Source organism: Balaenoptera musculus, chromosome X, assembly GCF_009873245.2.
Source record: "Balaenoptera musculus isolate JJ_BM4_2016_0621 chromosome X, mBalMus1.pri.v3, whole genome shotgun sequence".
NCBI lineage: Eukaryota > Metazoa > Chordata > Mammalia > Artiodactyla > Balaenopteridae > Balaenoptera > Balaenoptera musculus.
In genome coordinates this window covers 30,041,182-30,113,270 of record NC_045806.1, presented here as the reverse complement: position 1 = coordinate 30,113,270, position 72,089 = coordinate 30,041,182, and the positions used below count along the sequence as shown (strand labels likewise).

Below are 72,089 nucleotides of genomic sequence, written 5' to 3'. Positions count from 1 at the left end.
CTGAAATGAAAACTACACTAGAAGGAATCAATAGCAGAATAACTGAGGCAGAAGAACGGATAAGTGACCTGGAAGACAGAATGGTGGAATTCACTGCTGCGGAACAGAATAAAGAAAAAAGAATGAAAAGAAATGAAGACAGCCTAAGAGACCTCTGGGACAACATGAAACGCAACAACATTCGCATTATAGGGGTCCCAGAAGGAGAAGAGAGAGAAAGGACCAGAGAAAATATTTGAAGAGATTATAGTCGAAAACTTCCCTAACATGGGAAAGGAAATAGCCACCCAAGTCCAGGAAGCACAGAGAGTCCCATACAGGATAAACCCAAGGAGAAACACGCCGAGACACATAGTAATCAAAGTGGCAAAAATTAAAGACAGAGAAAAATTATTGAAAGCAGCAAGGGAAAAACGACAAATAACATACAAGGGAACTCCCATAAGGTTAACAGCTGATTTATCAGCAGAAACTCTACAAGCCAGAAGGGAGTGGCATGATACACTTCAAGTGATGAAAGGGAAGAACCTACAACCAAGATTACTCTACCCGGCAAGGATCTCATTTAGATTTGATGGAGAAATCAAAAGCTTTACAGACAAGCAAAAGCTAAGAGAATTCAGCACCACCAAACCAGCTCTACAACAAATGCTAAAGGAACTTCTCTAAGTGGGAAACACAAGAGAAGAAAAGGACCTACAAAAACAAACCCAAAACAATTAAGAACATGGTCATAGGAACATACATATCGATAATTACCTTAAACGTGAATGGATTAAATGCCCCAACCAAAAGACATAGACTGGCTGAATGGATACAAAAACAAGACCCATATATATGCTGTCTACAAGAGACCCACTTCAGACCTAGAGACACATACAGACTGAAAGTGTGGGGATGGAAAAAGATATTCCATGCAAATGGAAATCAAAAGAAAGCTGGAGTAGCAATTCTCATATCGGACAAAATAGCCTTTAAAATAAAGAATATTATAAGAGACAAAGAAGGACACTATATAATGATCAAGGGATCGATCCAAGAGGAAGGTATAACAATTGTAAATATTTATGCACCCAACATAGGAGCACCTCAATACATAAGGCAAATACTAACGCCATAAAAGGGGAAATCGACAGCAACACAATCGTAGTGGGGGACTTTAACACCCCACTTTCACCAATGGACAGATCATCCAAAATGAAAATAAATAAGGAAACACAAGCTTTAAATGATACATTAAACAAGATGGACTTAATTGATATTTATAGGACATTCCACCCAAAAACAACAGAATACACATTTTTCTCAAGTGCTCATGGAACATTCTCCAGGATAGAGCATATCTTGGGTCACAAATCAAGCCTGGGTAAATTTAAGAAAATTGAAATCGTATCAAGTATCTTTTCTGACCACAACGCTATGAGACTAGATATCAATTACAGGAAAAGATCTGTAAAAAATACAAACACATGGAGGCTACACAATACACTACTTAATAACGAAGTGACCACTGAAGAAATCAAAGGGGAAATCAAAAAATACCTAGAAACAAATGACAATGGAGACACGACAACCCAAAACCTATGGGACGCAGCAAAAGCAGTGCTAAGAGGGAAGTTTATAGCAATACAAGCCTACCTCAAGAAACAAGAAACATCTCGAATAAACAAACTAACCTTGCACTTAAAGCAATTAGAGAAAGAAGAACCAAAAAACCCCAAAGCTAGCAGAAGGAAAGAAATCATAAAGATCAGATCAGAAATAAATGAAAAAGAAATGAAGGAAACAATAGCAAAAATCAATGAAACTAAAAGCTGGTTCTTTGAGAAGATAAACAAAATTGATAAACCATTAGCCAGACTCATCAAGAGAAAAAGGGAGAAGACTCAAATCAATAGAATTAGAAATGAAAAAGGAGAAGTAACCACTGACACTGCAGAAATACAAAAGATCATGAGAGATTACTACAAGCAACTCTATGCCAATAAAATGGACAACCTAGAAGAAATGGACAGATACTTAGAAATGCACAAACTGCTGAGACTGAACCAGGAAGAAATAGAAAATATGAACAGACCAATCACAAGCACTGAAATTGAAACTGTGATTAAAAACCTTCCAACAAACAAAAGCCCAGGACCAGATGGCTTCACAGGTGAATTCTATCAAACATTTAGAAAAGAGCTAACACCTATCCTTCTCAAACTCTTCCAAAATATAGCAGAGGGAGGAACACTCCCAAACTCATTCTACGAGGCCACCATCACCCTGATACCAAAACCAGACAAAGATGTCACAAAGAAAGAAAACTACAGGCCAATATCACTGATGAACATAGATGCAAAAATCCTCAACAAAATACTTGCAAACAGAATCCAACAGCACATTAAAAGGATCATACACCATGATCAAGTGGGGTTCATCCCAGGAATGCAAGGATTCTTCAATATACGCAAATCAATCAATGTGATACACCATATTAACAAATTGAAGGAGAAAAACCATATGATCATCTCAATAGATGCAGAGAAAGCTTTTGACAAATTTCAACACCCATTTATGATAAAAGCCCTGCAGAAAGTAGGCAGAGAGGGAACTTTCCTCAACATAATAAAGGCCATATATGACAAACCCACAGCCAACATTGCTTCAATGGTGAAAAACTGAAACCATTTCCACTAAGATCAGGAACAAGACAAGGTTGTCCACTCTCACCACTATTATTCAACATAGTTTTGGAAGTGTTAGCCACAGCAATCAGAGAAGACAAACAAATAAAAGGAATCCAATCGGAAAAGAAGAAGTAAAGCTGTCACTGTTTGCAGATGACATGATACTATACATAGAGGATCCTAAAGATGCTACCAGAAAACTCCTAGAGCTAATCAATGAATTTGGTAAAGTAGCAGGATACAAAATTAATGCACAGAAATCTCTTGCATTTCTATACACTAATGACGAAAAATCTGAAAGTGAAATTAAGAAAACACTCCCGTTTACTATTGCAACAAAAAGAATAAAATATCTAGGAATAAACCTACCTAAGGAGACAAAAGACCTGTATGCAGAAAATTATAAGACACTGATGAAAGAAATTAAAGATGATACAAATAGATGGAGAGATATACCATGTTCCTGGATTGGAGGAATCAACATTGTGAAAATGACTCTACTACCCAAAGCAATCTACAGATTCAATGCAATCCCTTTCAAACTACCACTGGCATTTTTCACAGAACTAGAACAAAAAATTTCACAATTTGTATGGAAACACAAAAGACCCCGAATAGCCAAAGCAATCTTGAGAACGAAAAATGGAGCTGGGGGAATCAGGCTCCCTGACTTCAGACTATATTACAAAGCTTCAGTAATCGAGACAGTTTGGTACTGGCACCAAAACAGAAATATAGATCAATGGAACAGGATAGAAAGCCCAGAGATAAACCCACGCACATATGGTCACCTTATCTTTGATAAAGGAGGCAAGCATATACAGTGGAGAAAAGACAGCCTCTTCAATAAGTGGTGCTGGGAAAATTGGACAGATACATGTAAAAGTAGGAAATTAGAACACTCCCTGACACCATGCACAAAAATAAACTCAAAATGGATTAAAGACCTAAGTGTAAGGCCAGACACTATCAAACTCTTAGGGGAAAACATAGGCAGAACACTCTATGACATACATCACAGGAAGATTCTTTTTGACCCAGCTCCCAGAGAAATGGAAATAAGAACACAAAAAAACAAATGGGACCTAATGAAACTTAAAAGCTTTTGCACAGCAAAGGAAACCATAAACAAGACCAAAAGACAACCATCAGAATGGGAGAAAATATTTGCAAATGAAGCAACTGACAAATGATTAATCTCCAAGATTTACAAGCAGCTCATGCAGCTCAATAACAAAAAAACGAACAACCCAGTCCAAAAATGGGCAGAAGACCTAAATAGACATTTCTCCAAAGATGATATACAGATTGCCAACAAACACATGAAAGAATGCTCAACATCATTAATCATTAGAGAAATGCAAATCAAAACTACAGTGAGATATCATCTCACACCGGTCAGAATGGCCATCATCAAAAAATCTACAAACAATAAATGCTGGAGAGGGTGTGGAGGAAAGGGAACACTCTTGCACTGTTGGTGGGAATGTAAATTGATACAGCCACTATGGAGAACAGTATGGAGGTTCCTTAAAAAACTAAAAATAGAACTACCATACGACCCAGCAATCCCACTACTAGGCATATACCCTGAGAAAACCATAGTTCAAAAAGAGTCATGTACCACAATGTTCATTGCAGCTCTATTTACAATAGCCAGGACATGGAAGCAACCTAAATGTCCATCATCGGATGAATGGATAAAGAAGATGTGGCACATATATACAATGGAATATTACTCAGCCATAAAAAGAAATGAAATGGAGGTATTTGTAATGAGGTGGATGGAGTTAGAGACTGTCATACAGAGTGAAGTAAGTCAGAAAGAGAAAAACAAATACAGTATGCTAACACATATATACGGAATCTAAGGGAAAAAAAAAAGGCCATGAAGAACCTAGTGGCAAGACGGGAATAAAGACACAGACCTATTAGAGAATGGACTTGAGGATATGGGGAGGGGGTGGGGTGAGATGTGACAGGGTGAGAGAGTGTCATGGACATATATACACTACCAAATGTAAAATAGATAGCTAGTGGGAAGCAGCCGCATAGCACAGGGAGATCAGCTCGGTGCTTTGTGACCACCTAGAGGGGTGGGATGGGGAGGGTGGGAGGGAGGTAGATGCAAGAGGGAAGAGATATGGGAACATATTGTATACGTATAACTGATTAACTTTGTTATAAAGCAGAAGCTAATACACCATTGTAAGGCAATTATACTTCAATAAAGATGTTTAAAAAAATTTTAAAAAAATAAAAAAAGAAATTAAATAAAGAATGCTTTCTAGAAAAAAAAAAAAGAATGAAATGCAATAATGTATTAAAATACCTAGTGTACTGACTAAAAACTAGCAAGCACTCACTAATAATAGTTAAATTTTTCTTAATAAAAATATGTTATTTTGGATGTTTTTACTGACATATCAGCAAACATATGCATCTTAAAAATTATGACAAAATTAGTTAAATAATGTTAAACCAAGAGTTGAGGACTTTATTACATCATATTGGAAACATGCAGACCTTGTGCTTACAGATACTTCGAAATCCCATGCATATTTCACCAATCAGTGAGCTCTATTCCCATCTAAAGGTATTTCAAATAACAGCTCTTCCAATTCATAGATTTCTATTTAAGGAACTAAATTTACAGTTCAAAATTAATCCATAATTAAAGTATTGTAAACCTCACCTCACCTCTCCATACCTCCAACTTATTTTTCCAGCCATGTCTGCAACTCTTAGAAAAACAATTAGGTTAGGGAAGAAAACCATGACCTTCTTACTGAAATGAAACATCCAATAAAAATAAAGTGAGAATTTCTCAGAGGGCAATCATCATTGTACATCAAAGCTCCAAAATATTTCCTGAAATTTATTTTCTCTTTGTGTTTCTTCCTAGGTACTATAGAGACTACTATATTGGCCAGGGGTGGAAATGGAGATTGGAGGGGAGACAAGTAGAGAAACTCCCTAAGAGCCACAATACTCATCTCTGAATATCTTACAGCATTACTGTCTTTATTAAAGGTTAACATAATGCTTTCAATTTATCATAGTGTGTCCATGAAGCAAAATCTCTCATACCTGTCATGAAAAAGAGCTTATACATGATTCTAGATTTTGGGAGGTTTAAATTCAACAAAGCAAAGTCCAAAATGAGGTTCCTTTCTGGCCCAAGTTTGACTTTCTTCCTAGGTTCTACTTTCTAGTCTAGGGACTTAACTCTTCCCAAGCATTAACACAAGAAAAGCCCACTTTCTGAAGGAAGACTGCAGGAAAAGTTTATCAAACTACATTGCCATACTCGAACATATACAATAGATCCACACCTACCATATCAGGTACGGTTTCATAACACAGTATTCCCCATCCCCTCAAAAGTCTAAGTCCTGATTTTATTTAGCACCTATTCTGGTATATTAGGACTAGCAGACTAACAGAATGGTCACTCCATACAACCTAAAGAATGTCAGCTACTGATTCTGTTTGGAAATACCAAATTATTTTGATGCTACCAGGACCTATTAATTTTAATATTTCCAACTTAACTGACCATCACCAGAAGATGACATAAATATACTAAATAAGAACGTGAGTATTTAGAAACACTTTCCTTGTTGAGGAATACAAAAAATGTTTTAAAATTATAGTGCACAATCCAATTTTAATTTTTTTCCTTATATTCTCACAGAGCTCTTCTTTACTGTAGAGACTGGGTGTCTTATAAAAATGCAAATATATTCTTTTTATCTACATTAATATTAATAACTAGAATTTTTAAAAGGTAAAAATCTGTTTCAGTCTAGAGTCAAATCTGGAAAAAAATAAAATCCTTAATTCAGTTGATATTTTTCAATATGAAATACTATTTTTTTTCACTTTAAAGGAAATAAACATTGATAAATGTTATTAACATTTAATGAATGATTAATAGCAGTGCCTTTTCTATAATAATTTATTATAGAAGAGTTTTATCATGTTCAAGAGACATGTAAATAATTCTGAGATGCCATTTATAAACGCTTTATAACAGTTTGATAGAACATTATTTAGAACCTGTTTCAAACATGAAAATGGTAAAAACAAGCCTCCTAATGACTGAATCATAAAAGCCTGTGTTCTCATTAATCAAGTTTCCTAAATCATTCCTAAATGTTACCTCAATTCAAAATGCAACTTCCATTTCTTATTCAGTTTTGCCCTCAAGTAGGAATAGAAGAAATCTACAGCACTCAACCCGGAGTAAGCACCAGGCATAGAATTGTTAGGTGCAGTGGTAACAAAAGTTCTAGAGCATTACCTGTCATCCAAGCCTAGAATATTCTGTTACTAATTTTAGACAGATTTTTCAGTAAGAGATGTAGTAGGCAGGAGTTTATGACAGATTTTTACACAAACCTTTCCAACTAATTTACTGATACTAAACCTAACTTAGAAATGAATGTCACCTATCATTGGAATATGGGGAATTTCCAACCATATGTGGCATTTTTCTCCTCTCTGGCTTCTTCATGGAAATTTCATCTTAATTCTGCCATTGCAGATCCATGGTACAAATAAGCCTTCCAGAAACTGGCTGAGGAGAAAACTTCTCCCTGGCTTCTCCTGGGGGTAAGGAGTCAAGCAGTCCTGGCTCACTTGGGTGGGGTGGGGGGATTCCTTAGAGGTTGGTTCCTCCTTAGCCACTGGTCACAAATGAGATTTAAGGAATTTAAGAATACTTTCATTGTACCTCTTCTCCTTCATGCCCTTCATCTGCTTTTTTTAGGGACTAGACCATTGGTTAAATTCTTGAGCATGTGCAATCAGCAATACCACAGTCAAGTAAAAAAAAATTATATATATATATATTTGGGTAGAATAAACAAACCAAAGAAAATTTTAAAAATAATAAGGAAACTCCTACAGTACTACAGTGAACACTAATCCAAAATTTGACAAAAGCCATTTCACATGTAAAAGATGTATTAAACACCATAGCTGTTGTGTTGTAAATAGGAGAGAGCTGCTAGCCAATGTCTCCAGCCCTCGTGCCTTCTCCCTTGGTTTTCTCTTTAACCTTTGTCTTTCTCTCCTCACCACCCTGCTCCCTGCTCAGGTCTGCCCTCCCTGCCTCTATCTCCTCTTCTCTCCTCTTTATCTTACTTGCTGCTGCAGGATCCTTTTCCTCAACATAACTCTGGTCATAGCGCTCCTTCAAGGGCCTGTATTTCCTTACATTAGCATGTCTGACCCAAGTCCCTCAGAACCCATTTGTCTGTGGACATGTTACATGGTGCCTGATGAAAAGAGGAATCTTTGATCAAATATACTTGAGAAATTCAGGGTAAGCAAAAAGTCAGTTTCTCTACTTCTCATAATCTTTGATATCCCCAAAACTCAGTGTGAATTTTTAAGTTAGAGCTAAGATATGAAATACTTCCCAAATTTATCGGTCCATCAGAATCCCTTTTTGCAGAACACCTTCCAACATCTCAAAGGAGACTTAAGAACACTTCTGAGATACTGGTCGACAGTATAATGAATCAATTCCAAACCTGATGTTCCATGAACTTCATAATAGGGGCTTGTGTTAGTTTACTAGAGCTGCCATAACAAAGTACGATAAATTGGGAGGCTTAAAACAATAGAAAAGTCTTCTCTCATAGCTCTTAATGCTTCAAGTTCAAAATCAAGGTGTCAGCAGGGCCATGCTCTCTCTGAAGTCTCCAGGGGAGGATTCCTTCCATATCTCTTCTTGGCTTCCGGTGGTTGCCAGCATTTCTTGGCATTCCTTGCCTTGTAGCTGCATAACTCCAAACATAGTTGTATTATATGACTCACAAATATAACATACTTAAGAGAAAGACTTCTTATATTTCCTTCTACATCATAGCATATAATAACTGAAAATATTTTATCAAAACATGCCCACTGTGTTATTAAATTTGGGACTGGTAACTATCTGTAAAGGTATTGTCTTCTCAGATAGTTCTTTTTGCTGAATCTTCTGCTATAGCCATCAGACTGTGCTGCTGACATCCTCGTGCATAATGAACCTGGGGGCAAATATTTCAGATATTTTCTATAAGGAAGACTAAGTCTATAAATAGATTTCTTTGAGAGAAGAAATTTAAAAGTTAAGTGTCTGGTACTCAAAGGGTCAGTTCAGAGTTTGTTCTTTGTTCAAACCATAACTTCTCTCTGCTCTTGGAACTCGACTCTTGGCAGAAAAATAGGCCTAAGATGTTCTTTTGGGAATGAGAGAGAAGGAGCCAGAAAGGGCTGATGCTGATGTTTGCAATAAACTTTGAAGAATTTGGTAAATGTTCCATTTATCCTAAGCTAACCTTTTGACAATCTTAGAGGAAAATCCCTTTATAATAATGGATTCTGAAGGTAATTATATATGTTTGCCTAGGCCTGGCCCCATAGCATGGGCAGAGCCAAGCCTCTACTTAGTGACTTTGCTACACATACATACACATTCATAAATATATACACATATCAAACACACACATATTCATAAATATGCACATATAGACACACAGACATTCATAAACACACACACATTCATAAACACACACACACACAGAGATGTGCATGCACACACTAAAACCCTGCACTAATCTTTACATATCTTGAATATTCCAAATCTTCCAGGTAAAACGGAGAAAGAAATGTCCGTGATGGTTTCAGCATAAAATTTATAATTAGGAGTTTCAATTGTCTCACCATTGAGATAAGGAGCACAATGAAATAATGACAGATAATTTGTTTTTAAATAGCATGCGAGGGCTTTCCTGGTGGCACAGTGGTTGAGAATCTGCCTGCCAATGCAGGGGACACCGGTTGGAGCCCTGGTCTGGGAAGATCCCACATGCCGTGGAGCAGCTAAGCTCATGTGCCACAACTACTGAAGCCCACGCGCGTAGAGCCCGTGCTCCGCAGCAAGAGACGCCACCGTAATGAGAACCCCACGTGCCGCAGCAAAGAGTAGCCCCCGCTCGCTGCAACTAGAGAAAGCCCGCACGCAGCAACGAAGACCCAACTCAGCCATAAATAAATAAATAAATAAATAAATAAATAAATAAATAAATAAATGGATTTAAATAAATAAACAAATAGCATGCGAGAAGCTCCAGACCTCAGATCCTGCAACAAGTATTGTTTTAAAAGAACGCCATGCCATGTCCTCTCCCACTAAATCTATGTGAGCCACACACACTGGCGTTCACTTAGTTTCTTTCTTTTTTTTTTTTTTTTTCACTTAGTTTCTTAAATGCTGTGCCTTCTTCTTTCCTGATTCAAGACTTTGTTATTGTTGTTCCTTTCTGTCACCTAGTTAACTGGTACTCTTCTTCCAAATTCCAGGTTAAATAGGCCTTCCTTGTGGAAAATTTGACTAGAACAAGTACTAGGTGAGCTCCTCCTTTTATAGTCTTTTATAACCTTGAGTATATCTCTTTTTTTGTGCTTTCAAAGTTACAATTATACATTTATTTGTGTGATTATTTAATGAAAGTTTGTGTCCCAAACTAAACTATAAGCTAAGAAAGCTAGGATTATCTAATTTGCACAAATATTTCTCCCCTGCACCTAATAAAGTGACTGGCGCACACATAGCAGATGAACAATAAACATTTGTTGACTTGCTGGAAGGTTATCTCTGTAAGATCAGAAAGCACAAAGCATCACTGCCTTGTATCAGAATACATTCAGCTGCTCTCCACTTTGTGAAGACACAGTGAGAGACGGCCGTCTGCAACCCAGGAAGAGAGCTCTCACTAGACACTGAACCTGGCAGCACCTTGACCCTGGACTTCCCAGCCTCCAGAATTATGAGAAGTAAATGTCTGTTGTTTAAACCACCCACTCTATGGTATTTTGTTATAGCAGCCCAAGCAGACTGAGATCCTGGGGGCTGTGGACTGGCCCAGGACACAGGTGTGCCTGGTGCCCGGGACAGAGAGAAATAAAGGGCACAGATGGGGATAGCCTGCCAGCTGCCTGTCTTTGCCCCAGGGGGATGGGGTGGGCACTGTTTCCCAGGGGAGCCAGCTCCCTTTACCCTGCTTGTGCTGGTTAGGGTTAGGGGAGTGAAAAGAGGGATTCAGAGACTTGGGTAAAGGAGGGAGTAGCTTCTTCCCCAAGAAAACCAAGAAGCCCTCTTCCCAGGGCAGCGGCTAACCTCCCAGTGCTGGAGGGAGGGGTGGGCGTGACAGTGGGGGAAGGGAAGTCTGAAGCCCCAGGGCAGGTGCCAAGCAGTCCAGGTCCACACACGTCTCCCACGTGGGTGAAGCTGCAGAGGCTGGAAAACTCTCTGATGCCTCTGCTTTGAGCAGACTGAGGGGGCTCTAAGCGTTCCTTGACACAGGGGTTGTGGGAGAGCCATCCGTCTGGAGGAGGCGTGACTTGGATGTCAGGGACCATAGGAAGACATCTGAGGATGGTACCAGACCACTATGGCCTGGGCCCCAGAGGAAGCTGCCAAATTGACAAATCGGACTTCGTTAAAATTAAGACCATCTGCTCTGCAAAAGGCACTGTTAAGAGAATGAAAACACAAGCCATAGATTGGCAGAAAATATTCGCAAAACGCATATCCGATAAAGGACTGGTATCCAAAATATACAAAAAACTCTTAAAATTCAACAATAAGGAAACAACTCAATTAAAACATAGGCAAAACCACAGCACTGTAAGGCAATTATACTCCAATAAAGATGTTAAAAAAAAAAAAAGGGCAAAAGATCTGAACAGACACCTCACCAAAGAAAGTATACATACGGCAAAAAAACACATGAAAAGACGCTCAACATCATAGTCTTTAGGGGACTGCAAGCTAAAACAACAATGAGATATTACTACACACCCATTAGAATGGATAAAACCCATAGCACTGACAATACCTAATGCTACTAAGGATGTGGAGCTACAGGAACGCTCATTCATTGCTGGTAAGAATGAAAAAAGGGCCCAGCCACATTGGAAGACAGTTTGGCATTTAAAAAACAAAACAGAAAAACTTAAATATATTTGTACCATACGATCAAGCAATTGTGCTCCTTGGTATTTACCCAAATGAGTTGAAAACGTATGTACGTCCGAACAAAAACCAGCACACAAATGTTTATGGCGGTTTTATTCAGAACTGCCAAAAAATGGTATCAACCAAGAAAAAAAAAAAAAAGAATACATTCAGCTGCAAAAAAGAAGAGCTAAATACAGCTCAAACTGTAAAGGAAATGTATTGGTTTACATAGTTGGAAAGTCCTGATGTGGGATGAATTTCAAGGATGGTTTGATTCAATAGATCAATAGGATCTTCAAGAACCCTGATCCCTTTCATCTCTCTCCTTCTGCAGCATCATCTTAGACCTGGCTCTCATCCATGGTCACAAGATGGCTGCCAAAAACTCCAAAGGTTACATGCTTTCTTGTCCATATTCAGAAGAAAAAATATCTGCCACAGTAAAAGAAAGAAGTCTACAGGTTCACAGTAACTGGGCTGGCATAGATCATATGTCCAGCACTGCACCAGTGGCTGTAGCCAAAGAGAAAGGTATGCTGACTGAGCTAAGCCAATCCAGGCTTACCTCTTGGTGCTAATGATCTCATAAACAGGTGGATACCTGAGGGAATATCTTGGTAGTCTAAAGAAAAGGAAGAGATAAATGGATATTGAATAGACATTGCACAGACTAAAATGTGCCATACTGATGTTATATAACTGTGCAGTACATACTGGGATACAGCTCATTAAGAGGGTTACAGAAATACAGTGATAATGGACCTCATGGGGTGTTATGGACTCAGTTGTGTCCCCTTCCCCCAAAATTATATGTTGAAGCCTTAACCCTCCAGTAACTCAGAATGTGATTGTATTTGGAGATAGGGTCTTTAAAAAGGTAATTATGTGGGGCCATTAGGGCAGGTTCTGATTCAATATGACTGGTGTCCTTATAAGAAGAGGAGATTAGGACACAAACAACACAGACAGAGGGATAACCATGTGAGTTCACAGCAAGAAGCTGTCCGTCTGCAAACCAAGGAGAGAGATCTCAGAAGAAACAAACCCACTGACACCTTGAACTAGCCCCCAGAACTGTGAGAAAATATATTTCTGTCATTTCAGTCACCCAGTCTGTGGAATTTTGTTATAGCAGCCCTAGAAAACTAATACATAGAGATAACATAATTTCCAAATTAATTAGACAGCTATGTGGAACTTAATGGAAGTACAGTGATAACACAGGTAACACAGAACTCATTTAGGGGTATCACAGATTTACGTGGCTTTTCACTGGATTCCACTTTCCTCCATCACACACAGCTTCCTGTGATACTCTCATGCAAGTAAATTCCTGTCAGAATTTAAAAACATTCAAATTCCTGCTTTTTTATACTCTGGCTTTTATATTACTGCTCTTTTATAATCAGACTTACATCATCCTCCTAGAAGACTTAACATAAGGATCTATATGTTTCCATTTAAAAGATGTTTATAAATACTAGATATTTTGCCTCTTGAACAAAACTGAACGAGAGCATGTTCACAATACTTATGCAGCAAGAGGAAGTAAGGTCTGCCTAAGAAGGGCTCCCTAAAACATACACATGACTCAGCATCCCAGGGTTCTCGAAAGCCATTAGCCCCACAGTCTAACTCCAAGGACTGCTGTCATAAATCCTCTTCAGCAGATGTTCCCACTTCAACAACCTGACTGTTAGTAAATGTGAAGTGAATATTGACATTTTCCAACAGTTGGAGAATGACAGACAAATTCAGGGCCCTGCATCTACATAGACGCCAGGGGGGTTATTACAGAGGCCTCTAGATCAGAAGAGGAAGCAACTACAACATAAACCTACTAGCCCTTGAAAGAGTTGAAACCCAAATCCTCTGCTTTCCTTCTCTTAATTTAGGGTTCCTACCTCAGACATGAACATAGGGTCATAAACTCAGCTGTGCTAGAATTGCAGATTTGTGTATTTCTTTAGGGCTCATTTTAATTCCTGTAATGATCTTTCATTCCACTGCCATGCTGGTTATACTCCATCTGCCCCACCATACCCATTCTTACCTCTCCCCTGCTTGGTTCTGTGCCCCAGAAGGCTGACATCTACAGGCTGCCTACCCCATACTCCCTTGTTCTCAGGGCTTCCAGGTGGAATGAGAAAGCAGGCAGTAGCCAATTCCCCACCCTCACTTTTTTGCTGCTGGGCAAAGCCCTGAGCAGGATACAGGAAGCTTTTGCTTTGCCAGCTATGATTTCTGCCCTACTGGATTGTGGAGAAATCTAGGAATTTCCTAGATTCCAGGTAAGGTGATGTCAGGCAGGCTGGTGCAAGGCAGGTGGCAGAGTAGTATTTCCAAATGTTAACAATCATTTTAGCTAAATCGGTTCTTACTGGCTGAACATCAGCCCTCGTTCTTCTCTAATCCATGGCCCTCCTTGTGGGAGTGAGTGTGAGACTTCTGCTAGACTACCCTGTGGCTTAAACGAGGCACACTGACCTCACAGAATTATAACCCAATATTTTTAAAAAGAGAACTAGAACAAAACCTTGTTTCTGTAATTTCAACACACATCTTAACTACTTTGAGCCTCAATTTCTTCAACCAAAAGTGAAGATGATACATACCTCATTGGACAACTCTAAAGGTAAATGAACTCAGCATGTGTAATATGCTCAGTAATGTGAATGACACCTAGTTTAAGGATGGTACTGGAGCAACCAGTCTATGATCTAGATGAGGCAAAGTGACATACATACATATGTATGTGTGGAGATATATATATATATATATATATATATATATATATATATCACTGCTTTGAATTTGTAATAATATGAGCAAGTATATACTTTATATACCAATACAGAAATCATTACTTTTCAAAATAATTTGAAATGCCTTCTCTCATTTTATTTTGTTTGAATTTACTTTTTCGATGGCAAAATCAGGATGGATTCATCCTCTCTTTGCTACAAGATAAAATTTTGTGAGGTTGTAATTTCAACCTTACCCCAACACAACCCTGCCCACTCTCAACAGTTGCACTTTTGCTGTGCTGGTTTTTCTCCTTCTAAATCAGAGAAGAAAATGCTTTCTTTTAGATTTTGAAAAGTCTTGAAATAGGCAAGAAAAGTATTTTACATTGAAATCAACCATCTGGTCATTTTATCCTATTCTACATCTAACATCCAGAGTTGCTACAATATTTATTTATTGGATTCTTTATTCATGAAAGTGATATTACAACTATAAATTGCCATGAGTAGTCAGCAACTGCTTTTAACTGTTTCTTTTCCTTTTTTAAGTAATAAAAATTATCTTTAAGAACTAAAATTAAGGGCTTCCCTGGTGGCGCAGTGGTTGAGAATCTGCCTGCCAATGCAGGGGACACGGGTTCGAGCCCTGGTCTGGGAAGATCCCACATGCCACGGAGCAACTGGGCCCGTGAGCCACAATTACTGAGCCTGCGCGTCTGGAGCCTGTGCTCCGCAACAAGAGAGGCCGCAATAATGAGAGGCCCGCGCACCGCGATGAGGAGTGGCCCCCACTTGCCGCAACTAGAGAAAGCCCTCGCACAGAAATGAAGACCCAACACAGCCAAAAATAAATAAATTTAAAAAAAGAACTAAAATTAAGAAATGTCCACGAAAATTAGAGCATCAATTAAGAAATCTAGATAAAAACCTTAATTCTGCCACTAATAATTTTGTAATCACCAACAATTTACTCAGTTTCCTTACCAGCTAACGTAGGATTGGGATAGGTGATCCTTAAGGAACACTTCAAATTCAATTATTATATCATGGCATTCCTAAGACATTTTTAGCATAAAATAGCACCTAATATATATTCAGCAATTCTACCTTGGGCCATATGCATTTAATAATCACAGCAACCCTATTTTGCAGATAAGAAACAAGACTGTGAGGTTAAGCCTATAACTCAAGATCTTACAGGTAGAAGAAGAGTCATAGCTTGAAATGGTCATTTTGAATTTGAATCCTATTGTTCTGTAAATATTACCTTCTTTTTATTATGATTTTTCTAAAATAAACTGAAAGCTTAAATGACTGAAAAAAAAAGTTTCACAAGCAATCAGTCAGCCAGTAAGTAGATAAGCAACAATTTTAGCAAATTTGAAAGACTGATAGGTATTCAAAATGTGTCAGTTAAGAAATGTGGAGATATTTTTAATCCATTTATAAATAAATATAACTCTGCATTGCTAGAGAACAGAAAAATAACAGCTACAAGAAAGAACACCCCCCCTTCTGCCTCAGTGGAACCAGGGATTGTTTTACTCTGAGCAAATGCCAAGGGTGCGGCACCTGCTGCCTATTTTCCTGCTGTGCTTCTCTGGCAGGTGTTTCTTTGTTGAGTGTTTGTGGAATTCAATGGACAGTTGGCTCATCTTCTTGAACAACACAGGAGTTAGGGGTGCTGACCCCTGCAGTTCAAAATCCATGTATAACTTTACAGTCGGCCCTCTGTATCCACGGTTCTGCATCCTTGGATTCAACCAACCATGGATCGTGTAGTGCTATAGTATGCACTTAGTGAAAAAATTCCATGTATAAGTGGACCCTCACAGTTCAAACTCGTGTTGTTCAAGGGTCAACTGTAGTTCCTACCAACATTTAATAAGTTTCTCCTACAGCACTCACCTAGCCTAAGAAATATATTTTTAGAGCACTGATCTGAGGAAATGTACTTTCAAATGAAGACTGAATGACAATCACCTTCAGTCTCTACAGTAGAACCACAACACTCATGGTGATTATTTGGCTGTCAGTACCACCAAAATTAATATTCAAGCTCATTTTCCATATAATTTCAGCCATCTTTAGAGAAAGAATATTTGAAGTGTGGCACATCTTTGTCTTTAAGAAAAAATATTTAAAAATTCAAATCTATATGAAGCGGCCACTACAAGTAAGGCTACTAATCTTATCCATGTTAGGTTTGCTTTTCACGTCATGACAAAAATAAGCCCCTCCTGCCTACAGGACCATTTTCCCAGGTCAGAAGACTCTACCTGCCAAATTGCCAGTAAACAAAATACTATACTTCCTGTCATTGAGCTATTTCATACTTTAGTTCTTTGGCCCCAAATTAGTGTACCAGTTTCTTGGAAGAAATTAGTGCAATTCAGGGTTCATTTCTTTTATTACAACCATAGGGATAAAATAAACTTCAGAAGCTTTCTTGCTGTTGTTAAAATAAATGCCTCTTAGCAACATTTTACACAATGAAGAATTTTCTCTTGTTTTAAAAATATTGCTTATAAATGTGCATCTAACCTTTTATCCGTGGTAGAAATGTTGGAGTCATCCTCTTCCTTAGAAAAAATCACCATGATTTGCTCATTTCACCAAATAACATAAACAAATCTATTCTTTTTTACCAACAGCAAGTGTTGAGCTTGTTAAGAGTGTAGACTCTGGAACAACATATCCTGGGTTTACATCCAAGCTCATCCACCTCTTAACTCTGATCTTCAATAAAGTACTCAAACTTTCTCCACTACAGTTTCCTAAAAACACATATAATAATAATTTCTATTGATATGGTTGTTGTATTAAATAACTCATTATGTTAAAATTATGTATTTGGCACATACTGACTGCTAAATAATATTAGCTTTTATCAGTATTGTCTCTATTATCATTGTCATAGTTTCGAGTCCTGTGGTCTCATCACTGGAGAACTATAACAATCACTGAATTGGTCCACTTCAATTCCATTCTCCAAATACCCTCTAGAGTGACCAATCTAGAGTACAAAGCTGACCACATCACTCCTACACTTATAATCCATCCACAGCTTTCTGCCACTGACAAGACCAAAAGACAAAAGGTCCTCATATGGCAAAGAAGAGCCTCCATGATTGGATGCCATATTATCTCTTCAGTGCTATCTCATGCCATGCAGCCTCTCACATTATACTTCCTATGATATGTCATGTTGTCTTGTGCCTTCATACAAGTGAAACCACGCTGTGCACACCTGCATTTCTTTGAGAGCTTTCTCTGGCCATCAAGGCCCATTTTCTCACTTGTATATCAGGCAAAAAGTGCTGGGGAATCAACACCTCCCAGAAGAAACCTATAATCAATGGCTAACAGAAGCTGGTGCATAAAAACTCGCACTCCCATCATCCCTTAGTAATCACTTAGGAATAACTCTGAAGTGTATAGTCTATACTGTCCTTCAGAATTCCCCAGCAGGATGAAGCTCAAGTTACCCATAGCAACTGTTTGAAAACAAGTGTTTTATTCACCATCATCTCTTCACCATTTTACTTCCTCACTGGTGTGTCCTGGTGTCACCTTCCAAATAAACCACTCATTCTCAAATGCCAGTGTTGGGGTCTGTTTTGGGTGGATCCCAAACTAAGACCTTACTGTATTAATCTAGGTAATTAACATTACCTGCAGCTATAGCCAGACATCTCATAACTAACCACAATTAATATTTTTTCTCACTTTTGTGAAGTCTAATGAAGACTGGTCAGTTCTTCTCCATATTGTTGCCATACCATCTGGAACACACAGGTCATGTCAGCAGGCAAAGCAGGATGAAAGAGGTACCCCCGCTCTTAACTGCCTTAGCTAAGAAGTGACTTATGCTACTTTCATGCATTGTCCATTGACCAGAACCTGTCATATAGCCTAACTTAACTGCAAAGCAGATTGTAAATTATACGTGGGATAATTGGTGAGCACCAACTGTTTCTTCCCTACTCATTTCTCCAATTGTTCTACATTGTGCATCATGGTTCAACATCTCATCCCTCTGATATTAGATCAGAGAGCTTTCCTATGTGATATCTTAATGCTTTTTATAAATCTCTATTCATTATACCAATATAACATGTTTTTGTTGGTTAGGCTGAACTAGCACACAGTGATTTCCTTGAATATAGAGATAATATCTCACTTTTCCTTTAATCCAAACTCTTAATAGAAAATAAGCTTCTCTTGTCAAGGAGCTTATAGTCAGTATTTTAAAAGATTCTGATTTTGATAATCAAATTCCAAAAGCTTTTAAGTATATATTCCATAGTTGTCAAAATGGAAATTAATGACTAGGGAGAAATCAGAAAGAAGTTCATGATAGTGTTTTATCCATCTCTCTGTCACATCACTTGTCAATTTCCTAGTATTTTTGGAGATAGTGAGAAGAAACATAACATTAAAATAGAGATTACCTTGACTGGACTGGTTTTTACCTCTAGTTTTCAGACTACCAATTTGGAAAATGGTTGTCCACGCTTTATACTAATAACTATGGTTTACATTTTGCTGATTTCTAGTAGACATAAGTGATAGTATAATTGGATATTTTCCTGTGACATACTAAAGTATTGTTTATCTCCAATTTTTACCAACAATTATCAAATTATCAGGTTTAGCTTATCATCACAGTTACCTCTTACTTCACAGTATATAATCTTTTGGGAGAGGGTCAAAATGAAACAATATATTTCATATTTACATATGAAATACATAAAAGAGAAAAATAATATATATACATGTAAGGAAGGAGAGCATGTGTGAAGTGGCTTTTATTTGAAGCAGTATGGCAGACTTGAGACCTTGAACATCCCTTCTAAGGAAAATAAGAAAAATTTGCATAGAATATAAACATCTTTTTTTAATGTTACTACTGATGTGGCAAGAAATAAAGAACAGGTGAATAACAAAAAATAAAATGAAAATAGAAATCCCAAGATGTAAGAGAAATAAAGGTAGGCTTTATCCTCAGGGCATCTGCTTGGTGACCTTGAACAGAGCATTGGTGACCTTGAATAGAGCATTCTCTGCTGCTTTGAAAGTCACAGGGACAGGAGCAGAGCCTAAGGCTTGCCCAAGGCTGGAGTCTAATACAACTCTCAGGTTAAAGCTAGGATCCAGAAGGGATAGACCTTCCATGCAATGGTAATGAGAAATAAACCTGGCCCACCATGGGGACAGCAAGTGAAATTGCCTGTTTTGACATTCACCTTGTATGGAAGGGGAGTACAATCTGCCCTGAGAATATTTAAACAAAAGCAGTTCTCACGTATGTCTGTAGCCCAAATTTACATAACCAGAAACTTCAAGAGAAGCATTTAAGATAAGTGCTCTGGTCCCCTAGATGACTGGCAGAATCAAACAAACCCTTCTGGGGGAAACAGTTGCAACCCAGCCCTCAAATAATTCCCACAGATAACAATCTAAGGGACATGAGATCACAGAAAAAAAATACAAAAGCCACAGAAACCAGTTACCACAACTAAGAGGAAGAACCCAATGTGCAAAGAATTCCAATGTTGCAATCCTCAGAACCAGAACGTAAAATAACTATGGTTATATATTTCAAAACATGAAATAGAGGTTTAAATATTTAAACAAGAAATAACGAACAATAAAAAATAAGAATGCAGATCTAAAATAGAATCAAAAGAATTTGTAGAAACTAAAACCAAAATAATTAAAATGAAAATTTTGATGGTGGGTTAAACAGCAAATTAGACAGCTGAAGAGAGGAGAATAAATGAAAGATGGATCCATAAGAACTCTCCTGAAAGCAGCTCAGAGAGACAAAGATTTGGAAAATGTGAAAGAGACTAAATAAAGTATGCATGTATAAATAGCTAGAATAAATACCAGAAGAAATAGAGTATAATATCTAAAATAACTTAATGGAAAATATAATAAAAAAGAAGAAAAACTAGCAATGGCAATGAAAGGGATAAACAGTACAAAATGAATGCCTGGAGATAGCAGAAATTAATTCTAATATATCCATAATCCTATAACAATGTAAATGGACTAAACTCTAGATTTGAAAGATAATGATTTTCCAGACTGTAAACAAAATAAAGAAAAATCTAGCCATATATTGTTTACATGAGACCTACCTAAATTATCAAAATTCAGAAAGATTGAAAGTCAAATGATGGAAAGATAAACCAGGCACACACTAATCAAAACAAAGGTGGTCTCAATGTATTTGAAAGCAAACCAAGTAGATTTTAAGACCAATGCATTATTGAAGATAAAGAGAGGCCTACATAGTGATCAAAAGTTTCAATTTGCCAGAAGATAATAATGATTTTTTTTTTGATGTGGACCATTTTTAAAGTTTTGATTGAATTTGTTACGATACTGCTTCTGTTTTGTTTTAGTTTTTTGGCCATGAGGCACGTGGGATCTTAGCTCCCCGACCAGGGATCCAACCTGCACCCCCTGTATTGGAAGACGAAGTGTTAACCGCTGGACCGCCAGGGAAGTCCCAATAATAATGATTTTTAACTCACATGGGCTTAATAATATAGCCTCAAACTATATAAAGCACAAATTGACAGAATTAAATGGAAAATTACAAAACCTCTATCACATTGGGAGACTTTGACACATCTGTAGTAACTAATGGATTAAAGAGATAACAACTTAGCAAGAATACAGAAGATTTGCATATCACAATAAATAAGTTTGATCTAAAGAATGTATATGTAACATTGTATACAATGACTGAAAAATACATGTTTTCTGCAAGAACTTGAGGAACATTATGAAAATTGACCACATTCTAATCTACGAAGTGAATGGCAATACATTTTTTTGTCTTCTTGCTTCCCTTTTGTTCCTAGCCAATCTATTCTCAACTCTACCCCAATGATCCTTGTGAAAACCTAACCTGGATGAGTCATACCTCTGTTCAAATTTCTCCAGTGGCTTCACATCATGCTACAAGTGAAAGCTGAAATCCATAGTCATTACAGTAGTCCACAAGGCCTACACACCTACCCTTCCAAGCTGGCTTTGTTTCTCCAATCTCATCTCCTCCCCTCTCCCTCAGTGTGCTCCAGGTACACTGGCTGTTCCATTAATACAGTAAGCCTGATTCAACCTCTGAACTGTACACTGGTGGTTCTTCTGTCAGGACCCCTCCTGCAGATCTCTGAACACTCACTCCTTCATCTCCTTTAGGTTATTTTACAGATATTACTTTTTTACTGAGGCCTCCAACACCCTATCCATAACTCATTCTTTTTCCCTCTTCCCTACTTTATTTTTCTCTAAATCATTTCATGCCATCTAAAACATTACTTATTTTTTTACCTGCCTCCCTTGACTAGAATGTAAATTCCTAGGGTGCATAGTTTTTATTCTGCTTTATTTATCGCTATATGACTAATGACTAGAGCAGTTCCTGGTATTTTTGTGACAAATACTGGTAGGATGAATAAAGAATGAAGGAATTTGGAGATTTAAAAGCACTTTTTTATGTAACCTTTGAGTCAGAAAAAAAATCATAATAAAATTATAAAATATTTCAACATAAATGACCAAAATCACACATATCAAAACTGTAGAATATAGCCAAAGTGGTACTTAGAGGAACTTTATAGCCTTCAGTATGTATATTCAAAAAGAAGAATCATTTAAAAATAATTAACCAGGCATCCAACCTAAGAATAAAAAAAGAACAACATAATAAACCTCCCCAAAATAGCAGGGAATAAATAATAAAGATCATAAATAAATAAAATAGGAACAAAAGAGGCCAACAAAGCCCCACAAAACAATTATTTGAAAAGACTAATAACTTGCACAAATCTCTGATCATATTAACAAATAAAACAAAATAGAGAAGGCAAAATGGACAATATTAGGAGTGAAAGAGATGACACAACTACAGATACTACAGTGATTAAAAAGATAAAATCATGTTCTGAATAATTTTGTTAATAAATTTAAAATATTAGATGAAATGGGAAAAAATTTTTAGAAATATGCAACCTACCTAAACTGGTACAATTAGACAAATAGAAAGCCATTAAAATACAAAATCAATAGTTTAAGTTATCCTACCAGAAAACACACTAGAATCAGATGGCTTTGCAGGGAAGTTCCAGAAAATGTGAAATAACAAAGAATTCCAACAATAAATCAAATTTTCCAGTAGAGAAAAAGAAGGAATATTTCCTCCAACTCATTTGGTGATGACATAATAACCTTTATAGCAATTTTTAAAATAGTGTATTAAAAAGTTACAGAACTGGGATCCTTGGAGAAATGGCTGATTCTAGGACTGGGGCTTAAAATGTACACAATAAGCCTGGAGCAACTTTTAGTGCCAGAAAGAAAGCGTTTAAAAAAACAAAATGAAACAAAACAAAATAGTTCAATGGTTTGGGTATGTCAAAGAAACATAGGAGGCAACATTTGAGTAACAAAATAAATAACATAGCATTGAGTTGTAACCCAAAATATAAAATAAGTATCCATGAGTCCATAGTGCTATTAATAAATAAATAAATAATTAAATGAACAAATAATTAGGGAATTCCCTGGTGGTCCATTAGTTAGGACTCGGCACTTTCAATGCCATGGGCCCGGGTTCAGTCCCTGGTCGGGGAACTAATATCCTGCAAGCCTTGTGGTGTGGCCAAAAAAAAAAGTAAAGGGAGAAGAAACAAGTCTCTTGTGCAAAAGAATTCCAAATAATTTATGTAAATCCTCCTCCCTTAAGGAGAGAGAGCATAAGTCTCCACTCCTTAATTGTGAACTGTGCATAATAACTTCCTTCCAAAGAGTATACTATGAAAAGTTACAGGAACAAATCATGAATACAGATGCACTACTCATGAACAAACAACAACCTGAATATAGTCTTGTTGAAAAAAACCCCATTATTACCAAATTGGTATTATCCAGGAATTATTTTAATATTACTAAAAATACTAGTAAAATTTACTACATTAAGAGACTATAGGAGAGAAAAAACACATGATCATATTAATAGATCAATAAAACACATTTGATAGAATTCAACATCCTCTCCTAATAAGAATTTTTAGAGAACTAGAAATAATAGGAAATCATTAACCTCTATCATTAACTATGGAAGGCAGATCAACAGTTGCCAAGGCCTAGGTGACAGGGGTTGGGGTGGGGTTGGGGTGAGGAGGGATTGACTGCAAAGGAACATGAAGGGACATACTGGGGTGATGGAAGTATTTTATATCATGATGATGGTGGAGGTTACACAACTATATGCATTAGTCAAAAATAAAATTAGTGTTTTCATGTTCTTTGGATAAATACTCAGAAGTGGGATAGTTGGAGATATATGCATGCCTATGTTCATGACAGCATTATTTACAATTGCCAAGGTATGGAAACAACCTAAGTGTCCATCAACAGGTGAATGGATAAAGAAGATGTAGTATATATACACAATGGAATACTTCTCAAGGATAAAAAAAGATGAAATCTTGCCATTTGCAACAACATGGATGGACCTTGAGGGTATTATGCTATGTGAAATGTCAGACGGAGAAAGACAAATAGTGTATGATTTCACTCATATGTGAAATATAAAAACAAACAAACCAAAAAAATAAAATAAATGAACAAAGCAAACACATAGATACAGAGAACAGAGTAGTAGTTATCAGAGGGGAAGAGAGAGAGTATGAAATGGATAAAGGGGGTCATCTGTATGGTGAAGGATGGAAACTAAATTTTTGGTGGTGAGCACGCTGTAGTATATACAGAAGTAGAAATATAATGTTGTACACATGAAACATGTAATGTTATAAACCAATGTTACTTCAATAAAAAATGAATTTAAAAAATCATTAAGTTGCACACTTAAAATTGGTGAACTTACTTTATGTATATTTTACTTCAAAAAGCTGACAAAACTAGAAAAGGAACTATTAACTTGATACAGGACATCTACAAAAATGGAAACTGACAAAAATTATAAAACTTCTTGTGTGTTAACTCTTATTTTATCTCCTGCTGCAGCAACCACTACCATGCTGCCTTTAATGACTTTGTTTAACAGTTACTTTCAGGAGCTCCCTCTCAGGGGGCTGCATCCTCTACCTCTCCCTTCCTGGAACCCATGCTGTCCAGGGTTACCTGCATGAGCCCACTTGCACTTATGCATGCAAAACCTAAAAATACAGAGTAGTTAACACCCAATGTCCCATCTTGGACAACAGGGTAAAAAAAAAAAAAAAAGTATCAATCAGCGCTTCCCTCCTTCTTCCCACAGCTGAACAGTTTTGAGATGTTTTTCCTAGATCTCTTCAGAAATTTCAAGTGTTCATGAAGAGATGGAGCAACAGAAAATATATTTCATTTTCAGTTTGCAAACTGGCCCCTGTACACGAAGGGCAAGGAGAGACCAAAGGGGTTGACCACTCCATATTGTTAGGTGGCTTGTCTTGGGTGGATGCAAGATGAGCAGATCTCTGCACCCAACCACCAGAATCTTCAAAGTCTATATAGAAGCCTTAACAGGGTTTAGTCACATATACCATCCAGATGGTCTCAACAATACATTACTCTCTCAAGGCTGCGTCCTTGGAACAGCTCCTAGCGTGGGAATGGTGGGTGTAATTCCAAGGACAGGGGGGTGGGTGAGGAGCCTTTCATTAACCGGGTCCAGCTTGCAGGTCAACTGGTGATCATGTCCAGTTTTTAATGCAGACATTAACGCACTGCTGGTGGAAGTATAAATCCAATAACGGTAAACAAGTGCATACTTGATGACCCACAATTCCACTCCTTAGCACGTAACACTTGCACATAGGCCTTAAGCAATGCTTGCAGAATATTCTGAGCAGCACTGTTCTTAAAGGCATATGAATCAGTCCAAATGGTCTTCCACAGAAGAACAAACAAATATTCATTCATTGTATAAATATGCAGTGGAACATTATGCAAGAGAAAAAAATGAAAGTATAGTAGCTGCATGCATTGGCATTTATGAAGTTCAAAAAAGAGTCACAGAAAAAGACATGCTATAGGATTTTATTCATATAGCACTAAATGTGATAAAGCTAAATACTAAATTGCTTATGTGGTAAAAGTATAAAGTAAAAGCAAGAGAATAAATAAGAGAAATTTTTAGACCATGTGCACATCTAGGTTGAAGAAAGGAAGGGGAGATCAGTGAGGAGCATACACGGGGCTCTGAGCTGCTAATATTCTATTCTAATATGGTTAACAAGCACTCATTAATTTGTTATTGGTTAAATTGATATACCTCCCTTTTGTAAATACGCTGTATTTCATAATAAAAAATGTGATTGTGAAGAAAAACAGCTTTAGGGTTGGCGGTTTGCTCAGAGGTAGACTCTGTCAGATGTAGACTTGCTTCTCTAGAGTAGAGGAAATCATTAACAGTATTTATGGTCATTTGGACATAACCCCTTCTAGGGACCTAACTACACTGTGCTCCAATACCCATCACCGCCTCACCCATGCTCAGTAGTGTCTCCACAAAGTTAGAACAGTATACACAAGCCCAGTGGAAACTGAAAAATATGTTTTTAGCTGAGAAATAACCCACGGCCTTCAGGCCATGGGAGAGCCTGTGAAAGCTCCCTCCTAAACAGTGAGAGGCCTTGGATGCCTTGTACCTCTCCCCTCTCCATCGTGAACCTCCTAAATATCATCTTATTCCCTCAGTTCCACTGGCTGCCACATCCCTGGATTTTACTTCTTGGTCTGGCACTTTTAGGGTTGAAAATCTGTTTAGGTGGTCTACCTGGCTTCTCCCCAGGATGCAGGTTCATATATTAATCCTTTATCTGCATTCTTTGCACTGCCCATGAACAAGTAATGCTCCAGCCCAGGGCCAGAACCTGCCCTGCTCTTTCATGAGGGAGAAAGGGGCATATGTATCGGCTTTAGCTTAGCTCTTTTAACTGCATATTCACATCATTTTTGTGATGCAAAAAACAACTAACCTGGATGGAGCTGAGTGCAAATATTGGTCCAACTGCAATATCAAAACTATAAAGTTAATATTAAAGCTATAAAGAATTTTTCTAGGATATGTACCTCTAAGTGAAATTATTGGATGAACCAAAAGCAAGAAAATAACTTTAAATTAAATGCGGAAATTATAATGCTTTTTTGTACAAATCAGAATTTCTCTAAATCTGTAGCTTTTTACATTTGGAAATAAATGGATATTAAATAAATGTATTTCTTGTCTTGAAAAGATAGCTAGATCATTTTATAGTCAATCTAACAATTTTTCCTAAAATGGGGTTTAATGTTTATGACCTTTTTCAATAGGTTGGGATGTAAACAAGGCCATATCTCTTTTATTTTTCAAATTGATTGCTTAAAACCTCACATGTTCTTACTAGCAGTATGTCCAATTTTTCCTTTTTGAGGGCTTTAGCTTGCATTAACCAAGGAAAAGAGAATTTACTTGGTCAATTCTTCTTCCAGAATCTATGCACACAGAGGGCTAGAGAGTCTGGTTCTAATACCATGGTGTTGTCATATGGAGTCACAGCTGGACCTTGGTTCTCTGAGGTCTGATGGTTCCTTGTCCACTGCTGAGGTGAGGCCTTTGGTGGTTTGGATCCTTTGTGGGACAAAGGAGTACCCTGGTCTAGGGTTCTAACTTTATCATTCTGTGTGTATGTATGTGTGTACACATGTGTATGTATCTTTAATGTTGCACTCACATTCTCAGCCCTTGTTCTTCCAAGTAAAATGGTACCTCCTCATAAAGGAGCACCTGTTTATGAATCTAGTGATATAGGTCCAAGACATTTCCTTTGAATAAGACTCCTTATTAGAAGTCTCCTAACATCTTTCATAAATAAATGCTTATCTGGGTTTTGTTTTTGCTTTTATTTTAAGTACAAAGAGAACTTAGACACTTAGGACTTATTCCAGAGTTGGACTGCAGCTAGATTTTTGTCTAATTATTTCAAACTTTTCACCATTGCTTCTCCCACAGTTAATTTGACAATTACTAAAACATGGGCAAGCACCATAAACAGATATCATAACAAACAAATAATTCCTAGTAGACACTCATCTCCACAGTGAGTGGGGCTACAATAGATTAGCCCAGTAGCCCTGAGTCTTGAGTATGCCCTGGGCATCAGTTGGCCTGCTTTACCCAGACAGTGGAGAGTGTTAGTTAATTTGGTTAGTTAGTTGGTTGTATAGAAATAGGTTTCTTACATGAGATCATGATACATTAAAATGACATACAGGGAATTCCCTGGTGGTCCAGTGGTTAGGACTCAGTGCTTTCACTGCCGAGGGCCAGGATTCGATCCCTGGTCAGAGAACAAGATCCCACAAGCTGTGCAGGGTATGACCAAGAAAAAAAAGACATATAAAGTATGACAGTACAAAAGATATCTGAACTAGGAGATACTGTGTCCCTATATAATATCTTTCACTTAAGATGACATCACTCATCCCTGGTTAACACAATAGTCTTACAAATTTTTGGTCTGTATTAGTATTCAGATCATGCTTTGCACAAAGTGACCTTGGTGTGTGTTTTTTACAAATACTGCTTAGTCTGAAAGACTAAATTTCAAGGTGGAGAAAAAGGTGACTAGCAATGCCAGAGGAAGAAAAAGGGTGGGGTGGGGGGATGTCAGTCCTGAGTCGAAGTCTTCTAGCAGGAATAGAACAAAAGGCAATTAGCAGTGCTTGTCAACTCTTGTTCCTTCAGTATACCATAGCTTTAGGCCTCCTTGTAAAAAAATCATTAGTTGGGAATAATGCAGCGATCTTGATGTTCTATCAATTTCATATGACAGAAGAGAAAAATTTCAGCTTTACTACTTAACTGCATGGCCTTAGGTAAGTAACTCAAACCTTACGCAACTCAGTTACCTCACCTGAAAAGCAGCACTGGCACCTTCCTCTTTGTGTGGCTGTATTCATTTAAGAAATTTAAAAAGCATGGGTAAAACACCTAGAAAATGCTAGAAGTTGATAGGTGCTCAAAAATTATAATTAATAATAATAATAATAAAATGATGTGCAATGAAATCTGATTTGGAGCTACTTACATTTCTCACACACCAGGTTATTAATACTCATGTGTCACAACTTTCAAGTCTCTGACAGTCCTTGACCAGTCATCTGAGTGATGCCCACAGTATTTCCTCTCTTTCCCAACCTTCTAGCCAAACTTGACAGCACATCATAACAGGGTCTTATAATGGAACTCTCCTTCCCTCAAATTTAGATGAGATACCAAATAGAAAAGATATTGACATGCCAGAGTGAAGGTGACAGAGACTCCCTCTTCCCATTACTGAATTTACAAAGAAAAGAGTAGGATCAGTTCCATCTCTTGAACCCCTCAGCCTGATCAGCAGCATAAAAATAGACCTAGAATAGAAGCAGCACCCCTTTATAGAAGAGTGGCTTTATATGTCCAACCTACAAAGAATTAATGCTAAATGAAGTTTGGAGCTTTGATTAATATATTGCAGCTGGACTTTCTTTTTTTTAGGCCACACTGTGCTGCATGTGGAATCTTAGTTCCCCAACCAGGGATCAAACCCATGGCCCCTGCACTGGGAGTCTTAACCACTGGATCGCCAGGGAAGTCCCACAGCTGGACATTCTAATCGCTGAATCAAGATTATATTTGCCACCTAAATTGACATGGGACTCCCTATTACATGAAAGTGAACAGACACCTATGAGCTCTATAAGAGTTTTCAACAAAGAGTGGAGGAAGATTACTCTGCACTAAAAATGTTTAAAGGGACGTTGGAGGAAAGAAAAAAAATGTTGCCTTTTATTCCTTCCAATGTTCTTATAGTGGTAAAATACACATAACATAAAATTTACCATTTTAACCATTTATGAGTGTATGGTTCAGTGGAATTAAATTCATTCATAATGATGTGCTACCATCACCACTATCAATCTCCAGAACTCTTGTAAAACTCAAACTCTAAATCCATTAAACAGTAACTCCCCATGCCTCCCTTCCTCCCAGCCCCTGGCAACCACTATTCTACTTTCTGTAAGTTGCCTTTTGAATCATATTTTTTTCAAACAGACTTAAATTGTGGAATCATTTTCAACTCTTCACTCTTTAGTATCACATACCTTGGTTGTTTCCAAACAGGCTTTGCATGTTTTTCTATATAATGCTTTTCCAAACTTTTTCTTCTTATGGAGTCGTTGTCAAATACATTATTGAAAGTATAGTCAACTCTAACTAAATCTAGAGAAATTTCTCTATTTCTGATCTCTTTCCATTTAAAGCACCATTAATGATTACCACCAACACTAACCTCGTTTATGTACACAATTTACTATCTTAACATTTGTTCTGATACTACCCAGAAGGGATGATGGGAAGGCAAGAAACCCCTTACAAGACCAAACATTGCAGCATTAGCGGATATGATGAGAAACTTGGACGTAGTTGGAAAACCATTTGAAAGAGTGAAGGGAAAATGGAGTGGTGAAAAAGCCGCTTCAATAGTAAAGAAGTCTGGCTGAGAGCAGGGATCAAAGACAGAGTGAACATTTTGCACTACAGATTCAGCAATCCTATGTCTGGATTTTGCAGGGCACTCTTGATTTTTAATATTTTGCCTTGTTGTTCCTTTAGAACACTTAGTTGGTTAGACCTTGTGTCATAAATTTGGGTTTGATGACATGTTGATTGGCATGGATCTGGCTTGGTAATGGCAAAACCAGCCCCATATTCAGTAAAACAGCAGTAGGAATATTATCCCAAAATATGCAGACAGTTTTCAGTTTGGGGAAATTGCTCACACCCAAGTGAAATTTGACTGTACTTCAGCGAAGGAAGGTTCTACATATTTCCTGGGGAGAGACAAGGATATTCACCAGTATTTGATGTCATACAAATAATTGAGTATGGGCTGTGTGTGCTGTGTTGTGCTGTGTGTGTGTGTGTGTGTGTGTGTGTTTCAGACAATTTGATTTACTGCTTGCTTATTAAAAAAAAAAAATAAAGCCAGAATGTGGATCATGTGATAGACTAAATATGACAACAGCAGAAAAAGAAATAAAAAGAGATAAGATTTTTAAAATGGGAAAAGGTAAATCATGTACACATACTTTAGAAATGCCTTTTGATTGTTTTAACCACTTTCTCTATTTTTCTCACTGGACTTAGGGAAAGGGAGTAAACACCAAAAAACATCGGGAAAACACCATGAGTTTAAAAGAATATGAAAAATGAAAGTAGAATTAAGAAGCATGGCATAACTGAAGGGATTTTGCAGCAAGTCTATCAATATTTAAAATCACACCCTTTAAAATAATTTCTATTTTAGTTTTGCTGACTCCAAAGAACAACTTTAATGTATTTACTTTTTCTTACATTATTTGATCCTGTACTCAGAAACTTGCACAAAGAATGAAAACCAGATTTGGGTTTTCTCCTAAAAAGAAGCCTGTTTCTAAGAGAGAAATGTACTCCAGGAAAGGCCTGAGAAACAGCAGCACACACTAATTCAGTCAATGAAAAAATGTGTTAAAAAAGATTTAAAAACCCGAAGCACAGAAAACACACACAAAATATGTGCTCTCCCTCCTGGACACACACAAAGCATTAAAATGTATGACCAAAGAAATGTCCAGAGATTGATATGAGAGTGACAGTGAATTGGTAAAAAGGTTCAAAACATGTGGAGAAGAATTGCAAAAGATATTGAATAGAATATATTAGAAAAATGTACTTCTCTGAATGTGTTTAAGAATCTGCTTTATCTGTCTGGCTTTATCAAAATTGGAGATATCTTGTCAAGAAATAATAAAGGGTTATCAGAAATCACAGCTTCACTTAGTTCACTGTAGGGTGATGGTGTCATAACATAGAATGGTGGCGTCAATCACCCCAATTCTATGCCAGCTATGAAAAATTGGTCCCTACAAGGGTTACTAGCCTGTCCTTTCCATCTTAATTGTCAACTCTAATAATCAATAACTTTTATTTATCTTCTATTTTTTCTCCTGACCTGCCAACTATTCATATATAATTGAGCTTTTATAATTTTTAAAGTAAATTTCATTTGTCTTTCACTTTAGTTTTCTCTTCATCATACTGAAAAATCCTGTATCCATTCACTCCACACATAATGTACCCTGGATAAACTTTCCCAAATGACATCTTTAGCTTACTCTCGCCTCCACAGGCAGTTTATGTTCTCAACACTGTTCACTGGCACACCACTTTTTGTTTGTCAATTCAGCAATTAAGAATAGTATATGTGAGTTTCCCAAATCTAATAACTGGGTTGGCTAAAGATAAGGAATTTAAAAAGAGTCTGGAGATCAAATGTCAAAGTGGCCTGAGTTTGAAACCACAACAATGCAGCTTCATCCTCTTACTTTACCTACACATATCATTTCCAGGCCTGTGACTCTCTGTATTTGATGGTCTTTATCAGTGTCCTGCTGTATTTTGTTCTACGATGCTCTTTCAGATGACTAGGATAATTGAACTTTTGCCTTTTACTTCTTGATCCCTAGTAGTTTATTTATGTACTGTGAAGTTGCAATAAATGTCTCAAAGTGAATTCAGAAAAAGCCAGGGGTCACTCTTAGTGTTCCTCAGTCTTAAAAGTTGCTTTTTAATGTGCACTTGAAGAAGCATCATCATTTGTCTTCATCAGTCAGTTAACACATCTTCAGACTCTTGGGACTACACTGAGAATGACAGCTCTCAGAAGCAGGTGAAAACAAAAAAAGGTGGTTTAGAACTATTGAATCAAGAAAACCCTGATGACCCTTATGGAGTAATCATTGCCAATGGGATGAAAATCAGCGACAATTAGAGCCTGCTGAGAAGCGGACATGAAAGAAACTCCATTCTCCTGGTCACCACATAATGCATTGAAGAGTAAGGAAGAAAATGGTGATTTTTAAAAATTCTCTTAGCAGCTGCTTTCATGCAGCTACCTGCAGTAGAGGTTGAGCCCCAAGAGACCTGAGAAGATGATGTAGATCAGGCGCTTCCCAAACTTTAATTTGTACACTAATCACTATGGATCCCACTAAACTACAGATTCTGATTCAGTTAGTCCAGGGAGAGATCAGGAATCTGCATTTCTAGCAAATTCTGAGGTGACTCCAGTACTGCTGGCATCTGTGGACCACACTTCGAGTGGCAAGGATTTAGAGCCATAGGAATGAGCAGATGGAGAGAGAAGGAAGGGATGGGACTGAGAGTGAGAGAAGAGAGGACAGATGCGGGTTCTGATGAGACAAGCAAGATATGGAAGGCTTTCCTCTTTACAGTGTAGCACCCTTTCCTCATGACTCCTTAAGTCATCAGAAAAGTTTCATAAATTCAAAACTATACGGTGCTACTTGATGTGTTTTTTGTTTTTCCTGGAAATTTGGTGAGGGCTGACATTTGCACCTAGGTTGGTTAGGGGTAGAATTGAGCATTTGACTAGATGCAGAACCAGATACAGAGAAGAACAGAAGCAGCAAGGATTTGGGAAAGGATTTTGGATTCTGAAGGATCATGAAATTATAGAGTCAAACAAAGTTTACCTAAATCTCCTAGGGACCAGAAGGCCTTAGCTGACATCTGGCTTATGCTAATATAATAATTACGATTAGTGCTTACCATATGCCAGACATTACACATTATACAGATTACCTCATCAATCCTCACAACAACTCGATGACATAGGTATCACCCTATTTTATAAAGAAGGGATCTGAGGTTAATGGCAAGCCCAAATCCATATACTCAGTAGGTTCCAGAGTGATTATCTTAACATTGGTCTGGCTGAATCAAAATAATTCCCATTCTTGTTTACCAAAGACCAGAAAGCTTGAAAGGAAAGAGGGGAAAATGTGAAACAGGTAAAGGAAAAGTTGAAAAAAATGATTCAGGGAATGACAAAAAGCTCTGATCTTCATATTGCTCTGATATTTCTACCAATATCTGTTTGGACCTGAATGAACTGACATTTTGAATTTTGACAGACTACTGATGAATCATGCAGTACTCACTAACTTTACCGACAAATTTTAAAAGGTGAAATCTAGAGGTGAGAGTTACACTGGAATACAATTCCTAAGAGCATCTTTTTTCCACTAGCCTCAATCCCCCAGCATTGCTGACATTTAAGACCACCTTTTGGAAATTCCAGAGAGAAATAGCTTAGCTGCCTTCTTCTACTTGGAAGTGTGAATATCAGTTGCTCCAGGTACCCTCCTTTCTACTTAATCCTTTTTTAATTTCAGCCTTTCCTTCAATTAACTTTGAGCCATTGCTATACTTGAGATGTATGAATTGGGGTTAATTTTTTTCCATCGTGAGTGTGAGTGCTTCAGGCCACAAAACAGAGAAGGGATCTACACTTACTAATGAAAGAGAACTTTCTTACACTACAGAGTCCCTATCAGGAGAGCGCTTGTAAGGGCTTCCAGTTACAACAATTTTGAGATCATCTATGTTACAAAAAATAAACACATGGGAGAGGATAAAACAGTGCCAACCATCATGGATGAAACTATTTTTGAGATGAAAAACTGACACTGTTGCAGTCTAATTTGGGAGGGGAGGTTCTAAGCAGGCACTTCTTAGAATTTTTCCATCAAGTCACAGCTGTCTTCATTTAAATGTCCAAGAGTAAAAGGTCTCTATGAAAACCCAGCAAGAAGTGCACAAAGATGACTTTAGACTGAAATCTAAAGTCACAGAGAAAGCTTAGCTAATGGGCTCCAAAGAGAGCAATGGAAAATGTGAACAACTTCCCATGATGATTCCTAATGATTATGATCCATCTCTACTCTAACTTCCCTTGACTTGTGTTTAAGTCAAACCCAAGTCATGATTCAACACTAGTCCCCTTCGAGCTTCACCAAGCAAAATCTAAACCTGGTCATCCTACCCCATTATTTTTGAGGCTTCCATTGTTCCAATTTTGATTTAGTCCTCAAGCGTGGGGCACACCAGGAGAGATGTAGAAATGATGTATCCTGATGATGATGGCCAAGGATAACTGAAATGCCACCAGGATGAGAATATGTGGGTAGGCATGCATTTGCTTCAGGGTAACCGAAAGTTTCAATTTATAGTTGTAGAAACAAAGAAACCAGAAGTTTAAAAATGCAGTCATATACTACAATAAAATGTTTTTTAAAAATGCAGTCATGAAGTACTAGAAGTGCTTATACTTGGTCATTTCTACACAAAGCTCTAAGTGAATACAAATAAAATATAAATATGGAGGAAAACTTGTGCCATAATTGATTTTGTTAAGAAAATAGAAGCTTGAAAAAGAGACGGAAGAAGCACTTAGAATTAATCCCACTGGGAATATTCTGATTTTCCCTGTATTTCTAATTCCCGGGCATCTGACATACTTCTTTCATTACAATAAACATATTTACTTTAAAACTAATCATCCTTCAACTCCAGTGGCCTCTTGTGTTTTCCCTTTCATGATTTATTTCCTTTCTCTGTGGGCAAGTAAATTATTATGGTCATAGGTGCTATTATGAAATAAGAAGTAACTTGAAGTCAAAACTCACACATAATGTGAAACAATGAATGTGCTCTTATTGACTTAAATCTAACAGATTCAATATTATACATTTTTAAATCATAAAAGACATTAGAAAATGATTGAATATAGTTATTTGGATGTGGAATTCTTCATTTTCATCAATATTCTTTTTTTAAAAGAGCAGAAGTTGTAATTATTAGTCACAATTATTTGTGATAACTCTAAGCCAAGAATTTTGCGACAACAGAAGAAATCTCAATAATGAAATACAGAACACACCATAACCTGGAACTCTCTTGGACCTTATTAATTATCATAAATAGCAGGCAGGACTTATTATATCGTGGTTTCACTCACATCAGAATCCTTCTAGCATGGACCTTGAGAATGGAATTATAGTAAAGAGAGTAAACCACTGAAGTAGTCTTTGTTTCTAATTTCTAAACTATTTTGCCAACATTATTATCTGTTACACTGGACAAACAGCTGGTGGATATTTCTAATCTTTTAACGGTTGCTTCATAATTTTCCCCTCCATTCTATTTCTTCCTCTCTATAGCAAACTAGTACCTGCTGTAGGAAGACCTTTCCAGCAGCTGGAAAGAGAAGCATGACTTAAAATTGCAGAGCCAAATTGCCTTGTCCCTGATGGATAAAGCTTACTTTATATGGATGGTAACCTGGATTCAGAAAAACTGGATGACCCCTCCCCACTGCCTACCTAAAGAAGGGGCACAGGATTGACATTGACCAGAGGCTGCTGTGACAGTGACAAGTTTGGTGACTTGAACAGTGTATGAGATTTGCTGGGCTCATTCCTGAAAACAGTACATCATTTCTCCCTTCCTAACTGATTACATCCCTTCTGAGTTATCCCAAAGGACTGAACCTTAGTAGTTGTACCTTTCAACTGCTAAGCAAATGTAGAGATGGTGCCCTTGCTGACAGGCTGTGAGCAATGTGACATTTACTCCACTTTATTCTCTCAAGACACATTCAAAGTCTGGAACGTGCTCCCTCCCCCCCCCCCCATCTCTTCCATATCCTCTACCTCCCACCATGACACTTCCCTACTTTTCTGAATAAACTTCCCAATCTCTTCCATCTGACTTCACCTCTCACATTGCTGCCCTGTTTTTTTGGCCTGACTGATGCAAGCCTGAGGCAGATCTCTTCCTTTACTTCAGAGTCTGGGAATGACTCCTTCCTGCCTTTCCCTGGCTATACAACTCAGGCAGAGTTCCACGTCAGAGTTCTATGACTCCAATTCTCACGGAGCTCCTATACCGTGGGATAGAATTTGGGCCCTTAGCCTTTGCCCCCGTGAGGTCCAGGGATAGGGGTGACCATGGTGATATGGTGCCCAGGCTAGGTTCAGGTGAAAGAGGGGGTGTCTGGCCTTTGTGTGGCACCATAATGAAGGGCCAAAAAGTCATCACTTCTAAGAGATCTCTAGTAAATTCGCCTAAGCAAGGGACTCTTTCTTTGCAGTTCAATGTAGGCCCATATCATTTCTCAGTTATGGGTCTTTTTTTTTTTTTTTTAATTTATTTGGCTGCGCTGGTCTTAGTTGCGGCATGCAGGATCTTCATTGCCGTGTGTGGGATCTTCGTTGAGGCATGCAGAATCTAGTTCCCTGACCAGGGAACCAACCTGGGCCCCTTGCATTCGGGTGTGGAGTCTTAACCACTGGACCACCAGGGAAGTCCCTCAGATATGGGTCTTTTTCAATTCTTGTTTCTACTCCCCTCCTACACACACACACACACACACACCCCTTAGCTGTCACCTCCCATCCTACTTCTGGCCAGATACCTTTTTTGTTTTTTGGTAGGTTTTCATTCAATGTTAACTATGGTTAGAATCTCTGCTCCACCGTTTCCCTTTTTAGAGTAAATGCAGGTCCACCATCCCTTATATGAAACCTCTGGGGCCAGCTGTATTGAGGAACTTTTTCAGATTGTTGAATGATGCTATGGTTCATATGTTGTAAATTAGACAACACCCAACAGGGTTTATGGCTCCATATTTATTCACACTAAGTGGGATAAACCAAAACCATAAATAGCCTCACATCAGTTTGTAATTGTTTTTTGTTTTTTTGTTTGTTTTTACCAAATGAGTTTGCTACAAACTTATGAAAAGAAAAACAAAAAAAAACCTTCTGTCTTGAGAGCTTTTTGTATTTTTAAAATGAGGATTAAGGATTGGTGATCTGTATTATGCTGTGCAAATTCTAGACATATTAAAAGAGGAATGGAGTATTTTAGGAGAATTTGGCTTTTTTTTTTTTTTTTTAACAACGCCTTATTTTTCTAATTTTTGAGACAGTACAGAGACAATTTTATAGGTGGTACAATGAAGGATGGAGTTGTTCAAGTAAGCAGTTTAGTACAAGCCGGAAAAACGAAGCAAGGGGAGGGTGGGGCCGGAGGAGGAAGGAAGCCCAAACTAGACGGAACGAAGATAAAGAAAATACTGGCAGACTGGGACTGGAACTTATTAAAGGGCAAGTGATAGAACTTGGAGAAAAAAAAAAAAAGATAACTTTGAGGGCATAGTCAAGAAATATTCTTAAATATTATTTTCAAATGTACCTTATAAATCCACGAACACATATCCAGGTAAAAGAAAGATATCCCAAGCCTGGTCCTCCCTATTAATCGTCCTGGTTTATAACTTTGCAGTGTTCCATTAGGAACTGTTTTCAAGGATAAGCACGTAAGCTTCTTTCTCCTTGGAAGGTTGGGAGGCCAAGAATCCTGTTGGAAGTTAGAGGTTCCGGAGCTCAGAGTGCTCTAGCATTCTTTGTTAAGTGCGGTAAATATCACGATGGAGAGGTAGGGGAACAAATGTAAGAAAACCATGGGTTTTTATTTCACATTGGGTTGGTTCTTATTCTCGTCATTTGACACTAACTCAACTGTTTCTTGCATTCAAAATGTTGCTTCGGTCAAAATGTAGTCAGCCCTATGGAAAGATGTGATTAGAAGAAAAGAAACTGTTATCCGCAAAAAGTATGAACTCCTGCAGCGTTGAGGATGGTGTTTCATTAAAAGAGAGAAGGCATTTCTTCCATTCTTCAGATCTTAACCACTATTTCTGGGTTTCTCCCCAACTTTTTCAGACAGTGAAAGATCTGGGAACACCCCTACCCCCAATGAACTATCAATAAGTTGTTTCTTTTATAGGAAAAAGGGAAAGTAGTCAAAGAGATACAGGAGACAGATAACCTACCAATCACAAGCTGATCTATAGTCAGTTACAAATTGCAAATTCAATTTCAATGGGAGTTTATTCCTCATGTACAGGGGGACAAAATAGAGCGTCTCCTTAAAAACAGAGACAAGGTCGAACTGGGCTTAATCCTTAGCCCCAAGCACACAGTAAATATGCGTAGATTCATTACTTAAAGATATGCCACTTTTCCTATGCCAGGCCCTGGGCTAGGTCTTCGGGGCACAGGAAAAGGTTAATGCCATGGAGGGATTCAGATCCCACTTGGCATAATGTAAAGCCGAATGAATAAAGGTTTTAAACAACGTGCAAAGAACACAGCAGCGGGGAAGCAAGTAAGGTTTACATCACATTTTGTGGGAGCTCTCATTCCCGTTTTAGCTCCTGCGTTCTTTCGTTTCACGCCGCCCTTCCTAGGGGGCGCGAAAGGAGGCGAGCCCAGAGAATAGAAGCCGCAGTAGGCCGGCGGGGAAAGTTAGGAAATAGGGAAAACTGGCGGGAGGGGGCGGGGGGGAAGAGATCGCGTCCAAGACTGGGTCCATCCTGAGTTTGAAAAGAGAACAAAATGCCTTTTGTCACTTTTCTCCACCTTCTTCCAAATCCCCCCGGGATGAGAAATTGGCGGGGCGGGAGGGGGTGTGTTGCATCGCTGAGAGAGAACCTCTCTTTGCTCCAATGGCCACAGCCCAAGAAACCTAGGAATCTACAGCTGACGCCTTCTAGAAAAGGACCCACCCCAGCTCGCTAAGAAAAGGAAATCCACGTGACGGGAGGAGGTGGGGGCGGGAAGCCAGGCGACCCCGGAGCGAGCGCGGCCAGGGGCGGGGCCGGGGGCCGGGGACCGGGCAGCTTCGAGGAATTGCCCCGCGTAGCGGTTCGGGGGCGGAGGGCTCGCATGGGGCTCTGTGCGCGCAGAACACTAGGGTAGAGGATTCGCTGCGCGCGCACAGCGCACGCGGGGCAGAGAGAGAGCGGACCCATTCCGCGCGCACCGGGCAGGGGCGGGGCGGGCGCAAGCCTCTCGCGCCGGGAGCTTGGAGCCAGGAGCCGGAGCCTGACGTCGGCCCGGGTGCTGACCGCTGCCCCTCCCCGCTCGGCGCCGCCTCCCGCAGCGGGGGAGGGGCCGGGGCGGAGCGAGCGAGCGGGGCAGCGCCGGGGCGGAGCGGGCGCGGGCAGAGCGCTGCGCGGGGCCGGCGGCGAAGGTCCACGGCGGGATCGGCGTCGCTGCGGCTGCCCACGACCCGGTCCCCGGCCGGCCGCCCCGCAGATCCACCTTCGTGGTGCGGCGGAAAGCGCGTGGATCCCCGAGGGAGCGAGTCCCCGCGCGCGGCGGCTCGGCTGCTTCCCTCCGTGGGAGGTCGAGCTCCCGGCTCTCCGGACCCGCCTGGCGTCCTCGTCTCCGGCGGGGCGGGCCGGCTGCGGCGCCCGGGACATGGCTTCGGCGGGCAGCGGCATGGAGGAGGTGCGCGTGTCGGTGCTGACCCCCCTGAAGCTGGTCGGGCTGGTGTGCATCTTCCTGGCACTGTGTCTGGACCTGGGGGCCGTGCTGAGCCCGGCCTGGGTCACGGCCGACCACCAGTACTACCTGTCCCTGTGGGAGTCCTGCCGGAAACCCGCCAGCTTGGACATCTGGCACTGCGAGTCCACACTCAGCAGCGGTGAGGGCCCGGCGCGCCGCGACCCCTGCCTCCCGCCCCGGACCGCCCCGCGCCCCGCTGCCTGGACAGCTACCGCCTCTACTCGCCTCCCCTTCTCCCTTGTGTGTCCCCCACCCTAGTCCGCCCCCTCCATCCTGGCCCTTCGCGGATCCTCGGGCTCCAGCCAACTCCCTGATCTCCTCCACCCCTCACCTCTCCCCAGTCCCGGTCGCCAAACCCAGTGCAATGTCCCACGCCCTCTCTTCCCGTGGCCATTCCTCGGGCTCTGGAGTAACACGTATGCTATTTTGGGTAATTGTTATCATTTAAGGCTAGAACCATGTGGCTGGTTGAAAATGCAACGCCTTCCACACCCGCGTTAAAAAAGACACAAGCAAAAGCGCCCCAACTCCCACCAGGATGCTGTGGGTTCTCTCTGCCTTCCCCACTTCTCTCTCAAGAAGGAATTTGCCTGAGTTTACCTCTGAGTGCCCCCGTTTCTGCCTGTTCTACTCTACTTTACCTGGGTTTTCCCGTGAGTTTCGGTTTGGATTTTAGTTCCTTAAATTTTTGAGGGATGTGAAGAGTTGGGAGAGGGACAGGCTTTAATTTCCTTGCCTTTTTTGGTGACACCGTCCTTGGTTGAGAGTTGCTCTTCTTTCTTTCCCACTCCAAATGCCTCTTCAGTCCTCCAGATCTTTCTTGCTCTTCTGCATGAGGTACTCACAGATGCCTGGAAAGTTGTGGCTTATTCAGCCAGCACTGGAAACAGCAAAGGGATGGGGTGGAGGACGGAGAATAAGGTAGTCACGGAGGGCCTTTACCGTTTTACTCTCTCCTTGAGCCCGGGTTGCCTTCCCCTGCCCTCCCAATGTTACGCCCTTAACAGAAATTTGACAACTTCCGATTTCTTGCTGCAAACCCCTATTCCTCGCTAATCTTGATTCTTCAGCTGCTGGTGTCAGTGCAGAGAAAGGGGAATAAAAGGCAGAGGACCAGGCTGTGATTTTACACACTTACACGCGGACCCCTGAGAAACTCATTAAATTCCTTCGTGACAGTTTCCTGTCTTCTCTGGGACTATTTATAAAGCTTTACTGGAAACGTGTCAAGTTCCAGGCAAGTTGAAATAGGACAAAGAGCCACAAAAATCAGATTTGCTTTTGTCTTTGGTTTCTTGTTATAAGAGAAATTAGTGCACTTGGTTTAGTTTCTTCCATAAATTTGTCTGTTTACAAAAGGCTTTTTCTTTGATATTACCTCAAAATTTCCATTGAAGGATTTCGTCTTTGTTTCTTAATTTACTGTGGAGGGGACTGGTTGGCAGCGGGAGGTCAACATTTAGGTCTTTTAATTCTTTCAGGGTTGGTTGTTTACAACTAAAGATAAAATAAATTGGTAAAATGCCTTTCTTCAGTAACCTGGGGATCCAAATAAACTTTGGAGAAAATATGCTTTCTTTCCCCTCTCCAATAGAAATGGAAATTTATGTAGGAATGCCAGCTCCAGCACGTCTCCTTAGCAACGTGAATCTTTTGCCCCTTTCTCACTGTCTCCTGAAATAATAGCCCCCTGATTGCATAAAGACTTTTCAGATAGGTAGGAGAAACAAGCTTCAACTCCCATTTTCTTTTCAGGCCCGTATCCTTTTCTCTGGGCCAGGAATGTGGGGAATGAGGAGAAGCCAGCTCGAGTTTGTGGCGCGTCTGCAGTGTTTGCTAATCTTCCCTTCATTGCCTCCATACCCATTTATCTCTGCTATTTTCCTCTCTAAGCAAGGAAATAGGGAGACAAAAGCTTAATGCAAATATAGTTGTAATAGGACTCTGCAAGGTAAAAATCGGAGGCTGGTACAGCTTCTGATTTTTTCCTCTAAACCCGTTATTCAACCCTCTTGCTGAAACTCATACTGCAGCATTTATTTCTTGTTGCGTTCCTGAAAATAAAATAGCTTTCATCCTAGAAAAAGTATACTTCAGAAGCAAATTGGGCTGGTGGAAATGGTTTTGTTGGAGGCTATCTGGAACAAGTTCTTGACTTTCTTTATGTAGTAGCAGTTCGTTTTTCCTCCCCAAGGTGGTGGTGGATGGGGAGGATGCAGGAGGAAAGGAAACAAAATCTGGAAAATCGCTCATCTCCCCACTTTACAAAGTCTATTTTCTTACAGTGTTCGGTGCACTTGAAGCTTCTGTGCACCAGTATTCTGAAACAAGGGGGAAGCTTGAAGTGAAACGAGCAATGTTTTCCTTGCCCGTTCCAAAGGGCAGGCAGCTTTTCTCAGTCTGTTTGCTGTGTTGAATAGCAGAAAGCAGGGAGGGAAATGTCTTCTCTGAAGATTTTAAGAGATCCACTTCTTTGTCTCTCGAAATGAATTACTTCAGGAGGAACCACCAAGGACAGTTTTACTGAAGGCCCTTTACCAGCATCTTCAGGGCTTAATTAAAAACCTTTGTCTTAATTAGAATTGAAACTGCCGTGAAGAGGCAAGCTTGTAAATACAGAAGGGAAATTTCAGGAATGTTTCTACCGATGACGATATGTCCTACTTAGGCCCAGTTCCTACGGAAACTTTCCCCTCAGCCATTATTTTTAAAGCCGCATTTTAATTTTGGTACCAAATGTGCATCGTTTGCCGCTTATAACCTGTTTTACGGTTTTAAGCAAAAGCAGAACCATTCCTTTTGTGTCCTGGTGTATTGCAGGTTGCGTCAGCACTTCTAGTACGAACCAGTAATCCGGGTGTCAGTCAACCGTAATGCTTTTCTCCGGTGTCCCAATTCAGTGTATGGGGGACTATCGAGGCATTCATCTTTAAGCTGTAAATTTCCCAAAAAGACAAATGAGAAAATGGCTAATAGACTGTCATTCGCGGTGGAAACAGGAAAAAAATAAATTAAGTATGCTTGTTAGGAAGTTTAGAATAGGTAGTACGCACATGGCTGCTGGCCACAGAATTTCTAAGGATGATTTTGGCAGACTTTTAATACATCTTAAATATTATTTTTAAATGATAGTAATGTTTTAGACTTTTGCTTAGTCGCATTTAGTTTTGATAACTTTTTTCCTAGAATATAATTATAGGGTTTCACAGCCATAGCAATTATAAGAGAATCCTTAGTACAAATAGGATTACTCAAGTGTATACAGAAAGCTGACACCCTAAACTTGACTCAAACGTACTGTATAACCTCTAGGGTAATTTTATGCTTCTTCTTTAAAATTTATAAATATGTAGCTATTTCATATAAATCAGATTGCTTTTTTGACGTCTGTGTTATTTACTGACTAAGCAAAATGTAAGGGTGTGCAGATGGCCAAATGAACACAATTTACTGAGTAATTTTGGAGTATAACAAGTGGCATTTATCCATCTTTCCATCCACAAAATACTTGATTAAATAGTTGGTTCCTTTTTCAAGGAATATTAACATTCGCGCACTGTCCTAAAAATAGCTGCATTTGTAATGAGTCACTGGCAGTTTTGAAATGGCAGTGCGCTGTAGGCTAATAACAGGTGAATATTATTATTTTCAGTTGACAAGGGGTTCTTTTAAGAGTGCTTTGTATGTAGCTCATTTTTTAAAAACTGTGATATAAAAATCCACTTTAAAAGGCATAAGAAAACCTGTCTTGGGTGGTAGTTTAAGATAAACGGAACTGCCTAAACACCTGCAAATCTTAGAAAATCTGAGATACAGTGATTCTGAGTTCAGATGTGTATCATCTGTGCATATTTTGAATCCATATCTTAATTGGGAAACGTAATTTCATTGGAAAACTTTGCAATGTGATTTACTCCAGGGAAAGTTCAGCTTGTTGCTTGAAATTAGTTGATATTGATGCATGTTTACAAATAGCTCAGCAAGCCTGGAGGTCACAACAGTTATACTCTATTCTGGCTTCCTAAAAAAGAACAGAAGTAGAACAAATGGAATTTTATTTAACCTATACAGCGTAGACTGGTAGAAAATTATTCAAAGAGCAGCACTTAGCACCAAAACTTTCTTGATTAATAATCCAGAGAAAACCCAGTATAACATTTCAAGATCTTGATGACGATTTCCTTTTAAGGTCTCCTAAGACTCTGAAGTTCCCCAGATTGACTTTTACAAAGGACATTTTAATTTGTGGGCAGATATAATTCCTCTTTTGTTCACTTTTGTAGAATGATTGTAATCTCCAGGGAGCCATTTAGATCAATCTTTGTCAGCTAAGGGATTTGATGAGTATGTGAGAAGCCTGGCCTTTCATAAAACCTTTCAAAACAAAACCAAAACAAACAAAAGCATATCTCAAGCAATAGATTTTGCCCGCTGTCAGGAATAAATTTGAAGAATCACTTTCAGGTTTCTGTTTAATACTAAGCCCACTTAGTGAGACCGCAAAGTACTACTGGATATATTAGTGAAAAGGATTGTAGGTGCTCCAAAATAAGTCCCTGGATTATATTACCTAAATATCACAGTAAACTTCTTTATGAACTCTGATAAATTATAACATAATCTTCTAGGAGGGCAGAGTAGTGTTGTGAAGAATATATGAGGCTTTGGATTCAAACTGCCCTGAACTTGACCACTTACCAATCATATGACCTCATACAGTTACTGTCGTCAGATGATTTGTCATGAAGATTAAATATGCAAACATACCTGCTCATTAGGGTTGCGTTTCTTCCTTATATATTCAGAGAAGCAAACCCAAAATGATAATTTTTTTCAATAATTGAGGGCTTTTTCCTCCTTAAGTGGTAAACTTTTTTTTGCATTGAATGAAGTATGTTGTTAGTCTCAAATTTAAATTTTGATATGTACTTCCCTGCATTTAACAGTGCTCTTGGTAAATCATGATCACAAAATTATTGTCTAATAGCTACCTTTTATTCAGTACTATTCCGGGCCAGACATCTCTATTATTCCCAGTGTTGAATAAACTTGCAGTTTAGCTAATGTTATCTCCATATATTATTGAGGAGACCAGGTATTTTTGTAAGTTTACCAAGTTCTCAATCAGTGGTAGGGACAGGTTTTCTCCAAGAGTGTTCCAGTTATTAATGCTGGAAAACAAACCACCCCCAAAGTTAGTGGTGTCAAATGACAGTTATTTTATTATGCTCATGACTTTTGTGGGTCAGGAATTCAGATAGGGCATAATGAGGATGGCTTGTCTCTGCTCCAGGATGTCTGGAGCTGGAGCTGAGGGTGATTTGAATGGCTGGAAACTAGAACATCTGGAACTGCAGGATCCTCTTCCAAATGGTTTCACGGGGTTTGACTTATTGTTGGGAATGGCTGGGAGGCTGGACTCAGCTGGGACTGGCCTTTCTCGCATGGTGGTCTCAGCGTAGTTGGACTTCTTACAGGATGAGTAGTTTTGCTGAGAGCAAGGGTTCAAAGAGAATCAGTCTCTGTCTGAACCAGCCTGGGAAATCACAGAGGAGCCATATGTATAGTCCAGATTCCAGGGGAGGAGAACTGGGCTTTGCTTCTTGATGGAGCAGTGGCAAGGTCACATTGTAGAAGAGCATGTAGGATAGGAAATGCTCTTGGGCCACATTTGCAAGTATAGTCTGACACTGGAGTCTAGCCAGAAATCTGCATTCTTTCTTTATTGCCTCTGAAGAACCAAGACAACTACATAGCTTCTTTCTTTAAGAACTTTGAATCAATTGTATAAATAACATTTGGCTGGGGCAAAAACTGCCCTCAACCAACACATGGCTTTAATGATTAGTTGCTTGTATGGGGTTACTCTAGATTTGGAATCAAATGAGCTCAAAAACTTAATCTGTCTACAAATAGAGAACGTTTTTCTCTCTATATAGTCAACCTTAGGTCATTTTTGGTTTATAGTCTCAAATGATCAAGGATCAAACTGATTAAGAATCTGAACTCTTAATTTGCTACTTCATGTTTCATGATAAAATTTTAGCCTTTCTTAGAAGGTTTTGTATTAGTCTGATGACATGGTTTGTACATGAACACTAAAATGTAACAATTCCATACAGGAGCCAAGTTTTGTAGTGCTAGAAAGGTATGAGAGTTGCAGGGATGTTTTTTGTTTGCTTGTATTTTCATTATTTTAATAACATGATTCTTCTCTTGATAATTGCCCATATGTTGAATCACAGAATCACAGCACATTTGGAGTAGAAAAGATTTTAAAAAATAATCCTGCCCGATTAAATTTATTGCATGGACAAGAAAAATAAGGCAAGACAGAATATTAAAGACTCAATAGAGAGATTGTACTTAGCCATAGTATTTTTGCAGGGCGGGTTTTCAGAATTTCCAGTAATACTGCAGATAACTATCTCTTGGTATTTGAAGGATTGTTGAATACTATCATGTATGGAACTTTGGATGAAGAAGTTAAGGACTACATGTGAAACAGCTGTCTACTTTTTAGAAGATTATTTATCATCCAAGATTTGATTTCCCATAGAATTTTAAGAGTCTTCAAATAGACTCATTTATGTTGATAAGTCCATTAAGTTTTAGATGTTTATTATCATCAAATTTTACATTGTTACCGTGGCTAGTCCTTAAAAATCAACAAAAACTTCTTTTTCTTTAAGTTTCTCTATGATAGGGTTCTTTAAAACAACTGCTTGATTTTAAGTTGAAAAACACTTCCAAAAGTCTGTGGAAGCCAGCCATGTAAGTTTCTTAAATTGATTATATGCATATAAATTTCACTGGATCAACTTATTACTGCATTCTGGCTTTATTTTTTTTAAAAAGATACATTTATTTATCAAGAGACTGATTTTTCCTATCAACTTATTCCTGCATTCTGGGGGACTTCCCTGGTGACACAGTGGTTAAGAATCCGCCTGCCAATGCAGGGGACACAGGTTCAAACCCTGGTCCGGGAAGATCCCACATGCCACGGAGCAACTAAGCCCGTGCACCACAACTACTGAGCCTGCGTGCCACAACTACTGAAGCCCGTGCGCCCTAGAGCCCACATGCCACAACTACTGAGCCCATGTGCTGCAACTACTGAAGCCTGCGCGCCTAGAGCCCGTGCTCCACAACAAGAGAAGCCACCACAATGAGAAGCCCGCACACTGCAATGAAGAGTAGCCCCCGCTCGCCGCAACTAGAGAAAGCCCACAAGCAGCAATGGATTCCCAACACAGCCAAAAAATAAATAAAGATTAAAACAAAAACAAAAAAAACTTATTATTGCATTCTGGCTTTATTTATTTTTTTTAAAGATACACTTATTTATCATGAGACAGATTTTTCCTTAAGCAGAATTTCATCCTCACATGTCAAAGGCATGGACAGTTAAATCTTACCAGTCTTTTCAAAGTATTGGATCATCTCCCTTGAAAATTAGACAAGGACACCTTCCTTACCCTTTTTTGCTCCTATATTTGTTTGGGATTTTGAGACATTAGTAGACCATCAATTTTCTGTTCTATTGTAGTCTTGCCTTTGGCACCAAAGACTCCCATTAATAAAACAAAACAAAACAAAACAAACAATAACCCCTATAAAAATGAAGCATCCATGGTTTCCAGAAAACCAGGAAAAAGAATATCTAGATCATTTTTATCTCTACCAGCTTATTAACTGTTGTGAGATTTAAAATGATAGTTTTAATGAGCCATGTTTCAAGATAAGGTCACAAATATTGATTGTCTTTACAAAATATATGCGTATTAGGCAAAAAGATATTAAAAAAATAGAAGTTGGGACTCCGATTCACATATTCTCTATGCATGAAAAGGCACCCCCTCAAAAGGACTCAAATTTCCATCAGAAGGAGTTTTATTTCTGTCATGTTTTATGGTCCTGAAACCAAATGTTCATCATAATGCATAGTGCTTTGTGAAGGCAACCTGGAGTCTTTTCCTAGCACTAGTAGGTGACTTAAAGAGAGATAGAAATGTCCCGGGAGGGTCTTTTCTATCTTCTCCTATGTATCCAAGTAGTTAACTTCATTGAAACATATTCATTGATTTCCTAGCAGGGAGTAAGCATTGTCCTGGTACAAAGTCAGCTAGTCATTCTGGTGGTGAGAGCAAGGTGATGAAGGAAAGTTTCTTTTAAACAAATTAATGAAATAATACAAATGTACAAAGTACTATAAAAGAGGAAATAAATATAAATTCACCTTCTGCAGGGGGGTAGAAGAAGGGCTCTCATCTAAAGAAGCTCGCTAACAGGGAACTGGTGGGGGCACTAGCTTGCCAAATTTATCCCTCCATATTTACTGGGGGGTGTTTTAATTCTGATCGTGGGTAACTGGCTGGCTGTCTTCCATCTGCTCTTTGATTATTATTAGCTACGCTAAACCCATCACAAAAGCTTTTTAGTTGCTTAGAGGCAGGTCACCCACTCCTAGTCTTGGCATGGGTTTTCTTCTTCTCGTTTTTCCAAATAACCAAGATTTCCAAATTGTAACCTTCTTAGGTTTTTTCCAAAGAGTGGAGAAGGAACAATGTTTGATGTAACAAACACACCACAAATTTATATATGTACTATGATTAGGAATTACTATTGAGAAATACCAGTACCCATTAGATAATACTAGTTACCATCAAATGCTAACGAAATCTTTCTAATAGAATACTTGGTAAGAAAGAGCAGCCATTAGCAGCGATGGTGTCTTTCTTTTTTGTCTAAATACTGAAACATACTTTAATAGTAGGGCTTTGGCTAAGCAGTGTATACAATGGTTTTATTTGGGAAAAAAAACACTGTATGTTATGGTGTTTAGATGATAAATTACATTTCCACCAAATTTTCTGTGATAGAATTCTGTGAAGCAGCTAAAGTGCCCCTTTATTTGTAAAGAAAAAAGTATGTGTATTCTTCAAACATCAACACAAAACAACTCAAAAGTCTTGAACAAAATTGTCATGGCTTGAAAATTAATAACCTGTTCGGCACTCTTGGACCACCAGAATTTTCCAAAATTTTGGTAAAATTGACCTGCACTTTGGTCATTAAAATTGTTGCATTATGTATTTGGATGGTTACCTGAGGTCATTTATGTGCTTAAAATCGGGTTGGCGCTGTATTTCTGACACATTTTTTATCCATAAATGGTCCTAAAGAGTGAGACTTAAATCATATTGTTGCCAACTTAACATGGGTTTTAAAGTAGGTGCTTCTCTGACATTCCACTTGACTTTGTGCAGCTTGGTGCACACAGTGTCTATACTGTTTGTCATTTTATGAAAGACGTAGTTGTTTGCCATAAATATTTGTTTGCATGTGAATGTTAGTTTTGATATTAGTTGTTTGAAAAAAGAGATGGTCATTTTAATTATTGAAGTTAGAATCCGGATTCTTCTTTTGGCTGCCTTTGTTTGTGTCTGTATCCCATGGAACAGTGGAAAATTAACGCAATGCTGATGGATTTAGGTCAGGATGCAACTTAGCCAAGAAAACAAAGTTTAAACTCACTCAGAAATGGTTCCGATTTTCCATTTCATCTGCCACATGCAGAGTAACTTTAAGGAGAACTTGTGGATGGCTTGTGAGATAGCGTCAAGATGACAGAAAAGATTACTCTTCTAGGTTGAGTAGTGAATGATTTTGATTGCAGTTATGGATATCATTTTGGTTAATATTCTTTTGGAGAATTCAAAGGTAAAAATATAAGTGCCTGTTTGGCAGATTTCAGTGTGATTATAAAAGTTATTAAAATCAATATTTTACTTTCTGATGAGAATTATAGGAATAGTGAGAATCGTGCATTAAAATATTAGAATACACTCGGGGAAGTACCACCCACTCCTGCTGTGGGAGTTGAATTTATAAGGTTAAAAATGTGTTTCTTCATTGCTTTTTAATTATATCTAATTTCCTAGAAGAAGTGACAATTGTGTGCTCAAGGATTTACATACAGTAGAACTAATCTCAGCGTATAAACAATACCTACAGAGGTAAATAAATTAGCCAGTGTCTGATGAGTTAAAGGTTTTGAAATGAGACGGGTGGAGGAAAGCTTTAGGCACTGGTGTGGTACACTGAGCTTGGCTCAAAAGTGTGGAAAATGTATCATCATTTAGATTTTGCTTTTCCTGAAAATCGGAAGTAAATTTTGACCGTGAATTCCCCAAGGGAATGTGAATTCTCCAATTTGGCAGTTATAATGTGGCCCATAGAATTTTCATAATGCAGTAGCAATTTCAGGCCAGTCTCATGTATTAGATTGTAAAGTAAGTCAGCACAGTTCTGCAGAATACTAAAGCATTTATAGACATTGGAAACTCTGGCACCCGCTAATAAAAATACTTTGAAAGAGGATTTGAATTTAGTTCCTGAGTTGCACATTAATGTTGGACTTGATGTTTTGACGTATGGACTGCCCAATTTTTGTTCTGTAGCTGCGGGGGAAAGCATAACATTGTGTGTTTGTCTTTTATATATATATATATTTTTTTTTTAATTTTTTTTTCCTTTTTTCTTTTATCTTTTTTCTGTTAGAGAAAGCTGTCATAGGGAAGCACATACTTATCTTTAGCCTTGGCTTTTGTAGGTGCAGTTCCAATGCATCTGGTGTGTCACTGTGTCAGTTTTGCCAAAATACTCTTAAGTGGAACCTGACATATACTATGCCAGCCTCATTTCAGGTTTCATTTCCGGATCCAAAACATCCCTCCCAGCCCATTTGAGACCTAACCAGTTTATGGACCAAGGTTGTACATTATTTCCTCCAAACCTATTATCACTTGTTCTCTCAGGTCTTAGAAACCAAACTCAGATTTCAAATCAGGTGGCCCAACATTGAACAATGACCAATTTTAATTGTGCAGAGCACTGCAATGTGTAAAACAGAACCATGGCCACTGATGTTCTGCAGAGCTGGTTTACGTTCACTGCTCCACTACAGTATCAGTATATCATTTATAGAAATGTATAAAACTAATGCCGAGTAATAAATCTCTAAGGACTCTTAACACTTCATCTGATTAAATACTGTGAGGGCTATAAAATAGGGGAACTAAGATTGATATAGAAATTAACCAATTATGAGAACTTAAAATAAATGATTTTTTTTTGAAGAAATGGAGCTGAAAATTGAGAATTTTATGACATTTTGTTTTGCAAACACTGAATATGGGATAGCAAGTATTTGTGGCATGCAAACCTTCTAATGGAAAAAATGATTCGTGTATAGTTTTCCAGTCATTTATTATAGTATTAATGTAAAATTGCCCGAGTCCTGTAGTATATAACAAAATATTTTATATGTATATATTCTTGTTAAATCTACATTTGGTAGATAAGTAAATACATATCCTTGTAAACATGTATCCCAGCCTATTATTTTAATGGCCATTAGTGGGTATCTATAAAAGTATTTTTGACTTGTTTATTCCCCCATCTCCTAGTCTTGTTCAGTAAGAAAGAGGAAAATGGTATCAGACCTATCTACATAGTCCCTGACTTTAACTCATCTGTGAGGCAGGTCCTAATATTTGGACAGTGGATTCTGTTGCTGTTTACTGAAAGAGACACAATGCGACGTGCACTGTTCTCAGCTCCAATATGCCTAGTGCTGAACCTTGAAAACTACCCTGAGCCTCCTTGACTATGGTAGCCATTTCAAACCGCTTTTTCAGCTTACTGATTGATGTTCAACTGGTCAGCGAGTTAAAGCTTTGGTCCTGGGCAACCTGCCCAAGTGAATCATTCCAAATGGGTATAATGACAGCAATCCCCAAACTTGGCACCGTCCACCAGAGATATAGCCTCAATACTTCAGTCTAAGCCCCAGCTTCTGGCCAGGACAGTGGCAGACATATGTGGCCCAATTCTTAGTCTCTTGGAAAATAAAATGGCTTTTCTGTTTGAGCAGGCATAGCTATGGTTGTGGACCAAAGGGAAGGGTAGCAATATCATAACTGTGGAGATGCTGGTGATTGGTGCTCCTTTTTGACTTTATGTCTAAAGTGACTTTCTCATTAGCCACAGCCTCAATACTTAAAATTAAATATAGGACATATAGAAGAAAGTCAGAACTGGTTGTATTCATCTACTTTTTAGAACTATTTCCTTTGCTACAAGAGGTTCCCCTCCTAATTAGGTTCTAGTCCCTTTTAATACTTGTTATTCTCCTGTAGCTTCTATTGTATTTTATTGGTTTTCGGTATGAAATAAAGTATTACTATTTTAAGGAAATTCAACATGTGAAATTAGGATTTTTTTGCAGTTTTCCGTTGTTATGCTGGATATGCATCACTTTGCACTCCTGTATTACTCATTAATCAAATTGACTTCATTATGAAATTATTATTGTCTGAGAGGCCTTTACCTAAACGAAAGTTCAACATTTTAAAATGGTACATAAGGACTTCCTTGCGGGGCACAGTATTTAAGAATCCTCCTGCCAATGCAGGGGACACGGGTTTGATCCCTGGTCTGGGAAGATCCCACATGCTGCGGAGCAACTAAGCCCGTGCGCCACAACTACTGAGCCTGCGTGCCACAACTACTGAGCCTGCGTGCCACAACTACTGAGGCCCATGCGCCTAGAGCCCGTGCTCCACAACAAGAGAAGCCACTGCAATGAGAAGCCTGCACACTGCAACGAAGAGTAGCCCCCACTCACAGCAACGAAGACCCAATGCAGCCAAAAATAAATCAATCAATAAATTTTAAAAAACACATTCAATAAATAAATAAATAAATAAAAATGGTACATGAGGTATAGACCAGGGGTCAGCAAACTATTGCCTGACAGCCCACCACTTGTTTTTGTAGATAAAGTTTTATTGGGATACAACCATGCTCCTTTTATTTACATACTGCCTAGGGCTGTTTTCACACAACACGGCAGAGTTGAGTAGTTGCAACAGAGACCATGACCCACAAAGCCAAAAATATTTTAATATCTGGCCCTTTAGAGGGAAAGTTTGCCAATTTTTTTCTTAGTCTTGTTCTTTACAAAATGCAAATAAATACATATATTTTAGCTATTCTTTGAGGATATTTAAAGTAGAGAAAAGTGATCAAAATTCCTGTTTTATTTTGGATTGAAAAGTAGAAATAGTCAAATGTATGGCATTTTATGCCTTTTGGGCTATGTGAAAGAGCTTATTGGAAAAAAGCAATCTATTGTGCTTTTATTTTTAAGATATTTTTAAAGTGAGTGAATAAGTTGTATCTTGATTTAAACAAAATTGATACTTTCAAAATTCTTATTTATTTAAAATAAATTGGAGTAAGTTGCTAAAAGCAATAATCATTTTATGAAAGTAATACTCCAAAAAGAAAATGTTCAGCATTGGCTCTTAAAGCCTCCAGGAATTTGATTGATGTCTGGATGGATTGATTTTACTATTATTATTTTTTGTACCTCAAACATTTAGATATAATGAAAATTTGATTTATTATTCAGAAATTTCAACTTATAACTTTTCAGAAGGATTTTTATTATGTTAAAGTGTAATAAAATTGTGCTATGCATAAACTTTTTCAAAAAAATTTAGAGACTTCCAAATGTAAGGATTGTTCTTTTGTTTTTTTAATTCAAAGCTACATGCTTTTATGGAACAACAACAACAAAAAAACCCATAGTATGGCTATCCTTTTAAACTCTAGTTGAAAGCCAGATATACTTTTGTTTGAAGTTATATTGCTTTGTTACAAATAGATGGCATAAAAAAATGCTCTCCACTTTTTTGTGATTCATCTTTATATTTTAAGGAGTATGGATTTGTTCTGTTTTCTCCCTTGTTTGTTTGTTTCTTGAATGCTGTGTGAGTTCTAGTTCAGTGCCAGCTGTATTTCCAGAATTTATTAGGAGGATAGGATGTGGAAGAGGATGCTTGAGGCAGGGTTATACAAGTGTAAATAAAAGAAGAAAATCTTAGGGCATTGTAGGTTCCTCTACTTGTCCCTTATCCTGCAGTGGTAAAGAGTGCACTTTGGGAGCTCTCTGGAGGGATAATTTCAGAGTGCAGCATCAAAATATCATGAGTTCTTTTTTTTTTTCATGAGTTCTTGACTTTGGATAGACTGCATTGCAATTTAACCATGGGTTAAAGTCTATTTTTATTTCTTGCACATACATTAAAGTGAGGACCAGAAGAGGCAGCCTGGGACTTCCAAACAAAACCCACGAAAGAATGTTCTCCACAGTATCATTTTCTGTGATGCTTCCTAAGCTGGACAGTGCTTTTATATATTCACTTTACTTCTTAGAGAACATTCTACTCTTGTAAAATGGAAAATGGGCCAGTTTTGTGTCATACTCTTTCTAAATCTTTATTTTATAAGAAATAACAAATACATTTCAGCGAGGTTTCGGTTTCATTCAGGGCATGGGAGACTCAAAGTATCTGTACAGAGGCCTGCACATAGTAAGTGGTCAGTATATGCTTACTGTTAACGTGTGTGAATGAAGAAAGGAGCCAAGGAGCCACTTAGAGTCCATTCTGGCACCCTGGGAATACTTACTTTCAGAAACCATCCCTATGGTGGTAAATACAACAGTAAGATTAGAATGAAAGGAAAGAGAAGAGGAAAAAACAAACAACAAATCTTCCTGATGCTAATTTGCTGGGGGAGTTGTTTTAGTTGGGGGGGGGAGGGAGAGAAAGGCAATTAAAAAAGTTGAGGTTTTTTTGTGTGTGTGTGTGCAAAGGAAGGCTTTCTAAGAAAGCACAGCAATTAAAAAACGAAGTATGTACTACAGCCACATGCAACAACATGGTTGAATATCAGAGACATAAAAGCCAGACAGAAAATAAATACAGACTTAAAAGCCAGACATCAAAGAATTGATACCATTTATATAAAGTTTAAGAAAAGGCAAATCGAATACATAAATAATGTTGGTTCGTAGCCTGGGTAGGAGGGTAATTATTGACTGGGGAGGGGCACGAGGGAACTTTCTGGGTGATAGAAATGTTCTCTATCTTAATCTGGGCGGTAGTTACGTGGGTGTGTAAATATACATGAAATTCATCAAGTTCTCTACTTTCTATACTTATGATTTGTGAACTTTATAGCTCAATAGAAAATTAAATAATAATAATAATGACAGTAGGTTGTGCAGGGGGCACCAATTTAGCATGAATGCTTAATAGAGTCCTTGGAAGAAAAGCATGGCAAACCTGTGGTCTAAAAACTGTGCTTAGCGAAGATTTCAAGGTGGATCTGGAAGGATAAGTGAGAGTTGGGTACATGGAAAAAAAAGATTAAAAAAAAACCCAACTGTGTTTAGCTTAATGTAGGAGACTTTTCTGAATAAGGACATTTATAGTAATTTTTGTTGCAAAACATCTCAAATCCCAAAGGATGGTTGGTATGCAGTAAAATCACATCTATTTAGCTGCAGCAAGGTGACTGCTGCTGAGCATAGTTTACTGCTTGAAAAAAGCAATGCCTTTCTTTTTTCCTTCCAGACTGGCAGATTGCTACTCTGGCTTTACTCTTGGGCGGTGCTGCCATCATTCTCATTGCATTCCTGGTGGGTTTGATTTCCATCTGCGTGGGATCTCGAAGGCGCTTCTACAGACCTGTTGCTGTCATGCTTTTTGCAGCAGGTAAATATATTCATTACTTTCAAACCAGTATTAAAGTTTCATGAACCTTTCTACCATCCTCCCTTCTCATGCAGAAACAGTAATGTGGTTGCTGTATTACCTACAGATCAAGAGGCATTTGTTATATTTTAAGGTAAATTGGCTACAGGTTTATCATAGTATCAGTTTTCAGTGTGTTAAGCATTTCACAGAGCACAGTGGCAATTTCTAAACTTCGAACTAGAACACGAATAAATAATGGCTCTTGACAAGGGCTGTTGCCTTAGGAATTGCAGCAGATGTGTTTACCAAGTCTTTCTTCACATCCAGTACGTTTTTCCTCCTTTTACTGCCCCCTTGGTGATCTTAAGGCAAAATTGTTTTTCTCTGACATAAAACTGAAAAAAAATTACAATATGTGTACCCTTAAAGGTATAAATCTGTTTTGAAATAAACATGGTTATACTGAAAAATCATAACGTTTAACATGACCCGTCAGACAATTCAATTGTGTGAGTTCAATGGCATATTCATTAATTTAGCAACCCATCTTTCTATGAAGCACAGCTTGGATTAAAATATCAACCCAGGTAAAATGGAAGTTTTACTAAAAGTCAGGGAGCTATTTAGAAAAGGGGCTTATAAGACTAAAAGCCCAGTACATTATTTGATATGAGTTTAATTTTCATTTATAAGGATCTCCTTAAATATTCTTATAAATGACCGAAACTGAAATATTCTTGTTGGTGCCTTCAATTTACCCTGTCAGTCATATCTGATTTGAAGACTGCAAAATAAGCCCCTGTGACTGTCAACAATGAAGACACTGACAGAACCATCTAGCCTGTTAGATGGATTTTTTAAAGCTGTTTAAAGATGGGAATAGATGAAATTTCTCAGGATTTGAAGGGTCATTTGGTCTAAAAATATAAAATCAGAAGTGTTCTGCTGCCCCCTGCTGTTTGTGTTTATCTTCTTATACCCATGAAGACTGGTCAGAATGCAAGGGTCATAAAAACAACGGTCCACAGGGCTGAAAGAATGTAGAAATAGATCTAATTAAAATCCCTTAAGTGATGTGCTCAAGATCACATAGTAGTTACTGGTGGACCTGGGGCTAGGAGGCTACTGAATCCTAAACGGGTGGTTCATTCACTACTGAATCCCTCATTCATTCATTCACTCTTTATTGGGTACCTATTATGGACTGGTCATTGTATTGAGACACCTATAAAACTGGCTAAGTAGCATGACAGATACTTTCTAATAGAGTAGAAAACACTACTACAAAAAATATTTTGAAGTCTTAGGCGGTGACCACAATATCATTATATTGTTGATCTCGTGTAATAAAGGTCTCTATTGTGAATCATTTAGTATAACATGAAGATTCTCCTAAAGATTCCATCATTCTCCAGTTTATTTCTCAGTTCATGGATTTGCCACGGCTCTTTTCCTATTTTTACAATGAAATAACTTAGATATTTTAATTGTAGTATAAGTTTATCTTTGCAGCTAGGATTTATTAACATAGTGATTAGAGAGTCAATTATAATAGAATTTCTTGATAAATTGTTCTGAAATGATATACAGTTCTTTAAAACTGGAATTATGTTTTGAATAATTTTTAGAATACTCATATTTCTGATTTATGAAGATATAGAGACAGTCTAGACATTCTCTTATAAATATCCAGTATTATTGTGCTACCTAGTTACTATCCCATTTAGCCTTTAACTTACTCTATAATGGCATATGCAGAATCTATAAAGAAATCTGTTGTTTAAAGCACCTATTATAAACATTCTTAAGAAATAACTGGAAGTTCCAGTTTTTTCTTAAAAAGTTCTATAGTTTTTCCCAAGTATAGCAAAATTTGTGAAAATGTGAAAATAAGCACTGGTTGTAACAGAAAACATATTGTAAATGAGTATAAGTTAAAGGTAATGGATTTGGTCAAAAAAAGATTTTGATTTAACTCTCGCTGCCACAAATATTAGTAAATTATAAAATAACGAGACGAATCCCTAAAGCAACATTCATACAGTATTATTCTACCTGCCAAGACCGAAAATGAGCATTATACTGCTACATTTTAAAACTGTACACGTGCTGAGATTTAATTTTACTCATTCTCTTTTGAGACTGTGCTTATGGAAGCTTTTTTTGAAATAACCATTAGTTTAGCGTTCACTTTGCATATAAGCAAGGTAAAACTTACTGGTTATTTGAAACATGTCATGAAAAAGTTTCTCTCTCCCATCTGCAAAAAGCCATTAAAGAGTTGCCTGTAGCTGACTTCTGGAAAAGATATTTATTAAACATAATAATCCATTTATGATTTGGGTGTAAGATTAACAAAGTTGGAAAATCTGCCTACTTGAAACAATGCTAGCTAAAAATCATGGTTGTTTTATCTTGCTTGCTTCTTAGGAAACATACTTATTCTAGTGGTTGGCTTGTCTCACCAGTTTAGTGATTCTTTGTAAATGTGTATTTGGGACTATTTTCCCTTTTTACTCATCCTGGTCTGCTTGAAAATGGTCTGTATTTCTCCGCTTTTCTCACAATATTTTCTTCTCCAAATAATATTAAGCTTTATCTTGGTATTCACACACATAGGGAATGATACTTATCTCAACTAAGAAATATTCTTTTTTTTTTTTTGCTTCTGCTGAAACTTGCAGTACATAAAATCAAAACAGACATAGCACTACCACTTGGAAACATCTCTACACAGAACTACATCATTAATTCAGTACCATATGCAGTTCCTGGTACTCTGGGGCACTCAGTAAATAGCTGAATGAATGATGGAAAGAAGACTGAGGAATGTGGCTTATAATCTGATAGGGAAAAACAGGCATGAAAACAACTAGCTAACTGTAATTTGGTTTTTCTTAAACCATTTCTCTGTTGGCAATTTATGAAGCAGCAAGTTCCCTGTGACCACAAGTCTAAGACCAAAACAGCTCAAAAAAGTAACAGTTGTAAGATTATTTTTCATATATCCATATTTTCATTCATTTATTTAACAAATATATGTTGGGTGCCTATAGTATGCAACTACACTATCTTGGTGTTAGATAATATACTCTTAAAGGGTTTTTACTAAAAGCTGATGATTAAGTCTTATAAACACAGCCAAACAAATTTTAAAGGTTTTCTTGTCTTCTCTTTTTCTCTGAGGTCCTTGATTTAGGGTGGGTTTGCTACCTGCTTGAATAATTGCTAGAAGATCTAAGAGCTAGCCATCGCTGCAACCCATCTAAAACATTGTCCTATGTTCCACAACTCTTCTACCTTCAGTCCTACAAATTTAGACTTCAGAATAAGATGTTCTCTATAATGATACTGTTGATGATAATAATAATTAACTGAGCACCTACCATGTGTCATACTGCTAGACCTGTAGCACACTGCTATCTCTGCTATAACAGTCTTAAGATTAGGTATTTATTTTCCTCATATTATCAGGGAAGAAGCAGCCTCAGAAAGGTTAAGTAATTGTCCGGTGTTGTCCAGCTAGTAAGTTGCAGAGCCAGGGTTTCAATTCAGGGCAGCTATCTAATTTGAGAGCCCAAGTGAGGTTTCACGAGTTATCTGTACTTGGGTACATATAACACAGAAAAATAAGAGCCGAATCAGCCTTGAATTTTTAATTCAGCTGCCAACCGTGTACTACAGTTGGAGTCCATCCTGTAACTCCAGTTACCCCATCTCTTGGGAGCAACACCTGAAGGATGGCAACAACTCAAGGTGTCATAAAGACCACAAGCTGATCAGTACAGCATGACCGAAACATAGCACATCATGAAAACTGTGCACATGTCCAGTACAGTTGACTATAGCATGTTTTTTATTGTGTAAATGACAATGACAGATAATGCATGAGGAGATTCTGTTACCTGACATCTAGTTCTCACTAAAGACTTGGTGAAATTAGAGGGGTTGCCTTTTTCTGGGTCCTTTTCTTTTATTGTCTGGTTTTGCAGATCTTTTTATGCCCCACTGGGACTTAGGATGATTGCTTCCTTTTTTTCCCCCATGGCCTTTAAGACAAGTTGCAGAAAATTCTGAGTCTTTCATAATTCAGATTTTAAATGACGGAATCCCCACTAATTGTATTATTGAGGATGTTCCTTTCTGTTATATCTGCAGAAAGCCTCCTCTAAATGATTGTTAATGCAGAATGGGGATATTTTGGGAGGGGGTCCTGCACCTGCTTTCCATCTCTGATTAGAGGCTTGTGTATTGCAGCCCTCCTCTCCATCCTGTCAGGCACAAGGAGATGGCTGGAGGTATTTCAAGTCTAGATTTTGACAGAAAAGTCAGTGTCCAGCTTATATTTCAAACTAAAAAGTTCTATTCACAGATCTTTATCCATATCAAACTACCCTTTGGTTAGAACAGTTTACAGTATCACCATCAAGAATTCATTTCGTATGTACTGCTTAATTTTAAGTAGTTATAGATTAAATTAAAAAGGAGAGAAATTGATAGCTTCATGTTAACCTTTCATGGGCAAATGTTTTTTATTCTACAAATATTGTTTCCTTTATGTGAATTTGATATTTAGGGGACTTGGCTGGATAGTCCTATCAATTTTGTCTTTAAATTATCTTCTAAGTCTGTAGCTTCTTTTTATACACCACCATTACTGAGTTAGTTGAGGATATAATTCTTCCTCAAGTGGAACATCTCAGTTCCCAAATTTGAACTTCCCCCTAATTTATTTTTCTGTGGTAACTTCTGAGTTAAACTATGTGACTCCTTCCTTTCCCTTTCCTGGAATCCAGTTACTCAGTTTTTCTTTTATAGTCTTTACTTTCCCTGACCTTTCCCACTGATGTTACCTTAGTCATCACTGTGCACAGGTATCCATGCACTGACTAACCTCCTAGGGGCCTGTCCTCCTCCAGTCTCCTCCCTTTTAGGCTGTCTTGCATACAAACACATGAGATGTAGTTCTGAAATACAAATCTGGTCTTGTCACTTGTTCCTTTGGTTTCCCCAGAGGCAGAATCTGAAGCAAGGAATCAAGTGCAAGTACTTAATCTGGGAGGTAAAAGAAGGGATATGGAAAGAACGTGAGGCAGGGAAGAGAAGGCAGCCAATAAAGAGTACATTATCAAACCAGTAGTCACTGTAAGCACCTGGAGCTTAATCTTCCTGGAAAAATTTTGGAAACCAGTGCAGAACACACCCCTCAGAGTTACCTCACTGGAAGGACTAGGGAATTGGAGTATTTATAAACCAAATGCTGATAGTCATTGGTAAGGGCTGTTGGTGATGATGGGGAAACAGCAATGGTAATTTCCCAGAACACTGTACCTGCCTCAGAGTCAGGCAAAGTAGCTTTTGTGGCCAGAGGAAAAGTCAGGCAAAGAAGTGCAGGTGCTGACAATTGAAAGTCAGGCTGACATATACTGGAATTATGAGGATGAGAGCATAGGGTACCAACAGCATCTACAATTCAAATAACCTCTGAAATGTCTCCCTATAGAAACCAGTCTGTTATTTTTATGACATGCTAATAAGTCTTTTATAGTCTAAACCAAACATTTCCATGTGACTGTGCCCTTCATTCTACCCATGTGAATTTTCTATGGGCACAGCCTCTTATATCTCTAAGCTTTATGGAAACTGCTTCTTCTTCCTAGAGGTCTTTTCATGTTTCTCTTCTGACCGAGTACTGTCCATCCTTCAAGAACCAGTTCAAATAGTGCTTCGTCTCTGAAGCCCTCCCTTCTTTCTGCAGGCAGAAGTGGTACTTGGAGTACCATTAGAGCTCAATAAACATGATGAATGGATTATAAGTGAACATGCCTCTACTATTACTGTTGAACACATTTGTTTGTATCGGTGTGTCTGTCTCCACGATAGAGTATGAAATATCAAAGGGCAAGGGCTGTGTCCTATCTGTCTTACCTCTTTCACCTAGAATGCAGTGGGCATCCAATAAATGTTTGTTGAAATATTGAAATATCCCCATGTTAGAAAATATTGACTATTTGAATATTGAATATTTCAATATTGAAAACATTGAAAAATATCCCCTTAAAGAAAACTAGAAATAACACAAGAACCTCTAAGTTCTTGTCATGTTTCTGTCTGCACAATTTCATGGCTGGTAGTTTTTTTTTTTAAATTAGTTTATTTATTTATCTATTTTTAGCTGTGTTGGGTCTTCGTTTCTGTGCGAGGGCCCTCTCCAGTTGCGGCGAGCGTGGGCCACTCTTCATCGCGGTGCGCAGGCCTCTCGCTATCGCGGCCTCTCCTGTTGCGGAGCACAGGCTCCAGACGCGCAGGCTCAGCAGTTGTGGCTCACGGGCCCAGTCGCTCCGCAGCATGTGGGATCCTCCCAGACCAGGGCTCGAACCCATGTCCCCTGCACTGGCAGGCAGACTCTCAACCACTGCGCCACCAGGGAAGCCCCGGCTGGTAGTTTTGTTGCCTCTTTTCCAAAAAGTAGGGAGGGGGAATAAAATGAACCTCAAATTCCCTTCAAATTCTAAAATGCTATACAACTTGACTTATGCCTCTGAGATAGAGCATAGACAATACCACAGCCAATGCCTATTATGTTTCATTGATTGGTGGTAAAGTAGAAACATAGTATGGTGTTATTTTCTTGAGTTCTGGACTCTAGGTGTGTTTGTTAGTTTCCTTTGCAGCATCTGTGAAAGGCAAGGAGGCATTTTAACCTGCATCTCTATATTATATTAAATGAAGAAAATTATTTACAAATGCAGGATTATATTTTTTTCTCAATTTTGCTATTACATGCATTTTTCTCCGTGATTCCAAAGAGAGTAAAATAATTCAGAAGCATAAAGCGTTTTAGGGTCATTTCATCTGGCAAACAACACAATAAAGTTCCATCTCTAAGAAAGCCGCTCAAGAGAGAGAAGGAAGCCAGTGGAGCCTAATGGAGTTGTATTTCTACTTTTCCCACTAGAGGGAAACTATATCATTATATTATACCATGAAGACCAAATATTTGCTAAATAAAACACATTGAAATGAATATTAAAAGCAGGCTAAGGGGGCTTCCCTGGTGGCACAGTGGTTGAGAATCTGCCTGCCAATGCAGGGGACACGGGTTCGAGCCCTGGTCTGGGAAGATCCCACATGCTGCAGAGCCACAACTAGGCCTGTGAGCCACAACTACTGAACCTGCACATCTGGAGCCTGTGCTCCGCAACAAGAGAGGCTGCAATAGTGAGAGGCCCGCGCACCACGATGAAGAGTGGCCCCCGCTCGCCGCAACTGGAGAAAGCCCTCGCACAGAAACGAAGACCCAACACAGCCATAAATAAATAAATAAATAAATAAAATTAATTAAAAAAAAAAAAAAGCAGGCTAGGTGAACACCTCACTCCAGGAACTGGCTGATTCACAAAAGAAGCAGTATAATCCTTTTAGAATATAATTCAGATCAGTTTTTACTTCTCTGCTCGCATTCCTCTTGCAGTTGCTCATCACACTTAGAATGAAATCCAGACCCCTGACCATGGTTCACAAGGCTATTCCTGAATGAGCCTCTGGCTGTCTTTTCTATCTCATCTCATGCTGTTCCCTTCCTTGCTCTCTGTACCGCTGTACTGCATCCATAGCATCCTTACTGATGTTCCACTGTACCCAGTGTGCTCCTGCATCAGGAGTTTTGCACTGCCTGTGCCCTCTACCCAAGATCGCTCACTTCCCACTATATTGACCTGCACCCCTCACTTCATTCAGGTCTGTGCTTTAATGACTCCTCCCCAGAGAGGCCTTCTTCAGCTCTCATTTAAAAGAGCAGCCTGCATCCCTCTGTCTTGTTTTCTTGCTTTCTTGTGTTTTCACGTCTCTTAGCAATACCTGCCGTATTCTGTATTTATTTACTGATAATGGTGTGCCTAGCCATGAGGGTAGCAACTTGTGTTACCAGTGCCTTAAACTGTGTCACTTTAGAAACATTCAAGTATTTATTGAATGAGTAAATGAATTTTACTGTTTCTAATTCACATTCATATTTCAATCATATCCTGGCAGGATCAGTCATGATTTGACTAGTGACCAGAGTATAGAAACCAAAGGAGAAAAATGCCTTTCTTTCTTTTTAACTTACTTAGTAACTTTGGATTTTTTTTTTTCTGTAGTTCATGGTTGATAGTAATTGACTTCTTGTTAGTTTTAAGACATTTAAAACATGAAAGCACCTTTTCCATCACAAAGGCACAGAGCCAGCCAGTTTTTAAATTAATACACATTTAGCACTTACTGGCTGGAAATAGAAGTGTGGATTATATAATATGCTGTTAGTTGTTCTAACAACGACTTAAAACTTTTTCTGAGATTTTTAAACTATAAACAAGGTGTGATTTCTGTTTTGAATGTTGAGAGATTCTCCTGTTATATGGACCTACTTATCCATCCACTGTCAGTAGTAATGTGGAAGTATGGTAGGCTAGTGCTGGCCCAGAGCAGTGTTGAGCTACATGGCAAAAATGTTTGGAATTCTTATATCTTCTTCCAGAAAGGTCATTTCACCCCTAGTCTGAGCGTTATCGAAAGTAATAATTTTGAGGAATCATGCCCCCTCATGAGTTTTCTGTAGTTCATCAGTCTTATGCCAGAGATAGATGACTGTTATGTAGACTTTCTAGGAACATTAGCCATATTGGTACTAATGATATTTTACAGGTACTGAGAATAGATGAGAGTAGATTTTAAAGCACGAAATTCCAGTTTAATTAAACACACTATCTATTCTCTTGCTGTTTTAAAAAAATGTAATAAGCTGTATTATTTTTACTGTGTCAAAGTTTATTCTTGTCTCCTACACCTTAATTATTCACATTTTTGTTGTTGCATTTTTGGAATTTACAGTATTTTTAAGATGAGTTAAATAATAATTATTTTAACCCAAAATTTACGTTATAATCAGGCGTTGGTAAACTTTTTTTTATAAAAGGCCAGATAGTAAATACTTCTGGCTTTGTGGGCCACATGGTTTCTGTTGCAGCTACTCAACTGTGTCATGGTAGTGTGAACAGTACATAAATGAATGAGCCTGGCTGTGTTCCAGTATAACTTTTTTTCAAAAACAAAAAGCAGGCCAGATTTGGTAGTTTGCCAATCCCTGTCACATATTACTATATCTCAGATTTTTCAGGGTGAAGATTGTCTCTTGAGGGTGGAAGCCATCATATAGTAGAGAACAAGGCAGATAAGGCAGAACAAGGCAGAACAAGGCATCCCATAAATTCTCATTAAATTGATTTAAATAAAATAGAAGGGAATTCCCTGGTGGTCCAGTGGTTAGGACTCTGTGCTCCACTGCAGGGAGCATGGGTTCAATCCCTGGTCGGGGATCCCACAAACCGTGCGGCGTGGCCAAAAAAAAAAATAGAAATTATATAATAGTTGATCCAATAGAAAGTTATGATTTTGAATGGAAGACATCACCTCATGTATAATCCAGTGTCTCCCATATAAAAATATCCACTGGATAAATACCAACTGCATTTTAGATATTTTTTTAAAAAGCACCTCCCCCTTCCTGATTAACTGGTTTCTTTTATTTTATTAAGTATGACTCATCACATTTCCCCTTTAGCCCTGCCTAAGAACTAAGATTTAACTAAGAAGTAAGAGCTAAGTTTTGTGCCCTATTGTGGTAGACATCATTAACTTAGGTTTTCTAGTACGATTATCTCCCATGCCTTCATAGACTTAATTCTTTTTTGAAAGTAGGTGAGGAATAAATATATAAATGTCATCTGTTATATCTAATAGGGTGTAAGTTGGTGTGGCTTCTTGACAAAGATGACTTTTGAACCCATTTTAAAAGATGAGAGGTATGGACTGGATGAAAAGAAAAGAATAAAAATAGTTTTTGATCAGAGTAAGGACATCAAGGTAGGACTTGGAATATTGGGCTGAGTTAGATGATATTGAGAAGTAACAGCAACAAAAGCACATCTTGAATCACAGGTACACCAGTTTCATCAGTACAAATGAATTCAAAGTCCCCAATTTCTCAAGAGTATAAATAAATAACAAGGGTTTTTAGCTGCTATTTGGGGTCACTATTCTTGGAAAGCTATTTACAGGTGTTGTATAGTGAAACAGTTTAGCTAAACTAGTACTACTTGCCTTAATAGTGATAATTATATATGTGTTTGTAAAGTGAGAACCATTACTTTGTATGCTCATATAAATTATATTACACTAATTATTTCATCAAATACTATTATAGTGATTTGCTGATTATTAATAGAGTAATTCTTACTGTACTGTGAAATAGTGTTAAACAGAAAAAGTTGTCCATATTTTAAAGTGTACCATCTAGAATAAGCAATGCTTCAAATTTTTTGGCTTTTTTGTTTATTTGATTAAAGTGTAATTCTCATACATATGTATATTTGTATATCATTTTATTTCCTGTAAATAACATTTTCCTAATTTTGATTTGCTTTTTTTTTTAGTTGTTTTACAGGTTTGCAGCCTGGTCCTTTACCCAATCAAGTTCATTGAAACTGTGAGCTTGAAAATTTACCATGAGTTCAATTGGGGTTATGGCCTGGCCTGGGGTGCAACTATATTTTCGTTTGGGGGTGCCATCCTTTATTGCCTGAACCCTAAGAACTACGAAGACTACTACTAGAACCAATAGTCTCAAATTAAAAAAAAATCAACCATCCAACAAAAGGATTACATCTGCATCTTTTCTAACTCACTATTTTCTAAAACACTTGTGGAGCATCAAGCAGTTTGCTCAGTTGATTTAATATCTTTTGCCTTTTGGCTGTCAACATCATAACCAGCTTTTACATCCATTTTAGGGACCTGCACAAATTAAGAGAGCTGATTAGACATAGGCAAATGCTGCAAACTTCCAATATGTTCATGTCACTTTTCTTGACAAGCGAAGGGTCTATATGACAGCAACCATTGTGAGAAACTAGTTGGAATGAGAAATGCCTGAATCTCCTATTGCCTGCAGGGGAGCAGCTGGCATAAGCAACGTTTAGAAGCTCCTTTGTGCTGACAAGGATTCCACTGTTAGAGTCCTTATCGCCTGCTTATCCCACCCAGTGACTACATTGACCGTTGGTTATTTGCTTGAGTGAACTCTTGAAAAGTGAACTTCCCTTCAGCATCTAATGGGGGTTCTGAATGTAACTGGTTAATGATACATGTTCCACCTTCAAGAATACTTGTTTTAAAGGGAGGTTATGCTTTGGCAATCAGCATCTCCCTGGGAAGGAAGTCAAGACTTGGAGACATGTGCTTTTCATTATGTGGTTAGAAATTTTGCCTCAGCCATATCTAGAATGAGGAAAAATTGAGTCTCTACTTTCCTTGGGGCAACTAGAAAGAAGTATGCATGAGTTGCTTTTGTCCTAAGTACCCTTTAAATCACTTACCAAACATTACGGCAAACAGTTGTGCATATGTAACAAGCTTAAATATTTTTATAGAAGGTGAACCATTAGTATAAATGGTAATAAGTTGTTTCCTAGGCCTACACATGCATTTGCCTTTTGCACATAAAATAAATGTTTGCTCTAGTGAAGTGATTTGAACACTAACCTTGTACACATTTTTAAGAGGCTTAGATCGGTATTCACACTTATTTACCGTACAAAAGTGCATATACCCTAAAGCTTTTGCTCTATGTTCTCTACTGTTTCACTGGAAAGTGTTAATAGAATTGTATAAGATGAAAAATTGAAATGGTGTTAATCTGAAAATTAATGATTCTTCTGTAAGCCCTGTAGTTCAAAAGAGAGTAGCAATTAGGATGATCATTTTGTTTAAAATTCATTAAAATAGAAGGCTGCTTTTTTTCCAAGTATTTTAAATGTCTTCATTAAAAAATAAAGGAATAGTGATAGATTTATATAAACGTCTAAATGTCAATAGAGGAGTAGAATTCATCTGGTTATCACCTGGTCCTCTGAAGTTAACTAATGGGCTAACTGATTTGTGCACACAATTATGATGGATTTACGGTAAGGGAATCATTTATTGACTGGTCAAATGGAAGGAAGTATCAATAATAGGGAATAAGCTTGCAACGAGTCTTACACTGCAAACTTGTGTTAATCCTGTTTAATATACAAATTTGGTTAGTTTAATTGTAAACATATTTTTATATCAAATATACAGCTCTAATATAAAAATTATAAATAATTATTTTTGTTAACAAAGACACTATTTGGCCCTCTTGCAGAAAGAAGCATTGGAGAAATCATTTAAAATGTACCTGTGTTCTGTTATATTGCAAAATCTGTTAAGAGCAGGACCACATCAATAGTATTTAATAATTTGCTTTACCTCCCAAAGCAGAGTTCTGCTTTCAGCTTGTCTTAAGAACTGTTGCCAAAACAACAGGAAAAAAACAAAACTATTTTATTATTCAAAGGCTTAAAGAAACCCCTCTTATCTTGTGACTTTTCTATGGAATCACAAAGTAAATTTGAAGAACCAGGCTTATTCTTATTTTAGCAATGACAGACAAAAATGATTAAATGCATCCTGGAGAGAAACCTTTATAAAAGTATATAATTCTGTATAGAATCATAAGAAACTATGAGTGGAAATTTTCCAGAAAGATATTACTATTATAGAATCTTTTGAAGCAATTTTCTTGAGAAATAGTAAAATCTGGGCCAGACTATCTTGCAGTTAATTGCATATTATCAGAGCAGCCTGAGAAATAACGGTATTTGTTGGAAAGGGATTTCAGCTACTAAACACTCTTTATTGGGAGAGAATCTCTTTATTCCTGAATAATGGAAGAACAGTACTTTGGTGCTGACATCAATGAGGCACTTTTCTTAGTCCTAGTAGAGGATGCAGTGTGCTGTTAGACCAATATCATATCTTGAGTCTTAACAAAGTTTTCATTCTCTGTCAATATGAAAAGCTGGAAAGTGACAGAATATAGTATAGGCTAAGGCACACATATTTGCAGTTTACTGAGAAGTAGATTTCTTATATAACTTTTTTCCCCTTCCCAGTGAAGAGCCCTATGCTATATTTCTACCATCACTAATATTTGAAAGTGTTTCATTACTAACAAGTTCAATATAACATGAAAGTTGTCATTGCTCATCCAAAATACTGTTTTGTCTATCAGAATCAACACAAGTGAATTTTTCACCCACAATAACATTATGTCTTTGCAGCTTCAGGTTTGTTTAATGTTTTCTTACAAGCCAAACTATTAACTACAATCCCATTGTTTATCTTAGACAGAGATATACATACATACATATAGCATAAAGTACTCAGCAGGGCTAGTTATTTGGATTTCTTGCACAACAATTTAGCTTTTTGTAAGTTCAACATGTAAATTTTAAAGACATAAATATAGAGAGACCTATGTGTTTGAAATATAAATGATATATATGGATTAGCATGTACCTGTATATTATTAAACATGCAATGAACTGACTGGTAAGTGACGTCTAATTGTATGGCTAGCAATGTAATTTATTCAGACTGTATTTTTGTACAGAGCAGCGCACACTAACCTATGCCTCTGTGTCCTCTTTAATGCCTAAAACTGTGCCTAGAAATTTCATCTGTCTTAAAAAATAAAATATACTCCATGCTGTTTATGCTATTAGTTTCTCTACTGCTGTTATATATTTATTATTTTAAAATATATGACATGTTTAATACTTAAATATGAATTCATGCTATTCTGGTTATTTTTTTTTAACAGTCCTCTGGGGGGAACCTGTTTATCACTCCAGTGGTTTTGAGTTTGCAGTTTCACGATCAGTTCTTCATTTCATGATTTTTGTAGCTGACATGAAGTTATCTATGTGGAAAAAATAAAAATAAAAGTGGCTTCACTGATGTGGTTTGACTTTGTGTCTTCTCTACTGTGTGGACTCTTTAACAGGTTTCTAAATTACATGTCTTCAGTTCATTTTCTCTTTTATAAAGTATATGTTATTTAGAAAACATAGCTTGATGTGACATGTTCATTTTGTGTAAAAAAATTTTTAACTATATTTTGTTTCAAACTATCTCCCAAATCCTTTCTGTCTTCTGCAGCTGAGTTATATGAACAATAAAAGAAAGAATATTAAGTGTCTTTTTTAACTTTCTATCTTAAAAGGCACAGAGAGGAGATATAGTGTAGGCTCTCCTTTTTCCTATTGTCTAATCACACAAGTAGAAAGAGGAGTAGTGAAGGGTTTGATACTCTATTTTGGTTTTTGTTTAGTTTTCAGTAGTTGCAAGGTATGTTAAAGCAGGCTTTCCTGCATTATTTCTATTTTTTAATTAGACACTAAATTTTCAATGTGCGTATGTGTATGTGTAGAAATTCATAAAGTCCAAATTTCCCATCACCCTTTGTGTATTAGATAAATGTTAAGTATACTTGGAAACAAATTTATATTAGAGCAAAAAATTCACTTGTATGATTGTCAGAAAATTTTCTGGAAGGTAGAAATAGAACCATATATAATTGAGCAAACTTTCTTGTGTTGATAAAATCAGTTTGAATATAAAATATATATTTTTTGTCATGCCTTTCATTTCTCATGAACGCTCAAATCTTGACAGGTTCACAGTATATTTTTCTGCTAAAAAAAATATCGTAAATCATTCATAAATCTATGAGGTATTTAATATCAAACGTTCAAAAGTATGCACATTTATGTTATGAATTCTAACATTTTCACAAATTTTCTGTCGTAGAAATTTTCCTTCTCAATGACCTTATTCTAATTTGTTGGAGCAGCAGCATTCATTTGATGTATTATATTTTCAGTATAAGGTACTTTCATTTTCATACAGAATTCTCACGGGCAAAACACCTTTACAGTCATGTCCTGCCTGGTAATTATCCATGACCCAGATTCTCTGAATTTGGAAGACATGGAGAGATAACTTCACTAGCATTAGACAAGGGAAAATCCATTGCCTTCAGAGATTTCACTGTGAACAGGAAACAGGAAGACAATTTTAATTTGCTTTGCCATAGTGGCCATATAGTCAGTTTGTGGTTTGTTTTATTAAGTCAGGCCCATGCTTTGTCAACACAATGTTCCATTTTGGTGGTCTTTAAGTCATTTTGGTTAGAAAATTAACTGATAGCGAAATTATTTTGTATTCTGTAGAATAATCCACTGAATACCTGGATTTTTAATTTATTGGTCAAATTTTCATGTTACGACCATCTGTTAATAGCTTTTCAGCAGTGCAACCTTAAATGAGATAAGATTAAAGGAGCAAATAAAAATGAGAATTAAGCGCTTAGTATTTTCACAGGAAGCACTAATTTATTTGAATAATTTAACTTGAATAACTTCTGTGTCAAGTATTGGGAACACAATGTCATAGATACTTAATGTCAAAGTTAAAATCAGACTAACAAAACTCTATCAAATAAAATGCCAACAATTTTTCTGATATAAGGCAGGTTTGCAGACTGGGAAGTCCTCACATTTTTAACAACTACTAGATGTTGCCACGAGCAGAGGGTCCATATATCCATACTTGGAAAATCTGTTTTCAAAGACTCACCAGCTAGGTGACACACATTTATATTCCAGCCGTAAGTCTAATGGTTCCAAAGTATAACTAAGAGAACAGGAGCTGAACTGTTCAAGTGGGAAGGATAATATGTGGTGTTTGTAAGCCAAGATTAACAGCATACAAAGAATGGTGTTCTTTGTAAAACTAAAGCTGTGTTGAGTGGTTCACCAGAGAAACTCAGTTTTGGCAAGCAATTATTTCCAAGTTGAATGACTTCATAGAAATAATGATTATAAAAGAAGCTTGGAACAAATACTGGAAAATCATGTCATCAAACCAGCAAAAACCTTGAATACTTCAATTTCTGCATGTGACATGGATTAATGAAGAAAATAGTATCTAAACTATATATATAATTTATATACTAATTTTGGCATGGGTGAGGATGTTCTGTGTGACCGGAAGGCATTTCTTACACACAGAAGAGAGACAGGCATAGACTTGAACTTCAAACACTGCATATACATGATGGTACTGAAGACGGCCCCTTGATTGCTTTGAATTTATCATCAGAAAGGTAAAATAAGAAATTAATATCATACAACCTATTTAGTTTTTTGATTAAAATGTAGTTCACAAGGAAGAGTTCAAAGAAATTGTTTTAAAACTGAACAGAAGACATTTCTCTTAAGATTATTAAGGAAGGATAAGCTGGGACGAAGTGAGAGAGTGGCATGGACATATATACACTACCAAGCGTAAAATAGATAGCTAGTGGGAAGCAGCCGCATAGCACAGGGAGATCAGCTCGGTGCTCTGTGACCACCTAGAGGGGTGGGATAGGGAGGGTGGGAGGGAGGGAGACGGAAGAGGGAGAAGATACGGGGATATATGTATATGTATAACTGATTCACTTTGTTATACAGCAGAAACTAACACGACATTGTAAAGCAATTATACTCCAATAAAGATGTTAAAAAAAAACCCCAACAACAACAAAAGATGATTATGAATGGGGAATTAAATTATTAAGGGTTAAATGGAGGAGAAACACTGCTTCGCTGGCCTTTGATACTGTGTGTTAACTGAAAATACAGATAATGCTATCATGCTTGGCAGCCTCTCTCTGGGAAACTTGTGGATCAAAACATTTTTGGAGAGTAAGTTCCCCTTTGTGGCCATTTCACTGCTCAGTGGTAATGTGGCAATTCCTGACATCAAGAACAAGTTT

The 72,089-nt window shown here is 37.9% G+C and overlaps 1 protein-coding gene across 1 annotated transcript; it reads left to right on the top strand.

Moving 5' to 3' along the window:
• The first annotated feature begins 39,397 nt into the window (after window positions 1-39,397).
• TMEM47 (transmembrane protein 47) lies at window positions 39,398-69,226 on the top strand. The gene is made up of 3 exons (XM_036840042.1): window positions 39,398-39,888; window positions 55,244-55,384; window positions 65,839-69,226. The coding sequence occupies exons 1-3, from the start codon at window positions 39,663-39,665 to the stop codon at window positions 66,015-66,017; spliced, it is 546 nt and encodes a 181-aa protein (XP_036695937.1). The 5' UTR covers window positions 39,398-39,662; the 3' UTR covers window positions 66,018-69,226.
• Window positions 69,227-72,089: the final 2,863 nt, after the last annotated feature.

Coding starts and splice junctions, on each gene's coding strand:
- TMEM47 (XM_036840042.1), top strand. CDS start 39,663: ATGGCTTCGGCGGGCAGCGGCATGGAGGAGGTGCGCGTGTCGGTGCTG. Junction 39,889..55,243: donor CGAGTCCACACTCAGCAGCG/GTGAGGGCCCGG, acceptor TTTTCCTTCCAG/ACTGGCAGATTGCTACTCTG. Junction 55,385..65,838: donor TGTCATGCTTTTTGCAGCAG/GTAAATATATTC, acceptor TTTTTTTTTTAG/TTGTTTTACAGGTTTGCAGC.